Source organism: Neovison vison, chromosome 9, assembly GCF_020171115.1.
Source record: "Neovison vison isolate M4711 chromosome 9, ASM_NN_V1, whole genome shotgun sequence".
NCBI classification, from domain to species: Eukaryota; Metazoa; Chordata; class Mammalia; order Carnivora; family Mustelidae; genus Neogale; species Neogale vison.
The window spans coordinates 44,402,319-44,474,407 of record NC_058099.1 but is presented as its reverse complement, the minus strand read 5'-3'; positions in this window follow the sequence as shown (position 1 = coordinate 44,474,407).

The following is a 72,089-nucleotide window of genomic DNA, read 5'->3' as shown; positions in this document are numbered from 1 at the left end:
GATATAGACATGCAGGCATCTTGAGGGATCTACAAATAAGTTAATCCGTACTTACACTTAAGAAGCATGAAAACAATGATGTTCTCCATGAAGCTACACAGAAGTGGAATAAACTCCCTTGAGAGTAGACTTACTTTTGTAGTAATAATAGTCTTGGTTATTTGGACCAACCTTCATAATCCATAAAGCATGACAACTAAGAACACACTTAAGAAAAGATAAACACATCTTCCCGGAAGCATAATAGTTACAAAGTGCTATGGACTGAATTTTGTCCTCCCCCTACAAATTCATGTATTGAAGCCCTAGTCTTGAATGTGATGGTATATGCAGATAGGGCCTTTGGGAAGTGATTACTTTTAGATGAGATCATATGTCCAGAGCCCTCATGAGGGATTTATAAGAAGATACATGAAAAAGTGAGCTGTTTCCTATGTGAGGATACAACAAGCAGTTGTCTAGAAAGCAGGAAGAGGGTCCTTACTAGACAGTTAATCTGCCAGCACATGATGCTGGACTGTCCAAGCTCCAGAACTGTGAGAAAAAAATTTCTGTGGTTTAAGCCGCCCAGTCTCTGGTGTTTTGTTACAACAATTTGAGCTAAGAAACTAGGAGCAGGGGTAAGTATTGTGCACTTGCCTGGGAGAAGGAAGTTCAAAGGAGCAAGACGGCCATTAAAATTATTACTGGGAAAGAAGATTTTCTGATTAAAAAATAAATTAATTAATTTAATAATAATAATAAAAGAGAAATAGCTAAGAGACTGAGAAAGACTCTGTGAGTCTTAATTGTCTCAAGTTTACAAATGATGAGGCCCTCGTAGTAGGAAAAGCTGTAGAACTTAATGTCCATTGACAATAAATCAGCTTTTACATGATCTCTAACTGATTTTTGATTCACTTAGGTGGTCTAGAATAATCTCAGGACTTCACATTTACATGATTCCAGATTGCTAGTGCTCCTAGTTGTGTGTAGAATAAAATAAAACTCCACTTATATAAAATAGCATCACCCTAGACACATTCCCTTTTTTAAAAATATAGTTTCCTATAACTTGAGGTATATCTAGGCCTATGAAGAGATAAAACAATAGAAATGAGAACCAGCACTGACAACAGATAATAGAAAACAAACCCTCATGTACTACAAATGGTGGAATTACTATTATAGATAGTAAAGCAGGTATAGTTAGTATGTTTATAGATATAATAGCTGACATTAAAAATTTTAGCAAAGAGGTGGAAATTTAAAAAGGCATTATTACCTTTGATTTGAAAAAAATAATCTAGAAATTCTAAAAATTAGAAATATAATAACCTGAATTTAGAACACAATGAATAGATTTCACTGTCAATTAGACAAAAGAAACTATCCCATATGAAGTCTGGGAAAATAATATAGAAGAGAGAACATAAAAAATACATTAATACAGTCTAAGATTTATTTCATTAGAGTCTCAAAGGACAACAAGAGAGAACGGGACAGAAGTAGTATATAAAAAGACAAGAGAGAAAACATCTCCAAATTGATGAATATCATTTACAGAATCAAAAGGCCAATATTCTTCAAGAAAGATACATAAGAAAAAATTTGCACCTATAAACATTATAGTGAAAATACTATAAAGACATTGCAGGATGTAGGTAGATGGAGGGACCCTTAAAAATCAGTCAGAAAAAATAAAAAGATCACATTCAAGGATAATCAGGTTATTTTTATTAATTACTTTTCAGTTGTAACCAAGAAAACCAAATACTTGTCAACCTAAAATTACATACAAAGTGAAAATATATTTTAAGAATAAGAGTGAAATACATATTCAGTGAAACAAATAGAAACTCACATAAAAATAAATACTAAAAGCTGAGCTTCAGCCTTAAAATGAATTTAAATGGAAAACACACAGAGAAAGAAATAAGTAAGAATGAAAAGGTTATTGTATGCATAACTTTAGAAGAACATAGATTGCTTAAAATAATAATCACATCTTATGTCTTCTAATATTCATAACATATTTTATCAGTGAACAGTTAAAAAAAATTAGATTTTTGTAAGTTCTCTGCATTTTCTTTGGGGAGGAGGGCAAAATTGTAAGTTAACAACCAGAATTTGATAAATCAAGAATTTTTAATCTCTAGAACTGAGTCTTTAACAAACTAATACAGAAATCAAAATATATAAAAGATCATGGATCACAAATCAGGAAAGGAAGGAAAAAGAAACAGAATAGGTGTAACAGAGAAAGGTTCTTAAACTAGATAATTTAAACCACAAAATAACTGCAGTTAAATAAAATGCAAATGGACTAAATTTTCCCATTAAAAATGAGCAGATTCAGAAAAAAAAGCCACTTTATGGTCTTACAAGAAATACAACAACAGTAAAAGAATACAAAAGTAAATAAGTAAATAAAAAATAAAATTCTAGAAGACAACTCTAAGATAAGCCAGGTAAACCCTTACAAGGTCAAACTTACATAAATTGTATTAATATCACACAATATAGATGTTAAAGAAAAATTATAACTTTAATTCATAATGTTTCAATCAGGAAGATATCACATTTCAAATATATATTTATTAAAATAACCTTAAAAATATATAAATAAAATTGACAGAGACAAAAGAGGAAATACACAATATAATTTAGAATTATAGTGAGAAATATCTTTAACTTCAACTCTTCTCAATAATTTTAGAATCCACAGACAAAAATCAGTAGGTATATACAAGATTTAAGCAACATGTTAACAAATGCCTTAATTGACATATATGGATTATTATACACTATCAAACAGAATATACATTAAAGCATACATTGACCAGTCACAACAACAAAAATTACTATATGCTAGATCATAAAGCCAATCTCTGGACATTCCAGATATTTGAAATAGAGCATGTTCCTGGTGACAGTACAACCAGTATAGAAACCAAACATGCAAAATGCCAATATGTTTAGAAATTTAGAAACATTCCCCCAAATCCTCGATGAATTAATGATTCATTATTAATGACAATAGACATTTAAAAATAATTTAAAATCTAAAATAAAAATTCAAACTATGAACATTTGGGGTTAGCAGCTAACATGATATATATAAAGGAATTTATGACATTACACTTAAACTAATAAAAGTTTTTCTTCTTAAAATATGGATATAATTATAATTAGATTTAACTTGTTTAGATCTTGATTTCACTGCTTTTCATTATTTGTTTTACATGGAGCATTTTAAACTTTATTTTCAGTAGGTTTTTCTTTTAAATATGATTTAAAACATGTATTAACACATTTTTCAATGGAAAATCTAGTTAGACTGTTTCTAATAGAAAATAAGTCTGATAGAGCTGATGTTTTGACAACAGGATTGATTGTGCCAATTGGGATAAATGAGTATAATCTTCAGCTCTAGGATTTAGAAACCATTTTAAGCATAATATGAGTTAAGGCATTAGATTAAAAAAAAATCTTATGGGAAAAGGTATTTAAATTACTATTTTTAACCCTTTCTGAACTGTTTAGGCTTAAAATAGAGGCTCCTAATAATAAGAAAACAGACTGATTAATCCTTTTTAGAATATTTCTGCCAAATTAAGAAAGTGAGGGAACTTAATGGCTAACATATTTTGTACAAGCCAGATGGTTTCCAACCTATTACTAACAAAAATTTCAAATTGTCTCTTAACCTAGTCAGGTGAAAGGTTATTAAAAATTAGTTTTATGACAGTGTCATGCAATTCAGATTGTTTTCAAAATCAGAGCAACCCAGTAATTATTTTAAAAAGTCTATCTCCATGTGCTTTTAATATTTCTATCTAATTTTTTATTAAAATAAAATCAATGACTTTTTTATTAGCATATAATGTATTACTTGTTTCAAGAGTACAGGTCTGTGATTCACCAGTCTTACACAATTCACAGCACTCACCATAGCACATATCCTCCCCGATGTCCATCACCCAGCCACCCCATCCCTCCCACCCCATCCAATCCAGCAACCCTCAGTTTGTTTCCTGAGATTAAGAGTCTCCTATGGTTCTTCTGCCTCTCTGGTTTTGTCTTGAGGAATTTGAGAAATAAGACAGAGGATCATAGGGGAAGGGGGGGAAAATGAAACAAGACAAAATCAATGTTTTTATTAAAATGAGAAAATGGAAAAAAATAAAATGAGAAAGTGGAATAGAGTTGATTCCATTCAAACCCTATTTTGTTCTACCAATAAATAATGTTTGTAAATTGATAAATAACGAAGTTATAAAGTTCAATATATCTCATTAAGTCACTTTTCTACAAATTACCTCTTTATACTTAATAATTATCAAAATGTGTAATATATTATTTGGATTCATTGGTCATGTTTTGTAAATGAAATTTAAGCTACAAGAATTTTAATAGTATCTTCCATCATAGGAAATGGAGAAAAATATGTATCTATTATTTCAAAATATTAGGATTGGGTGATAGATACTGTGACAGAGCCTTAATTAATTTTATCTATGTAATTAGTATGTCCAGCATATACATGGGGAAAAACTCTGTGTGAAGATCTGAAGCTCTGTCTTACTTTTATAAACCTTCCTCCAAGACTAATTTATTCTTTGACAATAAGTGATTTCATCACCCAATTTACAATAAATTTAAAACCATTAGAAACCATTAAAAGAGCCTCCCTTAGCCAATGTACATATCTCAGTAAATGTATATTGGAATGGTGAGTGTGTTTAATTATGGCATTAATTAATTATGTTTAAATAATATATAATATATTATGGTATAATAGTAATTTATATAATAATGAATAATAACATAATGTATATTATTTTATATAATTATATTCTATGGTATAAATAATATAAATATTATTTTATATAATAATATTATATTAAAATAAATTATATTTATTTAATATGGCACTGCCTCTTAGAGAAGAATGCCAACAGTTTTATTTTTTTTTAAAGTTTTATTTATTTATTTATTTTAGAGAGAGAGCAAGAGTGCTATGGGGAGGGGCAGAGGGACAGAGTAAGAGAGAAAATAGAGGCTCCTAATAATAAGAAAACAGACTGATTAATCCTTTTTAGAATATTTCTGCCAAATTAAGAAAGTGAGGGAACTTAATGGCTAACATATTTTGTACAAGCAAGATGGTTTCCAACCTATTACTACCAAAAATTTCAAATTGTCTCTTAACCTAGTCAGGTGAAAGGTTATTAAAAATTAGTTTTATGACAGTGTCATGCAATTCAGATTGTTTTCAAAATCAGAGCAACCCAGCAATTATTTTAAAAATAATTCCTGCTGAGCATGGAGCCCAATGTAAGGCTCCATCCTACAACCCCAAGACTGTGAACTTAGCTACAATCCAGAGTAGAAAGCTTAACTGACTGAGCCACCCAGATGCCCCCTTTTTTAAAGATTAATTTATTATTTCAGTAGGGTGAGAGAGAGAGAGTCTTAAGCAGACTTCCTGCTAAGTGTGGAGCCCAAGGCGGGGCTTTTCACAACCTTAAAATCAGGACCTGAGCAGAAACCAAGAGTCCCACACGTAACTGATCATACCACCCAGGTGCCTCAAAGCCAACAGTTTTCTGATTAATCTTTGTTGGAATTACACTGAAAGCAGTTTCTCCTGAACCTCCTGTGGGTTTTTCTTCTCCATCTTTATACCCATAGTACCAATTAGCACATTGTGCTGGCACATAATATGTATTAAAAATCTATTTGTTAGATGTGTGGAGGAATGAATTAACAAATGACTAGCTAGTTGGATGCCTGGCAACATTTTAAAAAGGTACATTCTTAATAGCAGAATATGGAAATAACTTAGAAATGGGCTTCTAGAATAGAGACCAAGGATGAATACATTAAAAGTGTTGTTCAAGAATGATTATCTTATGGGACACCTGGGTGGCTTAGTCAGTCAAGCTTCTGGCTCTTGATTTCAACTCAGGTCATGATTTCAGAGTCCTGAGGTTGAGTCCCATGTCAGGCTCTGTGCTAGGTCTAGAACCTGCTTAAGATCTGCTCTCTCTCCCTCTCCCCTTTCCACCCTCCCCAGAAGCTCCATCCTCTCTCTCGAAAGAAGGAAGGAAGAAAGGAAGAAAGGAAGGAAGGAAGGAAGGAAGGAAGGAAGGAAGGAAGGAAAAAAGGGAAAAAGAAAGAGAATGACTGACTTATGGAAATAATAGCTTATTTTATTTAAGAAGAAGATAGTCATGATAAAAAATCTTAAGTCATTCACATACTCCCTCCAGTTAAGAATTAGATTGTCAAGAGAGTTTCAGTGAGAATATTTGTAAGGACCAAAAGTTTTTGCTATAGTTTTTTACCGTATATTTTTGCCATATTTCTTACTGTATGTTTTCATGTGCCACAGAAGTAATGCTTTGGATAATATTCTTATTCATGAAAGGTCATTATTTTGTCTCAGAAAATCTGAGTATACTAAATACCTTGGTCTCACATCTCTTAGATTTTATAAATGTGTTTCAATTTTTTAACTTATTTATTTTTCATGAATATTTGGTTTTTCAGTCTTTGCTAAAGATAAAAATGAACTAGTTATATACTGTAATTTGCCTATGAGGCAATGCCAAAGGGCAATCCTAGTTTATATAGCTAAGTGGATCATTAATATACACATAAACAGCAATCATTTTTCAGTGTCAGTGGTCCTATTTTAAGTGCAATATTCTAACAGCGTTCTTAAAGACCATATTTTCTAAATATCTATAGCTGTTTTTTTAAAGATTTTTTTTAATGTAATCTCTACATCCAATGTGGGACTTAAAGTTAGAACCCCAAGATCAGAAGTCACATGTTGTACCAACTGAGCAAGCCAGGTGCCACCAAATTTCTGTAACATTTTTGAAGTTTGTAATTTATCCCATTTTCTATATTTTGGAAGAATCAGAATAATTAAAATGTTTCTTCTAGTATTAAAATAAAAGCAGACTTAATATCTGTGAATATCAAATATATTTTTATACATTGTTTCTGGGCATATTTCCAGTACAGTATAGCTTTATTAAAAGTTATTAATTTCGAAATTTCCCATGTATTTATATGCTTGAGCCCTTTCTATCACATGAAAGGGTTATGTTTTCATTAAAATATTTTGCAAAAACAAGTTATACACACACACACACACACACACACACACACCACCATTCAATTTTATAAAGTAAGGCAAATAGTTGCAAACAATTAGCTGGCCTTTGTAAAACTTTAGCTTTTAAACAATGTTAAAAACGATCCAAATAAAAGTGATTTTTGTACTTCATAAGAGAAATGCATGCTACAGTCTCTGGTTTTAAATATACATAAGACATAAATGGAAACATACACGTGCTTTCTATCTACCAAGGTGGGTAGAGATCAGAGGTAAAAAATAGATGAAGTCACAGCAGACTTTAGAAAGGTTCATCTTTGTGTGGTTGTCAGCCCTGTGGACATTGAATGTCCTAGCTATATCTAAATACATTATTTTTTAATGGAATTTATTAGTGAATGTAGCTTTATTTATTAGCTTATCAACTAGATAAGATCAAGGATGTTTCTTTTTTTCACCTCATTCTACCTTTTTAAATCACTAAATATAAGAGAATAAAAATTTCATAGATCTGAAAATACAGTTGGAAAGAATTTTACCCTTTTCAAAAATAGATATGCACACCAATATTCAACACCTTCATAAAAAATCCATCCTATTTACAGCTCTAATAAACCCCCATTAAATCACAGTAATCATGTGCTAGAGAACAGGTGTTTTAAATCACTAAATTTGGAAGTGGAGTGAAGTTGAAGGAGCATGTTGGAAGCTTTTCATTGGCTGAGTGTGGCTGCAGTTTCCATGGCAATTCCACCCTGGTTCCCAAATCTTCTTCTCACTCTTTCAAAATGCAGTGGAAAATACTATTTAGTATGAGGACAAAAAAATTGGGTCAAATTATCATCACTTATTTAGCTAGAAACAGCAATAGGAATAGTGAGAACCATGTGTGGACTCTCCTTTACAATTCACTCACATTTTATGTCATCTACGTTCATTTATGCATATTTTCTATGCCCTCTTCTGTTAACATATGTTGCAAAAGAAAAATACCCATAGGGCAACAGCTTGTTTCAATAATCATCATTTATGGAGAGAAAATGCCAGTCATACACAATCACACTTGGTGTTTATACTTAAAGTGTTACATATCTGGATGCATTAAAATCATTATCAAGTAAAATTAACTCAGTACTCCAAGGTCCTATGACATTTCCAAATTGGGTTGCACCTGACCCATTTTGTAGAGTTGGTATTACCATTAGATTTGGAGCAGGAGAGGGACATAGACCAAGAGCTATTACTAAGTAGCTCAGATGAGAAAGGAAGGACAATATAAAAAACATACACACAGCATGGGAATCCTCTTAACCAGGATTCTGCTCTTACAGGGCAAAAAGACAAGTCCTTCTAGACTCTGAACTGCGGTAAGACTACACATGCATAGGGGCTACTCTATGAAAGTTGAATATGCCTGAAAAAAAATTATGACTATGATCTAATACAGTTTAAACAGTCTCATACTATTTCCCATTTATGACATAAATTACAATTTCAGCTCGTAACCCAAGAAGAGAAATAACCGTGCTATGGCTCTGAAGTTTTGTGAATCTGTAAAGACAGAAAAGAGTAAAGACACTGTAGGAGCAGAGATAACAAAGGGTAAATGAGCCAGGTTGAGTTTCCCACTTGTGATTACTTCACTGAGGAACTTAGAAAAATAGCCCTCATATAGAGCATATGACTTTAAAATGAGTGACTACAGAAGACAAGACAGGATAATAATCTCCAAGTTTAGACTGTTTGGGTCTTAAAAGTGGCACCAAATTGGGGATGAAACTACAAGGATCTGGTGAAGACAGGCAGTAATGTAAATCAGGATAAATTAGGTGAAGACAGACTCTGTACCTCAGATTACACTTTTCAAGAGCCTGTCCCTTAAAAATCTTTCTTTCTAAAATGCTTAGGTATTTTGAATATCTCAGAGAACTGTAAAATAAATTCACAATCTTTGAAGTCAGAATCCCGGTTTTGAATTTTGACTGAATCAGCTAAAGTTACTTCTTTCTTACCTCCAAGTTTTAGTTTTCTCTTTTGTAAAGTGGGAACAAGTATATAAATCTTGCATGTATGCTGTGGCGACTAAAGACAATACCTGTGTTGCCTCAGGTACAGAGCAAATACAAAGTAAATATGTTTTTCTCTATTTTCTTCCCTTCCTCTGACCCGTTATCTGATGGTATAGGAAATGAATACAGTATAAGCAGGAAGAAAAAGCCATGAAACATAATGGCGACTTTCGTTGTGATGATGCTTCCCCACCCCAGTAGTAAACACCGAGATAGTAAAGAAGGGGGAATTATCAAGGCAGAACACTGGCTCATGGAGGTCTTCTATCTGGGACTGTTCCCTTTCATAAGTGTGGCTAATACCACTTGTTTCTTTCTGGCAATAAAACACCTACGTCCCTCAGAGAGGCTGAGTGTTTTCTGTTTCAGAAAGTGGGGTCTGTGAGCATAAAGAATAAAGTTCTGATAATTATCTCCTGTCACCTGAGAAGTTTCTGGTGATGGCTCAAAGTAGGGGTAAATGTAAGCCATAACTTCCTTTACTTCAGCCAGATAGTTTCCCAATCAAGTCCAATATCCACACTGTGATCTTTGAAGCTAAATGACCTGTATTTGCATTTCAAACTCCTAATAGAGTTACAATCCTTTATCTCTGTTAGCTCCTTCAGTCTTCATTATTCTAAACCTAGAACCATTTAATCTTTTTACATCCTTTCTCACTCTGTTTTCCCTAGACCATGTTCCTCTTTTTGGTATTTTCTAGGAACTTCAGCTTTTAGAGAACTAAGTGTTGCCAAATCCCAAGTCTTACCACCTCATGACAATTATTCCAGAAAGGGAAATATATTTTTAAAAAGTGCAAAGGTGTTGGGTCCCCCCAAAAATGGGTACCCCAATAATGGGTCCGTGATTAAAGGAGCGAGACTGATACAAAGCGAAAGTCAAAGCTTTATTTCACGCCAAGCATCAAGAATCAAACGGACCATCAAACAGACCGGTCGGGCCGCCCCTTACAGAGAGGACGACCCCTCCCTGCTTTCCAGACTAACTTTTATAGAGCAAAGGCCATGTGGTTGGGCCTGGCCACTCACAGGTGGCCAATGAGATTGTAACACACAGAGAAAGCTGCACAGTGATGCTAGGTGACCAATTGAATTACAATTTACCCTAGTAGACATTTGAACCAGCCTATCACCTTGTTCAGAATTAGCTCCAAAAAAGGTGCCCAAAGGGTGGGGCCCACACTCCTTGGTAGCTAGGAGACAGTATGCGCCCCCCACTGATCTAATACCTCCACCTGACCTGACCCACCCTTGTACTTGGACTTTGTTACTGTGACTGCTTTCTGGGACTTGTTTTTAAGTAAGTTCTCCCCCCACTGGGGGTGGGGGGCAAAGTCAATTTTACAGCTGGGGTGGGGGTGCTCTGGCCAAGTAGGCACTTACAAAGGAAAAAGTTTTTCTTAAAGTTCCTGCTCCCCTGACGCTGAAATGTTTTATAGTGTAACCCTAAAGAAGAGGATGTGTTGTTCCTTATTTTAAGGAGGTCCCGCTGTGTTTCCTCTAAAAAGAGAGTTGAGAAATTTGGGGAGGATGTTTATAAGGAAGAGAGTGGATCTTCCCCTCTTAGCATACTTCTCTTTCTGTGATTAAAGGAAGACTACCCAGAGAGAGGACTTAATTCTTCCTTCTTCTGGTTTCTTACCTAATTTCATGTTTAAGAGAATATGACTGATGCACGTGGCCTTCCCAGTGCACCGAACCTGAGGGATCATGGGGAAGTATAAGGAGCACAGTGGACATAGGAAAGACTGGGTGGGATTCTTACATTTCCCCCTCTCCACAAATGCATACAGTATCACACTTTACTGATAGCTTATTCTTGTAAGAATATCAAGGCTTCCTGATCCTATCCAGATCCCTGAAGGACCATTTACCATTCTGCATACATCATCGCATGGGAAATTCCAACTGAAGCAATATTGCAAATGTGATTTATTATAATCTTGTACATGTCTGTGTTTTATAGCACTTTAATGCACACTTCTACTATATGGTCCATGTTTCTGTACTGAAGTTATTTTATTGCATATATTTCTTTCACCTTGTTTACTATAAAGTGCAGGAAAGTAAGACATTTGCTTATGTTTTTGTTTGTTTTAAAATTTCAGCCTGTGCCCTTATCCATTCAACATTCATTTAACAAGTTCTACAGGACAAATACTGAGCTAAAAAATAAATAAAACATGATCCCTTCCCTCTAGAATCTCATATTGGTGAGCTGTTTTGAGCACTTACTATGTGCCAGAGGCATTATTGCTTTTCATTTAAACATTAACCTTAAGGAGGAAATATTTTATCCCATTTTATGTAGATAGACACCAAGAATCAAAAAGAATTCCAACAAGGGGCTTTCTGGAAGCAATCCCAGAGAGTTGAGAATGAACTGCTTATAAAGAGAAATCTAAAAATATATAGAAAAAGAGAAAGTAAATTCAGAAAAGTTGGAAAAAAAATATGAAACACACACACACACAAACACACACCCTAGAAAAAATGAGCCTAAATGGGTTATCTGAAGTTTTTGCTTTATTTAGCATGCTGTCAAGGTGGTAAATTAGCAGATAGATAGCTATTTCAGAGAAACACCTGTCTAGAAATTAAACAAGAACCGTGGTGTATAGGTCTATTTAACCCAGAACTATACTATAATTTCCAGTTGCAAAGTTGTGAGATTAAGGAGCAGATATTTCTCATATCTTTTTGCTGGTCTTTAGATAGTGTTTTCACACCATATAAATAAGTAACCAAAGAGCTTCTATATATGTAATTGACATGCATTTGAGCAAATTAAGTCTATTTACTTTATAACTTAGTACAAGAAATTAGAAGTGTCAAATCACTTATTCCATTTCTACAGTTATTCAGCTGATGGTGCCATAACAAAAATGTATTTTTTTTCTAATTTCTAGATCTTCAAATCTTGAACTCTTAGCACTTTGTAGAGATATCAGATTAAAGACCATTTAAAATGTCCCTTTATTTGGAAAGTCAATACTAATGACACTGATTCATCCCAAACAATGAGGTACTGTATGACTATGATGTCCTTATGGATATATCTTAAGAATAAGGATAACGCTTTTATATATTTATTTTAGTTTTATAGAACTGTGAAATCGTTGGATTCTTTACAACCAGCTGTTTCTGTCAGTGGTCTTTTTTCTGTTGTTTCTCCCATAATTGCTCCCATTTATTGATAAGTACTATATTGAAAGCAGAAAACTAAGTATACAAGTTTTACCTCCTCATATCATACATGAGAACAATTAGCAGTGTCTTTGCACATTATCAGGAAGACACTAAGATAAAGTTCAAAGAAAAAAAAAAGAAAGCCCAGTGTTTGGATTTAACTCATCTGAGTCCAAATCCATTTTGGCATTTTTTATCTTTAAGGCTTTGTAAAAGTTATTTAAACTTATGAGCCTCCTATTTTTTAATAATGTTACTATTCTGTTTTGTGAGAGATGTTATAAGATACATGCAGAGTTCCTGGCCTACTATCAGACACATGTAGTTGCTAAGTGAATGGTAATTCCCACCTTTTCCTCACACCTCAGTTCTGAGCCATTGTATCTGCTCTTTAAAGAGCCATTATATAGGAGCACGCCCTCTTGCATTTGGAGAAAGAAGAGGGCATTTGGACTACTCAGGGATTTAGGACTTCTGTATTCAGCTTTTGCCTACTCTGTGCTCTTTTAAGTTCAAAGTGGACCCTGACCTTGGATATAAGACAGTATATTTAAAAGCACCAGAGAACCTGGCCCTGAATATTTATCAGCTGAATCTTAAATAAGAACCACTGGATTCCACAGAAAGAGGATTCTGCTAGCTTCCTGAACTTAGGAAAGATGCATGGTTGATCTGGTGGCTTCCTAAGTCAATAAAATGAAGTATTAGGCAATATCAAGCAGAGCATGTTAGGAATGCAAGGCACTGCTCCTTCTTCCAGAGCACCTAACAAATATCTGATCCATTATGAAGCTCCTTTCTTCTGGGATGGGGACTCAAAATTCTGTCCAACATGGCATTTGTGCTGGAGATGTAAGTTGATTGTTATTTGTCACTGCTTGGGTTATATATTTCTTTAACTCCCTTCCAATTTTTAATTGCACATTCTATGATTATTATTATAATGAGACCCATTCGTTATACTGCGTTAGAGTTACATCCTCAAGGGTCAATCGAGTGCATATGGCTTTTTGTCCCAGCCTACTCTGCTTTTTTAGTCTTCTGTTTGCTCTATAAATATAAAGATTATTAGCTATAAAGCAGTCAAAATTTGGGGAATGGCTGCCAAAAATCATGATTAGTTTTATAATCAATGATCTATAGTCCTTCTTCTGGCAGTAATTAGACAAAATAATTCATGCTTGTGGAAATAATAAAACCATGTCTTATAAAGAGGAAAAAATTCCTATCTTTTTTCTCCATAGAAGAATAACATTCAAGTAACTGAAACAGTGGTATGAAATCACTGTGATATAAAATTTAACAAGGACAAGGACTTCTCAGAATTCATCCTTATCTTTTACCCACTACAGTTTATAACTTTATCATTTAAGCTATCATTCTGTAGAATCTTCTTAAGTTGTAGGTTTTGGATCAGAATCACCAGGAGAGGTGAATATTGGGTTCCCAGAGATCAGTCTGCCTTGTGTACAGATTCTAACTGTACAGATTCTAACTGGATTCTAACAACTCTCTCGTGTGTCTGTCATGACAGTACCATTGAAAATACTTGCATTACCCTAAAAGTTTTCCATGTTTCAAATATTTATTCCCCCAGTCCCTGGGAATCACTGATATTTTTATTGTTTCTATAGTTCTGCCTTTTCCAGAATGCTAAATATTTGGAATCAGATAGTATATAGCCTTTTTTCAGACTATCTTCTTTATTCAATATTTATTCAATATGCATTGAAAGTTCTAGATCATTTTGTGACTTGATATATCATTTTATTATCGGACTTGATATATCAGATGTATCATGTTCAACTATATGAATGTACCACAGTTTCCTTATGCATTCACCAACTGAAGGATAGCTTGGTTGCTTCAATTTAAGCAATTGTGATTAAATCTGCTATAAAAATTTAATCAGGTTTTTGTGTGTATATAACTTTTGAAATAATTTGGACAAATACCTAAGATCATACCTGCTGGATCATATGATAGTCTAGTTTTTTTTTTTTTTAAAGAGTTTATTTATTTATTTGACAGACTAAGATCACAAGTAGGCAGAGAGGCAGGCAGAGAGAGGAGGAAGCAGGCTCCCCACTGAGCAGAGAGCCCTGGGATCATGACCTGAGCCAAAGGCAGAGGCTTAACCCACTGAGCCACATGAGTGGCTCAGGCCACAGGCGCCCTATGATAGTCTAGTTTTATAAGAAACTGCCAAACTGTCTTCTGAAGTGATGGCACCATTTTGCATTTTCATTAGCAATGAATGAAAGTTCCTGCTTGCTGCTTCACATCCTTGTCAGTATTTGGTATTGTCAGAATTTGGATTTTAGCCACACTAATTAGTATGTAGTAGTACTCATCTTCTTTCAATTCACAGCTCTCTAATAAAAAATAGTGCTGAGCATCTTTTCATAGACTTATTTGTGATCTATGTACCTTCTTCACTGAAATATATTCTTTTTTTTTTAAAGGCTTTATTTATGTATTTATTTGATAGAGAAAGAGAGATCATAGGTAGGCAGAGAGGCAGGCAGAGATGGTAGAGGGGAAGCAGGCTTTCCACTGAGCAGAGAGTCTGACAGGGGCCTTGATCCCAGGACCCCGAGACCATGACCTGAGCCGAAGGCAGAGGCCAAACACACTGAGCCACCCAGGCGCCTTCTCTTTTTTTTTTCTTTTAATTGGATTGTATATTTCTTTAATGTTGAGTATTAAGAGTCTTTGTGTAGATTAGATCCAAATTCTTTATCAGATATATGTTTTCAAATATTTTCTCCTATCTTGCGCATATCTTTTCATTGTCTTAATAGTGCCTTTGCAGAGCAGATCATTTTAATTTTAATGGAGTCCAACTTACTTTCTTTTTCATGGATTTTACTTTTTATGTTGTATCAGAAAACAAATCATCTAGAGCTGAAGGTTATCTAGATATTCTGTATTATTTTTTTAGAAATTGTATTGGTTTGCATTTCTAAATTTAGGAATGATGTATCTCTAGCTAACTTTTGTATAAGGTATAAAACCTACGCCTTTGATTCTTCTATTTTATTTTAATAGTATTAGTGTTGTTTGTTTTGTTTTATTTTTTCCTTGATTAGTCTGGATAGAGTATGATCATTTTATTTATCTTTTCAAAGAACATGATTTTGGTTTTATTGACTTTCTCTATAGTTTTCATATTTTCAATTACACTTTGTTCTCCCTTAATTTGTATTATTTTTGTTTGCTTTAAGCTTCATTTTTTTTCTCTTGTGTTCTAAGATAGCAGATCTTTCAGATCTTTTATCTTGTCTAGTAAATGAATTTAATGCTATAAATTTCTTTCTAATAACTGTTTTTGCTATATTCTACAACTTTTGATGCATTTTGTTTCCATTTTCATTTAATTCAACCTTTAAAATATTTATCTTGAGCTGTCTTGACTCATATGTTATTTATAAGTGTGTTGTTTAATCTCAAACTGTCTGGGGATTTTTCTCACTATCTTTCTGTCTTTGATTTCTAGGTTAACTCCAGTGTAGCTAGAGAAAATACATTGCATGATTTTTGTGTTTTTAAGTATGTTATGATGTGCTTTCTTTTAGCTGTATTTTTTTTTTAAAGATTTTATTTATTTGTCAGAGAGAGAGAGGGAGTGAGAGCGAGCACAGGCAGACAGAATGGCAGGCAGAGACAGAGGGAGAAGCAGGCTCCCTGCCGAGCAAGGAGCCCGATGTGGGACTCGATCCCAGGACGCTGGGATCATGACCTGAGCCGAAGGCAGATGCTTAACCAACTGAGCCACCCAAGCGTCCCATGATGTGCTTTCTTGACCCAGAACATGGTTTGTCTTGGAGAATACTCCATGTAAACTTGACAGAAATGGGTATCCCACTGTTGTTGGATCAGTATTCTATACATATCAATTAAATCAAGTTGATTGATAGTGATTTTGGGGTCAAGTGTGTCCTTTTTTACATTTTCTACTTGCTGGATCTGAACTACTATAAGGGGCGTGGAAGTATCTAATTATAATAGTGTCTGTTTCCCTTTAGGGTTCTATCATATTTGTCTCTTGTATTTTGACACCTTGTTGTTAGGTACATACATGTCAAGAATTCTGTGTCATCTTGGAGAATGGAGCCTGTTATCATTATGTAATTACCCTCTTAATTTCTGGTAATTTTTCTTATTTTGAAATGTGCCTTGTCTGAAACTAATATTGCTTCCCCCAATTTCTTTTGATTGGTGTTAGCATGGTATCTCTTTCTTCTTCCTTTTACTTTGACCTAATGTGTCTTTATGTATTTTTTTTCACTATAACAAAGTCTGTCTTTTAACTGATATGCTTAGATTATTCACATTTAAAATGATTATTAACATGCCTGAATTAAAATATAGTATGTTTATATCAGTTTCTCATCCTCGTGATTGTTTTTTGCTTATTTTTGTATTTTCCTCTCTTTTTCTGCCTTCTCTGATTTTAATTGGGCACTTATATATTATTCCATTTTCTTTCCTCTCTTAGTAATAAGGATTATACTTCTTTTAAAATGTTTTTAGTGGTATCCAGAGGGTTTGCGACTATATATTTTCAACTATTCTACTTTCACATAACATTATATAATCTCATGGGTAGTACAGGTACTTAGAGTATTCCCAGTCCCTCCTTCTACCCCTTATAATATTGCTATAATTTATTTCACTTATCCATGTATTAAAATCATGCAATATATTTTTGCTATTACTTGAAAAAATATTTTGAAAAATCTCTTAGATGAATTGAGAATAAGAAAAATTAAAGATTTCATTTTAACCTTTATTTATTCCTTCTCTGAACTCTTCCTTCTTTGATATATATGTTTCTGAGCACATAATTTTCCTTCTTCTTGGAAAACTTGTTGGGGCGCCTGGGTGGCTCAGTGGGTTAAAGCCTCTGCCTTCAGCTCAGGTCATGATCTCAGGGTCCTGGGATCAAGCCCGCATCAAGCTATCTGCTCAGCAGGGAGCCTGTTTCCTCCTCTCTCTCTGCCTGCCCCTCTGCCTACTTGTGATCTTAGTCTGTCAAATAAATAAATAAAATCTTTAAAAAAAAAAAAAAAGAAAGACTTCTTGTAACATTTTTTACAGATCATGTGTGCTGAATTCACTCAATTTTTGTTTGTCTCAAGATGCCTTTATTTCTCAGTCACTTTTTTTTTTTTTAAGATTTTATTTATTTATTTGTCAGAGACAGAGGGAGAGAAAGCGAGCGAGCACAAGCAGACAAAGAGGCAGGCAGAGGCAGAGGGAGAAGCAAGCTCCCTGCAGAGCAAGGAGCCCGGTGTGGGACTCGATCCCAGGACCTAGGGATCATGACCTTTGAAAGGTGATTTCACTGTAATATAGAAGTTGAACTGGTATTTGTTATGACTGTTGTTTTTCTTTCCACACATTTAAGTATATCACTCCACCTTCTTGCTTGCATGGTTTCTTATGAGTCCACTATTATCTTCCTTGTTCCTCTATAGGTAAAGTGTTTTATTCCTCTGGCTTCATTCAAGATTTTCTCTTTGTCTTTGGTTTTCTGTTATTTGAATTTGATTTGCCTGAATGCAGTTTTTTTTTTTTTATTTATTCCATTTGAATTTCATTTGTAAAAACCAAACAAGACATGATATGTTGAGTAATAGGATATAATGGGTAAAAATAGAGCTTAAGTGCTTAAGTGTAAGATTGTAAGGAAGTGGGCTCTGTTTCTTCTGAGAACTCTCAGGTCATATTTCAAATGGTTACTTTTTTCTTACCCTGTCAGAAATGCAAGTGGATTTTTCTTGACTCTTCTTATGATAACCTGCTAGAGTTCCTTGATTTAAAGCTCATAAAATGTGAGTTTTCCTCTAGGACTAGTCCTTCCCAGTTTTTCACTCTCAAGCCAATTCACACTCAACATCCAGCAATTGGTGAAAATTACCATTTAAATGAGCTATCAGTTTATGTTCCCAGAGACTTCTGCTTCAGGTGTGCTGGTCTTATCTATGTTTCTCTGTATTTTCCTGTATCTCCAGATGTCTCAGTGGCTGTTTGCCCTTTGACCACAACTTCTGAAGGATCAAGAAAATCATTGATTTTCAGTTCAGGGTTTTTTTTCTTATTTTAAGGATGGAGGTGGTGATCTTTACGCTTTTTATATGCCACAGTTGAAACCAGAAATCTGCTGGATTTGTTTTTAATAGAATGTCTAGTATTTGATGGTCGGTTCTGCACTTTATGGACTCATGTCCATCATTAGAAGTTACAATATGTTTATTATGTATATCCACCTCCTTAAATACTACATGGGTTTTAAAAAAAGAAAGAGGATAGTTCTAATTACTGGTATAGGGCAAAGAAAAGTGATCTCCAGGATAAATTGTTTTATAAAAAGTAATTTTCAGAAAATTATGTAGAAATAACAACTTATATAACATAAGGGGGAAATAAGATTGCTTATATAAACATAAATAATCTTGAGGAGATATCCAAGAAAATATTAGAAGTACTTACAGGAAACGAGGATTAAGATGATGAGAGAGACAGAAGGGACAGGGAATGAGGTGGAAATTAGACAGTTCAACATTTTAAACAATATCTTTACTTTTGGACCTTGTAATTGTATTATGCTCTCATACACACATATGCATGCACACACACAAGCACACACAAATATTTCCTTGAAGATTTCTTTTTCATTTATAAACTTTGTTAATAATAATGATGAAATTGTCCTACAAAAGAATATGAGGCTTTTGACATTCCTTATCAACTCTAATCTCTGGTATCTGGGGTCCCACCACCCGCTTGGCCTGTCTTGAATCAGAGACACAAAATAAAGTCTACTTGCCTGAATACTGTAGATTCTTTACAGATCGGAGGATACTTGTAGTTTTAGTACAGATGAATTTGAAATAGCTACTTCTATACATCAGAGTTTCTTTGTTTTATCTTGTTTACCAAATAACAGTATTTTATAGGCCAGGAACTAGGATTAGAAGCCCTTTTACCTTAATTGCACTCTCTTGGGTAGATTGTGAGAAAAGTCATCTCTTCCAGATAATCCAAACAAACAGTGTTCTAACAAGTTATCAAAATAGTCTGAATACCCATTAGTCTATTTTACTCTTCTACGACTCTTAAGGTTCTTAGTTCAATCTTGAATAAATTTACAACTCTTAAGTTTCTTAGTTCAATCTTGAATAAATTTGCTTAAAGTTGAAAAGGAGACGGAAATGTTCACTTTTTAAATGGTCCACAGTAGTCATTGTGAGAATTTTTTTTTTTTAAGCACCATTTCCTAAAACTGTTGATATAGTTTCAGATAAGAAGATGTTTGTGACACAGTGGAAGTGCTTCCATCACCAAATCCCCTGCTACTGGAGCTTGCCACATTGCCTGAAAGAGTCTATCAACCACTTAAAGTGAGAATGGCAAGTAATTTCTGTCTCATTGTCAAATTAGATCCATTGTGAGTGGCTACAACTAGCAGTGCTGAGACAGATGTTGATACAACACCTTGACTTTAAGATGCGTAAAGTCAGAGTGCTGTGATCCATTAGTGATACCTGTTGTAGGTGAGAGAAGGCATGGTGGAAGAAAAGCCAGGCATCTACCAGCTCCAGTGGATCTCACTACAGTAAAAAGCTCAGCTTTGTCTACTTTATACATATTAGTGATTGTTGCTAAAATATAAACCTTATAAAATGTGTATAAACTAACCATTATTTATTGAGTACTAGTTGTATTCCAGGCACTGTGCTAAGAAATTAAAAAGCACTTAGTTAATCTAATTATTACCAGAACCCTATGAGATATTGTCCCCATCTAGTTTATCCACAATGAAATTATTTTCTTTTTAAAATGCCAGTCTTGGGGCACCTGGATGGATCAGTGGGTTAAGCCTCTGCCTTCAGCTCAGGTCATGATCTCAGGGTCCTGGGATCAAGCCCGCATCAAGCTATCTGCTCAGCAGGGAGCCTGTTTCCTCCTCTCTCTGCCTACTTGTGATCTCTGTCTGTTAAATAAATAAATAAAATCTTTAAAATAAAATAAAATGCCAGTCTCAGGGCACCTCCGTGGTGCAGTCAGTTAAGCATCTGACTCTTAATTTCAGCTTAGACATGATCTCAGGGTCATGAGATCGAGCCACATCTGTCTTGTGCTCAGCGCACTCTCTTAAGATTCTCTCCCTTTCCCACGGCACCCCCTCCAAATCAATCAATCAATCAATCAATCTTTTTTTTTAATGCTAGTCTTAACAATTATTTTCATTTAAAACTTCTTTTTTTTTTTAAACAGGAAAGTAGTTAACTATAATAGTGTTAATCCTGTTTAAGATATAATTGTTCTTAAATATATAGAGAAACAACTACTCTATGTTTCAATAAGTTTACTAAATGTGTTATATAATGTTTGCAGAGTATCTGAATTATCCAACCTACTTTTCAGAGTTTAATAAATTTTCATGATTTTTGTACATTCTAAAACAGTATTGTACTGAAACAAATTTACAGTATTTTAAAGTAATTTTAACAAGAAATTTGAAATTAAATATTTTTACTATAATATTGGTTCGAATAATATTTATACTGATGAAAGAAATCAACACACTAACTAAATAGAAGCAAAAAAAAAAGAAATGGGAAGCAAAAAGCTAACTATGAAGGAAAGGTGTCTCAAAATCTGCAATAGAATATGCACATCTCCCCTTGGTTGTTTAAAAGAATTCCCACCATAACCTTTATTCCATTAAAAAGGGTAAGTATTATGACATAGGACAGGTGGTGTGTTAATGTTTTTGATCATACAATAAACTAAATTTCCATTGCAGAAGAAACTATTGGAAATGTAATGAAAACATAATGAAGTCAACATTCTTGCTTACCAAGTGGGACTTTGCAGCACAGTTAATTGAATGTCAGTGTAAAATGTTGACAGACAGAGAACAGAATGGAGGGAAAGGCTTTAAGGGAGAATGATTTTTATCTAAGCATTTATATTTTCAAAAGTAGCTTTCACCATCTGGATATTTGCAGTCATGTAGATAAAACATATAGTTGGATGAGCTTTTGGTTTTAATCTAGATTTTCCTGTATCCTCTACGGTACTTAGACAGAATTGGACACTCAATAGGCAGTCAATAAATACTCACTGATTAATATTTACTATCCTCTATAACGAATCACAGGTTCTCTCTTAAACTGAATCTGTGTTGAAAATCAGGATACAGTATGTCAGCCTGTTTTTCTCTTTTCATTTCTTTCACATGTTTGAAAATAGAGGGGTTTCACCAGTTTTGAGTTTTATTTAGATATAATCATATACATAAAATTCATCATTTAAAATACGCAACTAAATGTTTTCTTATTGCATTCACAACCACCCCTGCAGGCATCAGTTTTTGAGTATTTTGTTTCCCTTGAAAGAGACCCCACACCCAGTAGCAGTCAAACTTGATTCCTCCCTATCCTCCACCATTGTCCGTCCTAGGCAACTACCAATCTACTTTCTGTGTGTGTAAATTTGCCTCTTTTTGATATTTCATATGAAAGGAATCATAAAGACTGTATGGCCTTTGTGACTATCACTCACTTAGCATAGTATTTCAATGTTCCTCCATGTTATAACTTGTATCATTTACTTGTTTTGCTAAATAGTATCCCACTGTATGAATATACCACCTTTTATTTGTTCATCAGCTGATAGATGTCTTTGGCTATTATGAATGCTGCTGTAAACATTGGCATACACGTTTTTGTGTGAATGTATACTTTCACCTTCCTGGGTATATTCTCAGGAGTATAATTGCTGAGTCTTATGGCAACCATATTAAACCTCTTTAGAATCTACTAGAGAGTTTTCCAAAGGAGCTACACTATTTTAAAATCCCACCAGTAGTATGTGAGAGTTCTAATTTCTGCAGTAGTATAGACCAGTGGCGCCTGGAGACTTTTTTTCCTACAAGTAGAGGCTGAGTGGGGGAAGAGAGACCCAATTTTCTAAGCCTGTTCTGTTTGTCTGGTGTTAAAACTTCTGTAATATGGGACTGGCAGAGGAAGAGAAAGGCCAAGAGCCTGCCCTTTCTGGGGTGAAACCATGGCCCCAGACTGGGAACTGTGAGAAAGGGAACTCCTGTCTTCTTGGCTATACATCCTGGAAGCAGAGTTTCTAGAACACAGATGGGTGAAGGGAGGGAGTGACCCAAATGCCATAGACTCTCCCTATTATTACCAATATTAAATAGACTTTCTTTAATAGATGTCTCTATTATCTATGTGTCTTTAAGATAATTTCCAGGGACTTTGAATGATTTTTTTCCTTTATATATATAGTTCAACAGTTAAATTGTTCTACTGTGCAGAACAACTGTGAAAGTCTTTCCTCATCTACTCTGGATGTTCTCCCTACCTTCATTCTTTTAAGTCACTGTTTCCTCTTCTGATACTTTTCACTGGAAGCAGTTTCTCCAAACTTGTTGTCTAACACTTAATGAGCTACCATATATGATGTTTATATCTCACTGACTTCTCATCAGAAACAATAGAGCCTAGAAAAGCTTCAATAAAGCATTATATATCAAGTGGAAACACTATTCAAAAGGAAGGTGTATAAAGACATTTTTAGAAAAAAAAAGTGAAAGTTTTTTTTTTGTTTGTTTTTGCTAACATACCTGCATTTCAATAAGTAGTAAGTTTTTCAGGCTGAAAGGAAATAATAATAGATGGAGACTTAGATCCTTTGTACTGAATGAAAACCATTGGAAATAGGAAATACATAGCAAATGGTAAGAATATATCTTCATTTTTTTAAAATACATGTGACTGTTTTAAGCAAAACTTAACAGCATTATCTTGAGAGGCTAAGAATGTATATAGATGGGACACATACGACCACATTAGCATAAAGTGTAGAGCGGAGGTAAATGTACCTACAATATTGCAAGATTTTTACATTTTATGTGAGGTTCTATAATATTAACTCCAAAAGGGCTGTGAGGAGTTAACAAGGAATAGGGCAATTCCTAGCACAAACACTAAAATATTCATGCAAAGAAATGTAACTAAAAAGCCAAATGATAAATAAATTACAAATTCCAAAGCTTCCAAATAATTAAAAAAAGATAAAAGGAAAGAGAAACTATAAGCAAAGGGGACAAACAGAAAGCAAAAGTTTATAAACCCTAATCACATATTAGTATTACATTATATATTAATGGAATGAACACACAAATAAAAGGTGGAGAATATCAGAATGGATAAAATACAAGTTGCAACTCTAAACTCTAAAGTAAGATTGTACTTTCAATATAAAGACATTTGGAGATTGAAAATAACTGGATGGAAAAAAGTAATGTAGAAATTGTGTAAGCATAAGAAGATTAGAATGGCTATGTTAATATTAATTAAAATAGACTTCAAGACCAAGTAACTTGTATGATTAAAGCAAAAGAGGGATATTTCATAACAATTAAATGGTCAATTTGTCAGAAAGACAAGACAGTAAGTATCTGTTTCATAAGAAAGTTTCAAAATTGTTTGGCAGAAATAAATGAAGACATAGATAATCCAAGAATCATGCTAGAAAAATTTCTTCTTTCTGCAACTAAGAACTTCTAAGGAGAAAGACCAGTGAGATATAAAGGTTCTAAATATCTCTGTCAACCACCAGAATCAATATTCACAGAACACCATAGTCAACAATTGCACATATATACTTTTTGAGGCACACGTGGAAAATTCACGGGATAGACACTATATGCTGAGCCACAAAACAAATATAAATCAATTTTTTAAAAATTGACCTCAAAGTATGTTTTCTAACCATAATACCATTAAACCTAATTTTTATAACAAAATATTTCTAAAACCCCAAATATTTGGATATTAAAGTATATACTTTAAATAACCCACAGGTCAAATAAAAGTTCACACAAGAAATTTAAAAAGTATTTTTGACTGAATGAGAATGAAAATGCAACATTAATATTTATAGAATCCAGCTAAAAATACTTTGAAGAAAATGTTTAGCTTTAAATGCTTATATTAAAAAAAAAAAAGATTTATGTTCTAAAATTCTACTATAAAAGCTAGGTGGAAAAAAACAACAAAGAAATCTAAAATGATAAAAGGAAATAAGGACAGAAACCAACATAGAAAATAATAATAATAGCCTGTATAATTTTATTATCATAAACCAACAAAGACATTTTTTGAAAGATTTTATTTGTTTATTTGAGAGTAAGAGAGAGCTTGAGCAGGGGGAGGGTGGAGGGGCAAAGAGAATCTCCAAGCAGACTCTACACTTTGTGTGGAGCTCAATGAGGGGCTCGATATCACAACCCTGAGATCATGACATGAGCCAAAACCAAGAGTCGGATGCTTAACCAACTAAGCCACCCAGGTGTACCCCACCCCCCAACAAACACATTTTTTAGAAAAAGGAAATTGCAGAATAAAATTCCTCATGCATATCAAAGCAAAAATTCCTTAATGACATATTAGTAATAAAGGCAGTAAGACCACACAATAAAGACAGAAATGAATATCAAGAATACATGTCCTTAAGGAACAGACAGTGATTTAAAGATAACTCCAATGTCCTCTGCTCTCATTGGATCGGAGGCTGTGGAGAGTATGTTTGGTAGAAAGTGTGATTGGGTTTTACAAGCTGTTAAGACAGTAATTGTGAAAACTGAAATATTGGAAATATTATTAATGGGAAATAATAATGTTGAATGTGGGAGACTGAAAATGCCCTTCCAGTAACTGGGAGATTCTAGAGAAAAGCCTACAGGAGAATTCGAGAAATGATGATAGGATTTGTCATGATTAAATAAAAAAATTTCTAAATGTTCTTCTAGTGGGTCTGGCCCAGCTTACCTGAAGTCAGTTTTTTAAGAAACTAATTCTGGAGCTTTCTTATGGATAGGATATATGTTTTAACATGAGCACACAGACTCACATAAAATAAGCTTTCAAATAGAAGAATATTAATAGATATTGATAATTTATTTGTTAAAAATTGTCCCACATCGGGGTGCCTAGGTGGCTCAGTGGGTTAAAGCCTCTGCCTTCGGCTCAGGTCATGATCCCAGGGTCCTGGAATCGAACCCCACATTGGGCTCTCTGCTCCGCAGGGAGCCTGCTTCCTCCTCTCTCTCTGCCTGTCTCTCTGCCTACTTGTGATCTCTGTCAGCCCAATAAATAAATAAAATCTATAAAAAAAATTTTTTTTTTCCCACATCATGACTCTCAGGGACTTGAACATGTGAAAGGAGGTAACGTAGGGTGGATACTCCAAAGTCTCCTGGTGAAATTTGTCTGAAAAACAGAGAGTAAATGAATACCTGTAGGGAGTTCGGAATTTTAAATTATGTCCCCATTTCCTGAAAATTTCTGGTTTGGGGGCACCTGGGTGGCTCCATCAGTTAAGCTTTAAGCATCTGACTTTTGGTTTTGGCTCAGGTCATGATATTAGGGTCCTGGCATTGAAACCTGCTTCAGGCTCCGAGCTTTGCAGTGTTTGCTTGTCCCTCTTCCTCTCCCCCTGCTTCTCCCCTCCTTTCTTTCTCTCTCCAATAAATAAGTAAAATCTTTAAAAATAAAAGCATAAAAAATGAAATCTCTGGTTTAATTCTAAGAGACTTTGCCTTCTAATCAGTATATTCTATCAGTATATAAAAAGTAATATTTTTACTTTATTTACCAATTAAATAATTCTCTCACCAGATCTTCAAGTAAAGTGCAATTTCAGGATGCTGTCCCATTTTCATCTGATGACATACCTGGACAGCTGCGACTCTCCCACATGCTTCTAGAAGTGTTTATACACTGTGTAAGAAACACCTGAAACAATGCCCAGATATTTCAGAAAAGCAGAATAAAGGGAGGACATTATAAATTAGGGCTATGCAGTGCTTTAATGAGCTGCTCTGACTGAAGACCATTTGTTCTATTACTTTTTTCATCCTCAGTGTTAGACAGACATGAGTTCTCAATATGCACATTGAACAGTTTTTCTACTAACTCTTGTCCTTGTAGCTCATTGACATGTTGTGTCAAGTGCATTTTAAGGTTAAACTTTACCTTCAACCCAAGCTTTTAATTTAGTGAGTCTAGAAAACATCCAGCAGGTACATATTTGGAAATGGAGCCTCTATTTACATCATGTACATATGACAAGCAATACATCTACCCTTAAGGACGAGAACATTGAAGCGATGTTTTACTATACTTTTTATTTTGTATTACAGTGAAATGTATCGTTCTTAGAGTAAATTATTGTGAAAATACAGATATTTCCATAACTCCACTGTAGTTTATTCATATTTACAATTATAATAAATCTTTCCAAACCCAGCCATAATAACCTGATTGAGGCAAAAAAGAATTGCAGAAGAATGGCATCAGCAGAGTTGCCACAATTTTATTGCAACATGTATAAGCAAAGTATAATTATGCAGTAAAAATAAACTTAAAGAATTATGAGCCAGGTTTACAGATTAAGACATTAATGCCTTCGATATATGAGCAGTCTGGGGTAGTTTTAGTTATGTAAGGCAGTTCCTCAGTTCCACAATAAGAATTGTAAGTCATTGGTTATAAGGAATTCACTAAATAAAGCCCAAACATGTTGCTTTTATTACAGTTTATCCAGTTGAAAGGAATGCTGTACTAATTAGTTGAGACCCAATGACAAGGGTCTTTTTACTTTGTTCATGGGCTATTTTTGCAATGCCGGGATGCCTTGGGGGGGTGGGGTCATCCCTCCAGAAGTGCTGTGTCAACCTCCTGACTTCAGTTCGTTTTCCTCTTTGGCCTCACCAGAGCCAAGTGATTACCTTTATCACAGAGTTTATCCCACTTGGTTGCAATTTTCTTACCAGAAGCCTGGCTCTTCCACCAGCCAGAGTACAAATCTGCAGTGTTCTTTTCTGTGTCACTACCACCGTGCCAGCAAATTAGGAAATGTGTGCAAAAAGGATGGAACAAGCATTATGTCAATGTAGGAAATATATATTTGTTATAGATGCATCACCAAGGAGATTTTGGCATTTGTGGTGTTTTTAGGCAACTTTGGTCAGTTTACTTAGCCAGGGACTGTATCTTGCATTTCCTTTTCCCCCAGACCCCATTCCCTGCTCCATCAGCTGAGGGAGCAAGCCCCTGGCAGCCATAAATAACAAGGAGCCCCACAGTTGCACCAGCCCTGGCTGATTAAATGCCCATACCCTGATGGGTGCCTCAAAACGATCCGGTCATTCTCTTCTGGGAATTTGAAATTGAGATTTAGCACTAACTAGAAAGTATCTGTGTGTAACTGGAGTTTTAATGTAGAGAGTTGAAACTGCAGACCAGCAGTATGCTGGAGAATACTGAGAATATGGAGAACAAGAAAAGCCAGAGCCCAGAGTGAGGGAAGTGGCCAGAATGAAGCAGAGAGAAAGGCAGGGATTATTTGCTCAGATCTTTAAAAATTTATTTTAGCCCTTATATTAGTCAGGTTTCTCCAGAGAAATATATATATTTCTACATTACGTAATATATATCATACATATAAATATTGTATATATAGGTTATTTCTCATAATAGAGATTTGTTATGAGAAATTGGCTGCCTTGATTGTGGAGGCTGAAAAGTCCTATGATCTGCCATCTGTAAGCTAGAGACCCAGGAAAGCCGGTGGTAATAGTTCCAGTCTACATCTGGAGAGCTGATAGTGTAAATTCAAGTCCAAAGGAAAGAGAAGAGAAGATGAGATGTCCCAGTTTAAGCAGGCAGGCAGAAGGATGACAGATCCTTTCTTTTTCCACTTTTTGTTCTATTCAGTCCCTCTGTTAGATGTTGCCCACCCACACTGGGGAGGGTTGTCTAATCCACGGTATCTACCAACTGCTGATCGCTGATCTCATCCAGAAATGGCTCAAAGATATACCTTTAAATAATGTTTAATCTGGACACTCTGTGACTCAGTATATTGATATATAAAACAAACCAGTATACTCCTATCTTGAGATCACGTGTGTTTCTTCTCTTGGGTTCAGTGAAACATTCTGTCTTCTGTTGATTGGCTGTCTGGCTTCATCAGAAGGGGTTCTGTTACCGGTAATGAAATGTTTTAACTAACATACCATCACTTATTACTTTTAGTTCACTGTGTCAACAATTGAGGAGCTATAATTCTCAACCAAATGATTTTTCCTCATTATTTTGTGCTGCTACCAGGTCCTAATAGGGGGTTTTAACACAGGCACGATGATGGCACAGTTTAAATCCTCGTCATGCAAAGGAAGAGGGAGTGGGGTTGTCTGCTTAGCATATTTTTAATCATTGTGTTATTTCAATGAAGATCAAATTATTTGTTTAAAGAACTGAACTTCATTTCAATGGGTAAAACGCACTTCTCTGAGTAGGAGCTTTAAAAAATTATCTGCCTTTAGAGGCAAGTCAGTATGTTAACCGCTGAGCATGTTTCAACATTTATGGGACTCTCCCAAACCACATATTAAGTTTTCACTTTTCACTGCTGACATCTGTGAAAGGGGGAGTATCCAGAAGCAAGTGGCAATATCAAGGTTTTTGAAATGAACTGAGGCTTTCACACATAAATCCTAACCCTTACCAACTCCTACCCTTGCTGGGATAACCTTACTTGGCGTGTTTCTTTATAATTCCTATGCCGCTGTGATCACTTTGCTTATACAGAGCCTGTCTTTTTTTTTTTTTTTAAAGATTTTATTTATTTATTTGACAGACAGAGATCACAAGTAGGCAGAAAGGCAGGCAGAGAGAGAGAGGAGGAAGCAGGCTCCCCGCCGAGCAGAGAGCCTGATGCGGGGCTTGATCTCAGAACCCCGGGATCATGACCTGAGCCAAAGGCAGAGGCTTTAACCCACTGAGCCACTCAGGCGCCCCTACAGAGCCTGTCTTAATCAAAAACTTAATGAATTAACAGAACTGCCGGTAGGGAGAAGGAATATGGGATCTGTGTTTTTTCATGATTTCAAAATTTATGCAGGATTCTTAATGTTTTAGGGAAATTAGATATCATGGAACACAATCAACTCATATTATAGATGAAGAAACAGAGGCCCAGAGATCAACCCAAGATTAAAAGTTAATCAAAATCTGCCATTGAGGTCCTGATTTAATGTCTGATATGCCACTGTGGTTATTTTAGGTATATCAATTTGGCAAAAACTCTATTAATAGGGAAAACATATTTGTGGTAAACAGAAAGTATTCTTCCTAAATCAACCTTAAAATGTCCCAAGGCATTTAATTTTTTTTTGAAGATTTTATTTATTTGAGAGAGAGAGAAACAGCATGAGCAGTAGGGTGAGGGAGAAGTAGGTTCCCTGCTAAACAGGGAGCCCAGTGTGGGGGTCCATGCAGGGCTCAACCTGAGCCAAAGGCAGACACTTAACTGACTGAGACATCCATGTGTCCCAATGACCTGAAGCATTTAAAAGAGCATGTGAGGGGCGCCTGGGTGGCTCAGTGGGTTAAGCTGCTGCCTTCGGCTCAGGTCATGATCTCAGGGTCCTAGGATCGAGCCCCACATCAGGCTTTCTGCTCAACAGGGAGCCTGCTTCCTCCTCTCTCTCTGCCTGCCTCTCTGCCTGCTTATCATCTCTCTCTGTCAAATAAATAAATAAAATCTCTAAAAAAAAAAAAAAATTTAAAAAAAAGTTTTAAAAGACCATGTGAGGGATGCCTGGTTGGCTCAATCATTAAGTTTCTGCCTTTGGCTCAGGTCATGATCCTGGGGTCCTGGAATCGAGTCCCACATCGGGCTCCCTGCTCCACAGGAAGCCTGCTTCTCCCTCTCCCACTCCCCCTGCTTGTGTTCCCTCTCTTGCTGTGTCTCTCTGTGTCAAATAAATAAATAAACTCTTAAAAAAAAAAAAAAAAAGCATGTGAAACCTCATCCCTGACCCAAGGCATCCAATTGTAAACAACTTCCCTCCCTTTGGTATTACCTGACCTGACTCCATTGGGTATATTTATCCACCCTTTTAAAATAACAACAATAACAAAATTTAAATACAGTTACCAGTGCAAATAACCTGTGCTCAAGTGACATAAGATTCTTCCCGTTTTTAGCAATTTCTCTTCAAATGGATACCTATAAATAAATAAGTCAAAGCAGTTGTCTTAAAGTATGAGAATATTCCAAGGTATTTACAAGTTGAAACTGCTTACAACATTTATTGAGCATCTTGTTTGGGATTATTTTTGCCTGGAGTGTTAAGTAAAGAGACTTCTCTTTGCACATACAAGACAGGAAGAAAATGTTAATTGTCCATATGACAGGAGTGGCTCTGTGTTGTGGACTAAAAGAATTTGAGTATGGGTATGGCCAAATCTCCCTAGACTTCCCCTTGTGACCACTACTTTACCACTCCTTTACATCCATATCTATTCAGATATGGAATATCTTTTATAATATATACACATAGGCATCTTCTTGTGGAGTTAAACCCACTTGGGAGTACGATGGGTATGTGAGGATGGTCCAAGATCTGAAAGATGATCCAGATCAAGTTCTAGATCTGTTACCTTACTGAAGAGATGATCTTGGGCAATAGGACTTTATAGCATGACTAAGCTCCATATAAAATTCACACAGTTGTGAAAATCAAATGAAATTGTCATGGAAGCCCTTTATAAAAAGTAAAAATCACTCAACAAATACAAGTTACAGACCCCACAAACTTAACCGAGATCAGAATGAGTAATGTTTACTTATTCTCACAATAAAAAGAGATCATCTAAGATACTTCTTTTAAGTTTTATTTACTAAGAAAGAAATGCCCAGTTTGTGGGAGATGCATTTGGTAAGTTTGCCTAATAAGAAACCGTGATTAATCACTTTAACAAATTAGTTGGTGTTGGCTATGGTGCTGATCATCAAACCCATTTCAGTAATTCCATCAATAAAATAAAGATATGTATTTCATCTAAATTTTCTGAGCCAGTGGTTGGCTTAGATTCAAATATAGAAATTTCTGGTTGTGTTTTTTTCAGTAAATTGTGTCTTGTGACAGAGAAAGAAAAGATATTCTCAGTTAATTATTATAGGGGTTTTCTGGTGGTTCTTAGGTACAGAATTTTGTTCAAAGAAAATTTTACTAGAAGGTCCTGTATGTAAAAGTACAGTTGCTCCAGTTGATATTGGAGGGCTCCCCTTGAACACCCACCCAATGTCCCATTTACTCCCTTTGCTCTAGAAACACTGGAGGAGGAGCCACATGTGGCTCTTAGGAGCACAGTTTATAAGCTATTAGTTTATTGAAAACAAAGAACTTCGAAGTAATTTGAAATGAAGTTTAATCATATTACAATTTCACAACATAGCCAAATTTGTTGATTGATTAAGTTCAACAGGTCCACATAAATAACCAATACAAATCACATTTTCTTTTCTCAAAGTTCACATTGATTTAATATTATCTTCTAAAAATTCTGACCTCAGCGATAGCAGATACTCCCTTAGTGGTACTGACTACTTCTCACAATATACTTAGAAATTGATGAGGCATTACACTTATTATTTTGTTTAATAACAACCTGTTTGTAATCCACTTTCATTCACTTTAATAAGTTAGCTAATGAAAATGCTGCACATTTTATAAAGATACATTCTCCCTATTTTATAGACAAGTGCACAAACATTGTTGGTTCAACATATACTCCAACTGGTATTTAGAACCAAAATTTATATTCGAGCATATGTTTCAGAAATATGTTGACACTATAGCTATGTAAAATTGGGAAACACTCGAAGGACTCTGGTTTGATCCAACAAAACTAAAGTCAGGAGACTAAGGGATAAACTCCTACTTCCACAGACTTTCATATTCAAAAGGGAAAAAAAAAGTGAGAATGTTACGTGAATTAAAACCACTTCACTTGAGAATTATGAAGGTGCCCATAAAATTTTTCCTTGCCAACCAATCCCAAATAGATCCTGACCTAGTGGAGTAAAAAAGGAACACTCTTTCCTCAGATGATAGGACTTCTTTCTAATCCTGGTTTTTCAGTAAGCCTTTGTGATCCCTATTCCCAGGTCCTCAGCAGACCAAGAAAGAGGAGAGAAAATCAGCAAGTGTTATCATGCAAGTTCCCTTATTTTTCCGTATCCATCTTAGCTTATTGGAACCTCTTAATTGATGAATGAAGACTTTATCAAGCCTGGCAGGAGTCGTTATGTCTCTGATTTTCCTTGAAATGTATCTGTCATGCAGCTAAAAATTGAATAGCCAGTTTGGGGCTTAACCAGAGACATGGCACTGACTTAAGACGCTCTGAAGGGAATGAATGATTAATGCAGTTTATAGACAGGATAGCGCTTCTTCTGTCTCATGTGCTTTTTGTATGTAATCTCCAGTGGTTCAAGTTCAGATGGATCTAATGAAAAAGGACTAGATGTTTTCCACCTTCCCTTCAGAGCATGCTGTACGATTTATCCACTGACAAAATGTGCTAATGAAATGTCACCTTGGACAGCTTGCTAAAGGATTGATGGGCTGAAAGTTTTGCACTTTATTTAACTTTTGCAGGAAAAATGAATAAGTCCTCCAAACTCTGTATGATATAGAGATCCATTATGGTTTTCTAACTTAGGAAGTAGCTATGCCACTGATGGAATAGAGGATAGAGAAAGATGCTGATGGGGCAAAGTTTATAAATAAACAAATTGAGGATGTGTGGCTTTATTATGCCTCCATTCTAAATTATTGTCAAGTTACATGATTTTATGAAGGCATTTCCTTCTATATACTTTATGCAATTGTTTTCAATCCATTAGTCTATCAATGAGAAATAAAACCATCAGGCATTGTAGACAATTACCCTATTTCTTTATTTGTTCTTTGTCCCTTCATTACCAGAATCCCAACTATAAAACCCATCCTGAGAATGGTTTTAAGCCTTTTAATTCTTTCCACTCGTAAAAACTTCATAATCTGTGAGCAATGGCCACTGGAGATCATTAAAGAGAATTGAAAATGGTAGACAAAGAATCAGGATGTGGAAGGAAATAAAACTGTACATAATCAGAGTCTGATGATAAGAGGTGAAGGGGCAAAACACACAGGACTAAGGGAAATCAAAGAAGCAAGTAAGAAACACAAGAATATTTGGAGGCAGATAATAGCTATCTATGTTATGATTTGTGTACATCTATACTGACCAAAATAAATAAAAATAGTAATGTAAGCGTGTACACACACACAAACACACACACAGAAGCATAAAGTGATAGGCATATAGAGAGTGTCTGTTAAGCTAATGCTTCATTTTATCCAGAATGGCAAATGGAAGAGAAAAAAGAAGGGCATTTTTTTTACTTTATAGTCCAAGGAGAAAATCTGGTAGAATCTACCAGGACAAGAAAATTATCTATGATCCAGTTTTCAATTCCCATAGCTGTTAAAATGAGAATGATTATATTGTTAGTAACCCTAGCTGCTTTGGCAATTAAGTACCACAACCTCAGAGGCTCATTAGAATAGAAATTGATCGCTCACACAATAGCAAGTTCAAGATGGTAGGGTGCTATCCTCTGCTAAGATTGAGGGATCTTGATTCTTCCCATCTTGGGGCTTTGCTATCTTTGATATGTAGCTTCCAGGACAATTATATCAAGTAGCCCTAAGGAAAAGGAACATGAAGGACAGCATTAGAGGTTCTTACCAGCCAGACCTAATACAGATCCACATTCTTTCTGCCTATCAGTGGGATACATGACTAATCCTTACTACAAAAGAGTCTCGAAAATGTGGATTAGGTGAATGTCTAATAATAAGAAGAAATAAAATAGAAAATCTGAGAGTAGTTCCTTTCATTTTTGTTGGAAAAATCAAATAATATAATGCATATAGTAAGGCCAGTGTCTCATAAGCATTTCTTCCTTCAACCATCCCTCAAATATGAATGCCTCATAACTATGAAACTTTGTTGTCATTATTATTTGGTTCTAATTAAGATAGCTATCTTGGAACCATTGGGAAGAAAAAGGTACACCAAAAGAATACTTTACTTAGTAAATTAGAAAACAATTGATTATGATCTTTAGATTGTAAAATCACTGAAAAGAGAGGAGCTACCATTCCAAAATCCCTGAACTTCACAGTCACTTTGGAACTGAAAATGTGTTTTCTTTGACTTATTAATATTCTGCCATATTTCATTCTCTTTTAACACATATTCTGTGTTTTGCATCTCAGCGTGATTTCTTAATGTTTTATTATGTACATACTTGGATGGCAACCATGACATAAAAGCCGCTCAAAGGTATATTAAATATTTACACTTGTTTCATTTTTAAATCCAAAAGGATAATCTGTCTTAAATGCATTTATGTCACATTGTGGTTGCCAAGAATTTTGAAGCATATGAATCTAAAAATCTGAAAGTTACCAAATTGGTGATTAGAAATTCAAAGACCAGGGTAATTTTTGTCTAATGTATTTTGTTTATGAGTTAGATATTTTCAACTTTTGAAACCCATATGTCTTGTGATATAAAAATAAGGCTGTCCCTGTGGCCTATACACCATTAGCACCTATCACCTTTCCCTGTGGGGGAAACGTACTTGAGTATAGATACTAGTCCACTTACTGGTGTTCATGTAAGTTTTTGTGACTTTGTACATTTTTAAAAATTATGATTGATGTTACCCTTTATTAAATGTGGGTGTAAGTGAAGATGATGGAAAAGAAAGCAAGGTTTGGAGTTAGCAGAACTTAAGCTTGACTCTTGTACCACCGCTTTCAACTTTGTACATTTGAGTATTTTTAAACTCTGAGTCTTAACTGACTCATCTGAAAACTGGGAACAATAATTCAATGTCTAAATCATACAATTTTATAGGACATAAATTTTAATGGGCTTAGAATGTTTCCTGGTACATAATTGATTCTCAATGAATATTTTTGAGATATATTGAAGTTAAATTCTATAATATCAGTAATCTGTTAGTATAGTTTGTATAATGATTCTGATGCGTTACACTAATTTATATAATACTATTGAGTAGTTGAATACTGTAGGATATCACTTATACATGGAATCTGAAAAAGCCATTCTCATAGAAACAGAGTAGAATGGTGGTTACCAGGGTTGGTGGTTGGGAAACTGGAGAGATGTTCATCAAAAGGTAAAAACTTGCAGTTAGAAGATGAATAAATTCTGGAGATCTAATGCACAGAATTGTAATTACAGTTCACAATACTGTATTACATTTTTCAAAGTTGCTAAGAGGGTAGATCTTAAATGTTCTCATCAGAAAAAGAAATGAAAGGACACATTCTTTATGACTCCTTCTTGTACACTTTATATCTGCCTGTGTTGTTATTTTTTAAATTAAAAATGACATTCCTCCCCACTAAAATAAATAAATAAACCTACTTTTAAAAATGGGTTGCAGATACAACATTCTGAGCCTGAGTATTTCTTTACTGTTTTCCCAGAATTATTGCTTTAAGACTTGGGTTGTTAAATTATGATGAAATTACATGACCAACGTGCAGTTCCTACTACTAATAAAATATCCCATATGTTTCAGAACTGTGCCTGGTTCTTTACCTAATTATCAAATTTAAATTTATAATTATCTTATGAAGAAGGTTTCCTCCACTTAAGATAAATAGTTCATATATAATAGAAAATTCTAAAAAATAAGAGGTCCAGAGTGGGACATATTCCAATCTAGAGTTTTCATTCACACTACATAGTTAGGAAAAGAAGCAGAAATGCTGGAAAGATGTTAAGTGTAGAGTAAAAACAGGGTCTGCTGTGAACCTTCCTGGACCACAACCATGGAAACCACATCCTGTGAGATCTTTTACACATAGTGGAGATGAACCACAGATTTTGCACTGAGCATTCGAATGACAAACATAGAAAAGAATCACAACACAAACTCTAACAAGATTTATGAGGTTTATAAGACCATGGAGTGAACCATTCATAAAATTTTTTTTAAAAATTAATTAATTAATTATTAGAGACAGAAGTATAAGTTAAAAAATAATGCATTTGAAACATTGTTGTAGTAAATATAAAAATAAACTCCAAGGGTTGCTCCTAAAGTAATTTAAAGTCTATACATGGAAAGCACTAAGATGTTTTCATAATTATTTAAAGAAATATTTGAGTATCAAGTGTTCAGAACTCCAGATTTTATAAAATTTTTCTGACAAAAGAAGGTCAGCCTTCTTTTAACCAGACTGAGCCTGATTTTGTGTATTTTAGTGCAGATATTAAAAAATACTTTTAGAGTTTGGAGACAACAAAAACGTTCTGTATAATTGGTTCAATTCCTTCAGCTCTTCTCTATCCTTACTCTACCTCCAGCTTATAGACTCTATCAAAACATTTTTCATGGGGCACCTGGGTGGCTCAGTGGGTTAAGCCTCTGCCTTTGGCTCAGGTCGTGAATGGGTCCTGGGATTGAGGCCCACGTTGGGCTCTCTGCTCAGCAGGGAGCCTGCTTCCCCGCCCCCCCCACCCCTGCCTGTCTGCCTACTTGTGATCTCTCTATCTGTCAAATAAACAAATAAAATCTTTAAAAAAAAATTTAAAAATAAGCATTTTTCATTATATTTGTGCTTTATTTACCTGGGTTTTGAGTCCTTAGATATAGAAGAGTGTGCAGCAATGAGATGATTGCATGGAGAATCCAATTCAGTCTTTAAAATATTTGAAACAATTTAAAGAGTAAACAGGAAGAGTCTAACATCAGTTAGACTCAGTTAATGTCAGTAACATCCCAGCACAGCATTGTTCAGAATGAAGGAAAAACTGGGAGTTCTGCCGAGTCACCAGTTAGAGCAGAGAATGAAGCACTGAGTGTAAGAGTTAGTACTAGCTTTAGGATTCTATTTAATATTCACTAGAGTATTCCAAAAATGTCAGGTCCTGCCCTTTAAACTTTTATTGTGCATCTGTGCATTTTCTGCCCTTTAAAAGCCCCGATTCACTAACTTTTTAAGCCAATGATGAAAATATTTCTAGTTTCCACTGAGACATGCTGAGGAGAAAAGGTATTTAATCTAATAGTAATTAACTGAAAAATGTTTCACAGAGTGAAAAGGAAATTCAGGAAACTTCTGAAGGGGCAGTCACACAATGCACCGTAAGAGCTAACAACCTGCATAAATAAACCATATGGGAAAAATACTCTAAATGTTGTAAACTTATCATTCACAATCTCTTGGTAGGAAAAGCTTGCTACCTGACTCTTAAATACATACAAAAATACTTGATGTGTTGATTAAACAGCAACTAAAAAACATTGTGATGTTTTTCTCTTTTATGTTAGTTTGTGTGAAACTTAAGTTTTCAGTTGTCTTATGAAAGTTAGATTCCTTCACTCAGTAGTCATTTATCAAGCCTAACAATACAGTTAGATACAAAGATTAGAAGGCATGATGCTTGACTCACAGAAATGGTGCTTTTGTGAAGAAATCAGACACATATATAAGTAATCACAACTGATGGTCTGAAGGAAGCATAGAGAGTGCCTGGTGAGAACTGACAAAGAAAAACCCAATCCGGTAATTTAACAGAAAATGTAACTCGACTCTCCTATAAAATGCCTAACTGAAAGAAATATTGGCAAAGATTATAAAGATGTTCAAGACGATAAGCACTTTATCTTGGTATCAACTTGACCTTTTACCTTTTATCCTTGAATAAAATTTGAGCACAATGAGGCCACCTCCTTGAACCTTAAAACTTGTCTTGATTCAATTGTAATTTAATATTTCCTTTTTTAAATAGGAGGTATTTGTTTCATTTTTGGAGGACATAATTTCAAAAAAGTGTCACCTATATCTTCCCTGTGATTGGTTCACAACTATTGAAGAAAACTATGTCAGATTTACCTGCATAATTCTTTTTTCAAACTATATTCATAGTCTTTCTGATACTCAGATATTGCACCTTGACCTTTTGCCCAAGAGCCAGGAATCTCTGCCCTGGTATCAACAGCTACAGTAATAATATTGTCATAGCTTTCCAGTATATTGAGTGTACAAATATTGGTTTTTGGGGGTTTTTTGTTTGTTTGTTTTGTTTTGTTTTGTTTTACAACTTAATACCTGGGATTTTGAAAGAACTAAATGTAATAAAAAAAATCTATTTAAATAATTTTCATTTTTCCTTGCCTACCAAGAAGATTTATGTTATGTTAACCCTCATAGTTAACATATTTGCTGCTTCTTTTTCTATTCTTATTTGTCCTGGTATATTGTAGATATCATTAGAGTCATTGTATGGTGTATTTAGTTCTTATTCCTACTGAAACAAATTATCACAAACTTAGTAGTTTAAAATACCACAAATTTATTATTTTACAATTTTGGAGTTCTGCAGGCGAAAGTCAGTCTCATTGAACTTAAACCAAGGTTTGGCAGGACTGTGTTCCTTTGGAAAATCCATGTTCTTGCCTTTTTGAGGTTCTAGGTGTTGTTCAAATTCCTCAGCTCCTAACCCTCTCCCATCTTCAAAGTCAGTAATAGCCAAAAGCCTTTCTCACAATTCCATCTCTCTAGTTATGACTCATTTACCATTCTGCCCCCATTTAGCAATGCTTGCAATTACATTAGGCCCACCAAAAAATTCAGAATAATATTTTTTTTAATTAAATTTAATTTTTTTCAGTGTTCCAAAATTAATTGTTTATGAACCACACCCAGTGCTCCATGCAATATGTGCCGTCCTTAATATTCATCACCAGGCTCACCCAACCCCTCATTTCCCTCCACTCCAAAACCCTCCATTTGTTTCTTAGAGTCCACAGTCTCTCATGGTTTGTCTCCCCCTCCAATTTTCCCCAACTCTTTTCTCCTCTCCATCTTCCAATGTCCTCCATGTTATTCCTTATGCTCCACAAGTAAGTGAAACCATATGATAATTGACTGTCTCTGCTTGGCTTATCTCACTCAGCATAATCTCTTCCAGTCCTGTCCATGTTGATACAAAAGTTGGGTATTCATCCTTTCTGATGAAGGCATAATACATAATATATAGACCATATCTTCTTTAACCATTCTTCTGTTGAAGGACATCTTGGCTCTTTCCACAGTTTGGCGATTGTGGCCATTGCTGCTATGAACATTGAGGTACAGATGGCCCTTCTTTTCACCACATCTGTATCTTTGGGATAAATACTCAGTAGTGCAATTACAGGGTCATAGGTTAGCTCTATTTTAAATTTCTTAAGGAACCTACACACTGTTTTCCAAAGTGGCTGCACCAACTTGCATTCCCACCAACAGTGTAAGAGGGTTCCCCTTTCTCCACATCCTCTCCAATATTTGTTGTTTACTGTCTTGTTTTTGTTTTTTGTTTTGTTTTGTTTTTGTTTACTGTCTTGTTAATTTTGGCCATTCTAACTGGTATAAGGCGGTATCTCAATGTGGTTTTGATTTGAATCTCCCTGAGGACTAATGATGATGAACATTTTTTCATCTGTCTGTTAGCCATTTGTATGTCTTCTTTGAAGAAGTGTCTGTTCATGTCTTCTGCCCATTTTTTGATGTGATTATCTGTTTAGTGTGTGTTAAGTTTGAGGAATTCTTTATAGGTCTTGGATATCAGCCCTTCGTCTGTAGTATCATTTATGAATATCTTCTCCCATTCCGTGGGTTGTCTCCTTGTTTTGTTGACCGTTCCCTTTGGTGTGCAGAAACTTTTGATCTTGATGAAGTCCCAAAGTTCATTTTTGCTTTTGTTTCCCTTGCTTTTGGGGACATGTCTTGAAAGAAGTTGCTGTGGCCAGTCTTGAAGAGGTTACTACCTGTGTTCTCCTCTAGGATTTTGATAGATACTTACCTCACATTGAGATCTTTTATCCATTTTGAGTTTATCTTTTTACTTTTGATCAATTGATTAGCAACTTTAATTTCATTTGCCACTTAGTTCCCCCATGCTATGTAATATAATACTCACAGATTCTCAGAATTAAGATACAGGCATCTCTGAAGGGGCAGACAATATTCTGCCTACCATATATAGCTTTTAAAAGTAAACCATGACAAGAGGTACATGATCATCTAGATCTTCAGAGAGCTCATGATGACATGTGAGCTATGCTAACACTTTCAGCATAGATTTATTCATTAAACATATATCTGCTAAACATTTGCTCAATGACTGGCACTGTTTTGACCATTTTAGATATGAATTTCCTTGGAGTAATATATGGGAAGAAGGAAGATTCCTTGGGGAAAAGGAGGAACTAGACATTCCTAGAAACCTTGTTACCTAGCCACTGAATAAATATTTATTGAACTTCTAGTTTGTACTAGATAAAATGCTTGATATTAGATGCAAATGGATAAAAACAACAGTCTGACCCCTACTCTTATTAAGATTACAGTCTAGTCCAGCAGATATCAGATAAACAAGTGACTCAGTAAATGTAAAATTACAAATGAATAAGACTAAGGTTTTAAAAATAGCAAAGGATCCTACATAAACAAGGTCAGAAAAGTCAGTCAGAAAAGATTTCTGAAGAATATAGCATCTAAGTCAAGTTACATAGAATGACAATGTAATGCCACCTAAAACATCTGTCCATATCCTCCAGGAATACTTGTAGAAATACTAGGTGTTCTTGCTGAAAATTAAGATACTTTTGCCTCTTTGTAAACTTTTAAAAATCAGATTCTCTAGAATGAGGTTCAGGGAATCTATATTCATAAGACTATGAAGTGATTCAGTCTTTAACACTATCAAATAGTTTTTAACAACACTATCAAATGATCCTTTTGAACATTAAATAAATTAATACTTAATGTTAGAAAGATCAACCTGTTTTTGTTTTGACTGCAATGCAAACAATAGTATTTTTGTGTTGTAGAACAGTCATATTTTAGAATCAATATTTTTCACACAGCTAGAACCTGTTGTCTCTGAGATGATGGCTCTTAGTGAATAGGAAGAAACGCCTCTGAAGAAAAAGGAAATGTATTAGTCAGGGGTCTCCAAAGAAAGTGAATGAATAGGATATATATAAATATATATAAGAGGATATTTAGCATAGGGGTTTGCTCAAGTACTTACACAGGCTAAGTCCCAGGATCTGCCATCTACAAGCAAGGAAATCAAGAATGCCAGTGATATATTTCAGTCCAAGTCCAAAGACCTGAGAACCAGGAGTTCTGATGTCCAGGACCCAGGAGAAGATAGAAGGACATTTCAGTTCAAGAAGAGAGAAAGGAAATTCACCCTCCCACTTCCTGCTTTCCTGCCTTTCTTTCTTTCTTTCTTTCTTTTTTTTCTTTTTCTTTTGTCTTCCTTCCTTCCTTCCTTCCTTCTTTCCTTCTTTCCTTCCTTTTCTCTTGAGGCCTTCAGTAGATTAGATGATGCCCATTCATTAGTGAGGGCAAATCTTCCTTACTCAGTCCACTGAATCAAATGCCACTTTCTTCTGGAAACACACTCAGACACAACCAAAAATAAGTTCTATCAGCTATCTGAGCATCGCTTAGCCCAGTTTAGCTGACATATAAAATTAGTCATCAAAGGCTGTATGTGAAGATAATTAATTGGTGTCTTCATTTTTCTGTGATCCATGGTAAAACTTGTGAGTTGTACAGTTTAGGCCAAGTTCTAGGTTGTTTTTCAGATTAACATCTCTTTTCGACTAAAATAAAAATCACTACTGAGTTTTGCAGACCTAAGTAAACCTCTTCAACAATGGTTATGCCATAGCAAGATGAGAAGTAATACAATTAAACATTTTAAAACAGTTTTCACAGTGATTTCTTTGGTCTCCGAGGCCTTTTGATCTATGCTCCACTTATTTCTACTTCTTTGAATGCCTCCTTCCACTGATAATATAGTTACACTTATTCACTTAAAAAAAAAAAGCCATGGAAGTTTATAAAGTATAAGCATGAGTATATATGTAATTATTAAAGAACTATTTTTTTAATCCAACTATTAATTGCTGTTTGTATCAAATGGATATTTAAGAGAATAATTTTCAGGAAAAGATCACATATAGATAACATCCATTTAGTAAATAGAATAAATATATTCTTCCTGTAAGAAATCCTCTAGTAATACGATTTAAAACAAAACAAAACTAAACTAAACATAAAACAAACCCCAAATTTAATAAGATGAAAAGTATAAGCAGAAGAAGAGGAGTGTCAAAACTGACAGAATGTTTTAATTTGGGAGTAGGTAAAACTAGAGCCCACAGGTCAAATCTGGCCCCCTACTTATTTTTTGTATAACTATTGACTAAGAATGTTTTTTACATTTTTAAATACTTGAAAAACTATTCAGATCATAAATATTGACTGATATGAATATTAGATGAAATTTTAAATTTCTGTGTCCATAAATAGTTTTATCGGAATATAGCCTCAACTCATTCCTATACAAACAGCCTGTGGTTTCTTGGCTGGCACAACAACAGAGTTGAGAAGCTGTGACAGAGATTTTATGTCCCACAAAGAACATTTAGTATCTGGACTTTTACAGAGTGGGTTTGTCTACCCCTGTTTCAATCCATAAATAAACATAGATAATCCATAGATTAAAAATGGATTTTCTAATTACTACTTGTTTGAAGAATAACAATGGAGGGTACGTGGGTGGTTCAGTCGGTCAAGCATCTGCCTTCGCCTCAGGTCATGATCCCAGGGTCCTGGGATCCAGCCCTGCAGTGGGCTCCCTGCTCAGTGGGAGTCTGCTTCTCCCTCACCCTCTGCTCCTCCCTCCAATAAATAAAATATTTTTTAAAGAGAAGAATAGTAACAGGTATGTGTTTATGTCACATTAGTAAAGTCATGTCATAGTACATAATACCTATCACATACTGTATATGTGATATATAAGTATGAACATGGGTGCATATTGAGTCCTCATTAATTGTCATGTCCTATGCCCGTGTTATATTCGTCATCTTGTTTAGTTCTTCTGTGCCATTTTTGCAATGTCAGAATTATTCCACCTAACCCTGGATATAATCATGAAAGCAATGCTAGAATTAAGCTTTTTAATGTGCAAATCCTGAACTTTACATAGAATGTCTGATTTCCAGAGTCATACATCTGGAACTCCAGTCCAGTTTAGTCCAACTCCAAATCTCATACTCTTGCCCATTTTTACTGTTTTGTACGTTTAGTTACATACTTAGATAAATAGAAAATTTTACACCCTCAAACACTGCCTAAGGTATCAAAGTCTAAAGCAATTAGGCAGGGTGCCTGGGTGGCTCAGTGGATTAAGCCTCTGCCTTCAGCTCAGGTCATGGTCTCATGGTCCTGGAATCAAGCTCTACATCAAGCTCTGCATCAGGCTCTCTGCTCAGCACGGGCCTGCCTCCCCCTTCCCTCTCTGCCTGCCTCTCTCTTACTTATGATCTCTTTCTCTCCATCAAATAAATAAATAAAATCTTTAAAGCAATTAGGCAGTACATTTATTTTAACTTTTTAAAAAATATATTCTTTGCTGTTTCAAGGAAATTTATTCTTAAATGACAAGCAAGACACTTAATGTTGCCAGATAAAACCTGTGTATGCAGGCAAAGGGCTAATATAGTTTCCTATTTTTCTCCTCACATATTTTCTATATAAACAGAGTGAGTAGCCACACTGAATAGCACAGGTTCTAAAAACCTCCAGGGAATATTCCTAAAAACACCGTAAGACAGTGGATGTAAATTGAATAAGGAAGGGAACTGAGGGATATTAAGTAGAGGAAAGCTGGCTGTCTACTTACTAGTCTGAAATTCAGTTTCCTTCTGTAAATTTATACAGATTAATTTGCAATGATTAAATTGTGTCATACCTTCCTAAATCTTTGAATCAAGAATTCATTATTGGTAGGAACAGTCATCAAGATTGTCCTGACACTTAGACCCACAAAACGCTCTTCTCCAAGCCACTCTTTTAAATATGTTCTTGTGAAAAAAATACCCTATTCTGGTTCTTAAGTTGTAACTGACTCAGAATAGAATTAGAATATCTAAGGATATTCTAGTGAAATTTTTAACCTATGGGAACTATACACTGAAACTCAAAAACAATTGCGATGAATTTACTACTGCACATTATGGAAGAGAAAATGAAGACACAAGTTAAAGAAAAAAATGATGTTATATGTATACATTTAAGATGTAAAGTCTGTTTTGTCCTTGATGAATGACATTTAATTCAGTAAAAAAGTTAAAAAAAAAAAAAGTAACATTTAAGGAATTTCTCCAGATGCCAATGTCTGTATTTGATGTTTCACATAAACTATGTTATATAATTTCCACGATAGTCCTATGAAGCATACATTTTTCTTCCATTTAAAAACTGAATTTTAAAAGACAAAACATAAGTAGCTGTTGCAGTTTAAGTCATTCTCATGTTCACTATTGATTTTTTTTTTTTTTCCTTTATCCATAGTGGATAGAGTGCACTGCCTTTGTCCTTGACTTTAAGTTTGGCCATGGGACTTGCTTTAGAAAATGGACTATCATAGATTGACATAATGTGGACTGAGGACAGCAGAAGCTTAAAATATTCTTCCATTTTGGCTTTCTCTTTGTGCTTCTATCATTGCTGTGAGAAAGGTTTCTATGGCATCTTGATACCCTTTAGCTGAACCCACAGCTGATCTAAGCTTATTCAAGGAACATGGACAAGAGAAATGTTTAATGTTATATGCCACTAAGAATTATGTTGCATTTTTTCACAGCAAAATCTAATGAAAAATTGCTGATGGGGTGATACTATAAAACAAAATAAAACAAGCAAGTGGAAAAGCTAAAATATATGCTATTTTATTTGGGATTAGTTGGTGGGCTCATGAGATGCTGAAAGAAGGATCTATGTTATACCATGATGAAGCATTCAATAAATTTTTAGTTATAGTTAAAAGAGAGAAAAAAATTTGAGGCAGGATATTGACTGTAGGAGTTGATTTCTTATTAAGGTGCTACAAGAAAGTGATGAGTTCATTAAAGAACACAACAAAACAAGTTGGCCAGTTTGCAAGGAAACTTTAGAGACAATACAGAAAGCTTAGAGGTTGCATGGATGGAAAAAGCATATGTTTATCTTCAAATCAACGATGTATCTTAACCAAGATGACTTTAATATTAATATTCCCCTCAGTTTGACTAAACTTTAGACAGGGTTTTTGTTTGTTTGTTTGTTTCCTGATTGTAGGTCCCTGGTCTCATATTTCTTAGGATATTTACTTTTGAAAACTTTCTATTGTAAATTCTTTCTCTGCCCCTCTGAAATGTAAGTGTTTTCCCAGCTTCTTGCCAGTTTTACAACCCGGAAATGTCTTTCTAAGACCAGGAGCCATCCATTTAAAATATAATTATCATGGAAGATAGTATTCCGTCTTTCAGTCTCCATGGAAAGGGAGGAATTTAACTTCTTCAGTGGACATCAGTTAATAGACCCAGGAGGCCTAATCACAGAGAAAAACATTTGCAAACTCAGGAACAATTCAATATAATGACGCTTCCCTTTGACCAATCTCCTTTCCTAATGCCCTCCAGTACTTTTCCACTGGTTTACATACCCCAACACTTAAAAATATTCCCGCCTTTAAAAAATATCCCCACTTTTTTTTTCTTTTTCAACAGAGTTGCGTTCAATCTCTTCTCTTGGAATAATCATAAATAAGGCCTTCCTGGTCTGTTTAACTTCATCCAGTGCAATTTCTCTCTGACAGTCCATTGAAAAACCACCTCAGATAAAGGACAATTACTCTGAATATTAGAGTAAGTCATGACTTCAGAGTGAAGACCAAATCAAGCCTGTGGCTGTGAAATTCTTTGCCAAAGCTTCTGAAAGGTTTAAGATGCATCTAGAAGATCTATTAAGCCAAACATAGATCCTAGGAAATATAGGGGTGTAAACGCATAGCACTCTGATATACCCAAACTACTAGTAATTAAAAAGAGAGAGATACTTTTTGAAAGAATTTGAGGGGTGACTTTTGGCACATGGGATTGACTGGAATCAAATATATGGAAACTTACAATGTTTCAAGGGAATTTCCTGGCAAAGGTGCCACCTGCCTACACTAAAAGAATTTGAGAGTTTTGAGAATAAAAAACATTTAGCAGGAAGCCAACCAAGAAATCTGCTCAATGTTCTTTTCAAAAATGGCCAAGGAGAGTGATGTAAAGGAGAAATTTCCGGAGACTGGAGTCAAGATCTATAAAGGACAGTGCACTGAACTGAATTGAGGCCTAGTCAAGGACATTTCCTATCTCTTGTATATAGGATTCTGGCAATACTTGTTCAGTAGGATCTTAGAATTGCGATAGACTAAAAACCGCTATTTGCCTCCTCCTCTTTCCATTTTGAGTAGAAGTGTTTATTATGGTTATCCTGTCCCTGTTCTACTATTGTACTTTGGATGCATGGGAACCATGAGATATAGACAACTTATCCAGCTCTCTAGATCCATAGATAAAATATCTGGACCTGATCAAGCCTGATGCCATGAAAACATGGGATCTTGGTTATGTTTTCGAAAGGAATTGAGTATTTTTCACATGGGAGAATAGAGTGAATATTTGTGAGGAAAGGAGGCCTGAATGTGGCAGCTATCAAGATATCCCACTTCAATCTCCTGATTGTGAGGAGGATGAATAGGATGCTGGCCCTATACAGAGGCCTGTGAAATACTGAGAGGTCTGTATGAAGGGCTAGCACCCTGGGGTGACAACTGTCCCTATTAAAGTGACTCAGGGATATGCTGGTAGTTCCAGTTTTACATCTGTAGCTCTTAAAAGCTTCTAAACTTTAAAAATTTTAACTTTTACCCACTAAGTAACAGCATCCCCAAGAGAGAGGAAAGTAAATATTTAAATATTAATTATTAATAAATAATTAAAATGTTATTCTACTTGTATGACAACACATTTTAATTAGGTCAAAATTGCATACTTATTTGTAGATCTAAATCAAATAGAGTCTCCTTGGAAACATACATTTAATTTTACAGAGTGTTTTAGGTTGATTTATCTATTATGTTTGCATGTTTGAAGAAACTTGTGCTTGTGCTAAAATATTTTAGTATTATGGATATGATAACCACAACTGATTAATACCTGTAAAGAAAAAGAGTACAGAATTCAGAATGAGATGTTCTACTTAACATTTCTGTGGCCTGTAACATGCATTTAACTTCCCTGAACATCAGTATCATTTTCTATAAAATGGGGCTGATATTAAGTGTCTTGCAGAGTTAGTGTGAAATTAATTGCTATAGTATATGTAAAGCTTCTATTGAACAGTAAGCTCTCCGAAATTTAATTTCACACCTGTCCCCCTATGAACACCCACACACAATTTTTCCTCAATGCATAATGAATTGTTTATCTGACATCAAATGTAAAGTTGGAATTTTTTAAGTGAATCTGTGTGGTTAGGACATAAAATATTCGACTCCATTCACTATTAATTTCTAGCCTGTCTGTCACATAGTGCTGATCAGTTATACCAGAGCTAGTTGTTCTATTTTACGGCTGCTTCTCTTGTTCACTGTAGTAGCTTGGCAGATCAAAGTATTAGAAATTATATTGGGTTAAATCAACAAGTTATTTTAAAATAAATAGACTTTAAATTCAGGGGAATTTAAGTTATAGTGGATAGAAGTAGGAGTTAATATACGCTTATTAAAACCTAACCTAATCTACTGGGGGGCACTTGGATGACATGGTGCATTAAGGGACTGACCTTTGGTTTCAGCTCACATTGTGATCTCAGAGTCATGGGATCAAGCCCTACTTTGGGCTCCACAACTAAGTATGGAGTCTGCTTGTTTCTCTCTCCTCCCTCTGCCCACCCCACTCCCACTACAGTATATCTCTCTCTCAAATAAATAAATAAGTCTTAAAAAAAAAAAACAACCTTATCTACTGGATAGGTCTTTAGATATCCTTTTAAATTTTGTATGGTCTGTTACCACATAGTTGGAGATGAGGCAAAGAGGACAGATGTGATGCTGAGCTCACACAGTGATACCTGGAAAGTGACAGTGGTGTGTCTGAAATAGGTTGATAATCTGGAGACAACATCTCTCTTGTTGGAAGGGCTCCAAGAATGTTACTAGTTCTGCTTTTACTTTTATATACCCTTTCTTGCACAAGGCCCTTTATGGTGATCTGTCCTCTCCATCTGTTGCTCACCAAACCTTACCTATCTCTCTGGGTTGGGGGGTGTTAAATAGATTTGGATTCAAATCCCAGGTCTACTATTCAATAGTCATAGAATATTGTGTAAATTTTTTTAAATCCTAGAACTTAATTTCCTTACCTATTAAAGAAATAAAAGTATCCAGCTCTTGAAATCCATACCCCTTCCCAGATGAAATGAAACAACCTATGTTTGTGATGTAGCATGACTAAACTTTAGTAGTCACTCAAGAGAAAATAGCTAATATTAGCTTTTATAGTCTTACCTATTATAAATATATATATATATACATATATGTATATATATATATATCACCTAAACCTGAGGCAAACGTGTCGAAGCTCCCAATTTTTAAAAATATCCTTTGGAAGTAGGAAACAGAAAAGAATCAGGAATTGACAAATTTCCATTTGGTTATTATTATTATAGATTAATTTCTTAGTGAAGAGAACTAAGGGGATCACTTCTAGTAAGAGTGTAGTCCTAAAAAAATGTGGGTCCTCAGTACTAGTTATTTAGATGACAAAGTGAGCTTTCTTTCATAATTCTGCTTTAAAATCCTATTATATTTTGTTTGAAGGTGTTTTAAAAGCAACTGCTTTTGGTGTCCTTCTAACTAACAAGATCCCTTTATAAAAAAGTATTCTGTATTAGAAAGCAAATGTGTCAGAACTAATACTTTGAGTTAGGACTGGAAGAAGGTACATAGATAGTTACCTTAACCATTGAAATTACACTGGTCCAGAAATGTCTGGCAAGTAGAAGCTTATAGTGAGTAAGTATGAGGGAAAAAATGTAAAGACTTGAATTTTTTTTTTCCCAGAGAACATTTTGAGAGTATTCGTGGGCGTGTGGGGAGGCAAAAAAAAAAAAAAAAAAAAAAAAAAAAAAAAAAAAAGGAGAGCCTTTCCTAAGCTTACAAAGAAGTTGTCATACATCTTTATTGAGTGGCAACACAAACTGTATCTGTTTAGAAATCTGTGAAGAAGGAATTTGATGGTAAGAGGAATCAAACCTGACTTATGAAAGTTTGGGTGATATCAGTACAGGATCCAACAGATAAAAGGACAAAGAACTAGGAAGATTCCCTAACACATGACAGACAGATTTATATGTGACTGTAATGGTGGAGCTTCATTTCAATTGTAAAAGTGTCAGCTTGGATTGGACTAGCAGACAAGAAAAAAAAAAAAGTAACTTATTAGACCTTTGGGTGCCAATCTGTTCCAAGGAAGTGAACTATCCTTAGTATGTTATAATAAGAAAAATTTAGAACTACAATTTTTTTTAAAACTCCCTGATTATTTCAAAGATAACCTTTGATTCCAGGCTATTAACTATGCAAATTTATATTAGAGAATGAAGTGTACCATCTGATTTGGAAAGCTGAAACGGGAGGGCAATATATCATTAGTTTTCTAGCATCCAGTGTCCTGTGTTTAATATAGATTGCTAAAGAAAATAAGCAGGAGCTTTGTGGGTTATTCAAAGACCCAAACTTTGGAAGGAAAGTTTTTGGAAAGTTGTATACTTGTAAGTAATAAAAAGAAAATGGACATACTTAAATCCCCAAGGTCAGCAAGAGATCAATGGTAGCCATCTTCCAGTCTAACCAAGGGGTATAATTCGTAGGAATACTCTCACACTATGTCAACAATATAAATGAGAGAAAAACACGGTTAGAAGAAAGTGATGAACAGACTTTATGACTCTAACTGCTGGAGTTCTTGCCCTTGTGTTATCCTCTCCCAATTGTGAAGGAGACCTGTGACTTGCTTCTAACAATAGAATATGGCAAAGATGATAAGATGTCACTCCTTGATTAAGTCATGCTATATAAAACTTCATCTTGCTAGCCAACTTGCTCTCCTTCCTGACTTTGAAGAAACAAGCTTATATGAGTTGTATGGTCACAAGGACATTAATTCTGCCAACAGTCAGAGTGATTTTGGAAGTGCTTCTTCTCTTCATCGATCCGCCAAATGAGAACCCAGTCTTGGCTGACATCTTGATTTCAGCCCTGCAGAGGACCCAACTAAGCTGTGTCCAGATTCCTGACCCAAAAAATCTGTGAAATAATAAATGTATCTATTGTTTTAAGTTGCCAAGTCTGTGATGTTTTGTTATTCAGCATAAGAACTAATAAAACTAAAAATATCAGTCTTCACAGATTAAGAATATCTTGGTGAAGGTGGAGGTTTCTTTGGAATATTGTTAGGCTTAAGAATCATTACCTTATGAACCCTGGGGTAAACGTTATGCTGATGGGAGCTTATTTAATGTGAAGTAACTATATAAAGTTAGGCTTAAGCTCCAAATTCAAAATAATGAAGGATAAAGGGGAAAATCTTATCAGCTTGGTTACCCAAAGAACTTAATGGTTTCAGCAATTTATTTTCTGTTTTCTTTTTAATTTATTTTTGTTTTTAATTGTGGAAAAATAAAAATTCATCATAACAAGTTTGTAAGTATACAGCACAGTAGTGTTAAGTACATTCATATTGTTGTGCAACTGATCTACAAAACTTAAACTCTATAATCATTAAACAACATTTCCCCATTCTTCCCTCCCCTCAGCCTTGGGTAACCACCATTCTACTTTCTGTCTCTGAATGTGATTCCTCTAGTTACCTCATGAAAGTGAAATCATACTGTATTTGTCTTTTTCTTATCAGCTTATTTCACTTAGCATAATGTCCTCAAGGTTCATCCAGGTGGTAGCATATGACAGGATTTCTTTACCTTTTAAGGCTAATAATATTCCATTATACTTTTTGAATTTATTTATCCATTCATCTGTTGATGGACATGTGGGCTGCTTCTACCTTTCCACTATTGTGAATAACTCTGTAATGAAATATACAAATATTTCATTTTTTTAAGATTTTATTTATTTACTTGAGAGAAAGATAGTGAGCATGAGCATGGGGGGTGCGAGAGGTAGAGGGAGAGGGAAAAGTGGACTTCCCACTGAGCAGAAAGCCCAACATGAGCCTTGATCCCAGGACCCTGAGATCATGACCTGAACTGAAGGCAGACACTTAACTAACTGAGCCACCCAGGCACCCCTAAATATAAAAATATTTCCTAATGACCTTCTTTCAGTACTTTTGAGTGTTTACCGTAGAGTAGAATTGCTGAATCATGTGGTAATCTAACTTTAATTTTTTGAGAAACTGCCCTACTGTTATCCATAACAGCTATACAATTTTATATTTGTATCAGAAGTACACAGAGAATTTAATTTCTCTACAGCCTTACCAACACTTGTTATTTTCTGGATTTTGATGGTAGCCATCATGATGGGTATAAGGTAGTATCTCACTGGTGAGGACTTTATACAAAGTAACTGTTTGGCAAACCATTAACTAGAAAGTTCATCTTAGAATTAGTATTATATTTAGCCTACAGACCATAACTACCCTCTGAACAAGTTGCCCTATCAGGAATATGGAGGCAGCTAATGTTCCTCAAAAGCATTTTTAATTAAAACCGGCATACCAGAGTCTAAAATTTAAAAAAACCTTGCTTTGTGACCTCAAGTAATTCCTTCTCTGGGTCTTTGTTCCCTTACCTGTGCAACTGATGTTACATAAAATGAGTTAATTTTAATCTGTCCTTGAATTTTATTCAAAATCAATAAAGTATTTTGGGAAAGCAGGTGCGTGGGTGTGGACATGCTTATATGACATCATACACCTCAAAATGAGTTTTGTCTTCTTTAGAATCCAAAGCAGACTGTAAGCAAAGAGGTTAATTATAGCATCTGAGACAGTTAATGTGGTGTTCTTAAGTGTGGATGTGAGGGCATTGCAGAAGACAATCTCCTCTTAGTAAATTCACCAAGATCACGTTTTACACCTGGCAAATTTCTTTTTTTGTTGTTGTTAAGATTTTATTTACTTATTTGACAGAGAGAAAGATCACAAGTAGACAGAGAGGCAGGCAGAGAGAGAGGGGGAAGGAGGCTCGCCACTGAACAGAGAGCCTGACATGGGGCTTGATCCCAGGACCCTGAGATCTTGATCTGAGCTGAAGGCAAAGGCTTTAACCCACTGAGCCACCCAGGCACCCCCGCCTGGCAAATTTCTTATAGGTATCTAAGGTCTTGACCTAAGAAACTTGCATAGCATAACTATCTGTTAATATTACAAGAACTCCTTACGTTTGTACAGTTTATTTTGGTTATAATAAAATCCGCAGCTCACTCATTACATGGATTAAATGTATAGGCTCTACTTCTTTCTGAGTCTTTAACAAGTATCTTTACTACTGCCACAGAATATTTGAATGAAAATGTATGATTCGTGAGTGCTCAGTTTAGAGATGGAGTAAGAGAGAATGGTTTAGTGGACTGTGTTGTTACTATAGATGCATTTCCTGGTTTACTAGATAATCATTTCTCAACAATAATTACATTAAACTCCTAGAGGAGCCGTAACTTTTGAGAACCAGGAATACAGAACTACAGAAAAATGAGTCCACTGATCTCATTCTTATAATCATACTGGCCCATACAGACTCCTACACAGTGTAGGTACCAAGCACTATAAAGGATGGTAGTGAAATATTTCCTTTCCCTCTCCCTGTTCTGTTCCTCTCACTTTTCGTTTTGATTGTGAGGTGTGCCCCGCTATTCAACAAATAATTATAGATGACAAACTATTGTGCTCGTTATGTCATGAGTAGCTGAAGAGTAGGCTGGCAGAGGCATGAATAACACTCAGAATGTTTCACTCAATCTGCATGTGCAGTATTACATTAATTTATTTTAGAATTACACAGACATTAGTAAGGTACATAATTATGGTGGTAATTTTCTGCAATATTATAATGTTATATAAATGTTAGGATTGCTTTTCTAGAAGAGGAAAGATAAAAGTTTCTATTATTCTGAACTTAATCATCTGTGAATGATTTACCCTAGTTGCCCTCCTAAAAGGCTACCTATGGAATTTACCTAGAAAAGTGTCCTGTAGCAACAAATGTTGCTACATGAAGTTATTTGGTTTTAAAATACCCTTCTTGAAAACAAGAGGAATTATGCAAGAGATTTGTTGCATATTCTGGATGAAGACAGGAGAGAACATAAATCTGGATATATTGTGCTTTGTTCTATAGTATAAACATGCAAATGGAAGGTCAAGGATTTATTATTTTAAATGAATTCAAGTAGGGAGGGATATTATGGCATTATTTTTTTTTTTAAGTTCAGAGTGTCATACATTAAGTTTTATTAAAGTAGAAAACATCTGTATGGGATCTAAATGGAAAATTGAAATGAGTTTATGTTTAATGCATTGATGAATTAATGAATTATTCATTCATTCATTCATTCATATGTATCTCACATATTTACCAAACATATACCTAGCCTCTGCTTTGTTAAAAAAAAAAAAAAAGTAGGTATTACTGCAGGAACCAATAACCCCTATTTTATTGACATCAAACAAACAAACAAAAGATTTGTTTCCTATGTGAGTTTCCTGTTGGTGACAGCATGACTAGGATCTCTCTTCATCATCATGTCACACTTCTCCCAGGCTGGTGAAGCAACTACAGCATGCCAGATACTGGTAGAACAGAAAAAGAATGTGTTGAGGTATGTCTGTCTCTCAAAACTGTCTCTCAAAACTTCCACCCACAAGTGACACATGTCGTGACAGACATTTCATTGGCCAGTGCAAGACATAAGATGTGAGTGTGAGTTTGAGTTTATTGATGAAAAACACAATAAACTCAATTTCCTATCCACGTGTTTAGGCATATTTTCCTGTCCCTGAGTTAAATAATGCATAAAACAAACACAGATCATTTTGTTACTTAGTCCAGAAAATACTTGTCCCTAAAAGGTATGAGTACAAATCAAATAAAAGAATTTACTGATCAAAATTACCACCTCACTACCAACATTGACTCTATGCCCTTCACCTTATTATGTCTACCAACCCAAAGCTATTATGTCATACACTCTTCCTGAGCTCAACTAATTCCCATTTTGCAAGACCAACTTGAAAGGCCCTAAAATCCTATAAATATTCTCCACACAATATTAAGACTCTCAAAGCAGTATTCTCTTTAAACACCTAGTCAAATAAACTTGGCTTTGCTTGATCATTAAGTTTTTCTAGTCTTTTTGAAGAATAAGCATTTGACATATGCCTATTGTACACCTGGAAGAAGACAGGAAACCAAATATTGCTGAATAGTGCTAAAGGCAATCATAGTATTGAAATGTCAGGTGGTGTGATAGGCATTCAAGACACAGAGTTGACTAAGGCATTAGTCATTCTTGATTACTTCTGCCCAGGTTTTGTCACAGTGTAGTTGCTCCATAATGTTTGTTAAATGAATGAATGGAATGTAGAAAGGAAGATAAGCATGTCTTAATCTTTTAATACAATATGAATAAAATGACAATAGAGTTAGCAAAATAGATGATAAAGATATATAGAAACTCACTGCCATGTTGTACCTGGGCTTAATTTTTTTCTGATTCTCTTGTTTCCCAGATATGGGAATAAGAGTACCCCACAAAGAGGTTGATGGTTTCCCCTCGTCATAGTCCCAAACACATCACTTTGTAAGAATGAAGAACTTCAGTAAAAAAACCTAGTCTAGAAGAGAATAATGTATTTGATGGTTTCTCAAATTTTAGTCTCTGCCATACCTATTAAACCCATGAAGACATAATGCTATGTTCAAATCACCTTTCAACAACTGATACAGTATAGATGTACAATAAATATTTTTTTTAGAGATTTTATTTATTTGTTAGAGAGATACAGAGCCCAAGCACAGGCAGACAGAGTGGCAGGCTAGAGGCAGAGGGAGAAGCAGACTCCCTGCTGAGCAAGGAGCCTGATGCGGGACTTGATCCCAGGACGCTGGGATCATGACCTGAGCCGAAGGCAGCCGCTCAACCAACTGAGCCACCCAGGCGTCCCCAATAAATATTTTTTTAAGGAATGAATGAATGTCAGCCCCGTTCATTCTGGTGCCACACATTGTGCTCACACTATATGCAAAACTGTGTGCCAGTGTTAGAGATCCAAAGATGAATAACATACAGTCTTTGGAAGCATCTTTATACAAGTAGTCATGTCTAGTGGCACCTAGGTGGCTCATTCGGTTAAGCCTTGGCCTCTTGGCTTCAGCTCAGATCATGACCTCACAGTGGTGCATCCAGCTGGGCATTGGGCTTCCCAACCAGCATGGAGTTGCTTCTCCCTTTCCCTTCCCTCTGCTTCTCATCCCCTCAGCAAAGGCTCTCTCTAAAATAAAATAAAATAAAATAAAATAAAATAAAATAAAATAAAATAAAATAAAATAAAATAAAATAAAATAAAATATTAAAATAAAATAGTCTGAATCAGAGGAGAAACCACTATGGCTTCTAGGAGGTGTGGAATAGCTGAGATTTCCCATAACCCCAAGAGGCTAACTAAGCACATTCTCTTAATAATTCCATGATACACAACACAATATGATAGACAGAGTTCTGAACTTAGAATATGTTTCCAATGCCAGTTCTCACCCTGATCCTCTGTGTGAATATTGGCAAGTCTCTGTGCACCCCAATCTTGGTTTCCTAGGCTACACAAAATGAAAGATGATGTATTTACATTTTAAATGTGAAACAAGCATGCAAATGTGTAATACTTAGAAAATAGCTTAGCATCATTTGCACTTAAAACTAATAAAGAGGCGCCTGGTGGCACAGTCAGTTAAGCTTCTATTTTCAATGATTTCAAGGTCAGGTTCCTGCTCAGTGGGGAATCTCCTTCTCCCTCTGCCTCTGCTCTCCCCGACTTGTGCTCTCTCTTTCTCTCTTAATTTAATAAAACCTTAAAAAAGAAAAAAAAAAAAAAACCTAGTAAACTGTTTTTGTGTCCCCCTTTCCTATCTCTTCATCTCTTCTTTGTGGTCCTTTAGTGTCCTCTGGAATTTTCTATTCTGCAGTGAATTGTAATCCTCTGTTGATTTGTTGTATACTTCCTTTTGCAACTTCTCTGTAGATAAGGCTATTTTATTCATCTTTATATCTCACATATTCAGTACAGAGCCTGATATATAGTAGATGGTCAATAAATGTTTGAAAATGAAAGAGTATCTATAAGTATATAAATACTAAGTGAATGAAAAATAAGTATATAAATACTAAGTGAATGAATAAATGAATGAACTGTGAAATTAATAATTGTCAACAAAATTTTAAATTGTTAAAATCAAAGGGTCACTGACTCCTTTCCTCTGTGAAACTTTTTTGAAGCTAAAGATACAACTGATGTAGAGCAAAGAATGAAAATCAGCACTGTTGTCTCAAATTTCTTTCATGATAAGAATTACTTGGGTTACTTCTTGAACATAGAGCTTCCCAGACCTTGCCTTGAAGATTACAATTTTTCACTTTGGAATATCCTCAAGGAATTTGTATTTCTACCAAGCTCTCCTAGGCAATACATAACATGAAGAAGATTTGGTAAATACTGATCTGGATGAAAGGTAGTAAGAGTTACAGCAAACTTTATGTTGTACTTAATAGTTTTCGATTATTTTACCCTTTTAATTTCCTTCATTAATTCATACATGTGGATTCATTTAATCTTCACAACAACACTAACAAGAAATTATTATTATTACCTCTAGTTCACAGATGAATGAAACTGGGGTACTGACCAGTTTAGTAACTTACCCCTGTGACAGAGCTACACGGGAAGAACTGGGATTTGGAATTTGGCCATCTGAATTCTGAATCGGTACTCATTAAACATTCTTGATTACTTCTGCCCTAGCAAAGCAAACCTCATATCCGTACAGTGCTACATAATTTAAAATATGTTATTTTAACCGCTGTTGAGAGCAAGTGATGCTCACAGAGACACATTAAGAGAATTTCCAGAGCACCAGTTTAGGGTGTAGATTTTGTAGCACATATTGGAGAGCATCATGTAGTTACCAGGCTTTTTGGAAAAACTATTTTATTAGTGTTCTATTGCTGCTGTATCAAATTACCACAAACGTAGTGGCTGAAAAGCCCTGGAAAATGTATTGTCTTACATTACATTGTCTTACTTTGTCTTATAATTCCAAAACGAGTCTTATAACCCTATAATCAAAGTGTCAGCACAGCCAATTCCTTTTGGAACCTGTAGGGGAGAATTTCTTTTTTGCCTCCTCCAAATTCTAGAGGCTGCTAGTATAACTTATCTTGTGGCTGGTGCATTTAAATCTCTAGATCTATTGTCATATTGCTTTCTCCTCGTTTGTTCCTCTTTCTTCCCTCCGTAAGAACCCTTATGATTATATCAGATTAACTAGACAATCCAGAACAGTCATCCCCATTTCAAAATTCTTAAATCACATTTACAAAGTGTTTTTGCCACATAAGGTGATATATTCATGGGTTCTGGGATTTGAGTATCTTTGGTGGCCATTTTTCAGCCTAGCACACCAAGAACACAAGAGGCTACCATGAAATAATAATAAAAATAATAATTAATACATTTTTTAAAGTTTCTTAATCTAGATGTCACTGAGCCTCCTCCTACACTGTATATGTCAATCAAGGAATGATAATTGGGTGAAACACTTTCAAAGTGTCTTGTCTAGAATAATTGGGGTAATAAAAGCATAGTTTTCAATGGATCAAAGCATCCCCTGTAAATACCCATGAAGAATAGTAACACCCAGCTAATACCAGTCAGCAACAGTTTTTTTTTCTTCCTTACACTGTAACCATCCTGTTATCCCAAGGTTAAATTATCTGGGAACTGGGTACTCAATGCTGAATCAAACTAGTTTTGGAAGCCTAAATATAACTAATGAAACTAAATTTCAGACCTAAATCAAACTAATTTTTACATTCCAGAGAAGTCCACTGGGACTTTACATAAAAACTCAGAAGAAATCACCCAAAATATAAAGTCATAAAAAATTTACTAAGCAAGCTTTTACAGGTGCAGGTCAGGTCAAATTGAAAGATTCTACCTCCTGAGACAGGAGTGTTCATATAATACACAGAAAGTCCTATAGAGAGCTTTCTTGTATTTTAATGATGAGTGTTCTTCTCCTATTGAAAATTCTGCAGCAATAAGTTTTAGGAAAAGACTAAACAATAAAGAGGGTCCTAGAGGTCACAAAGGACTAAAATCTGTAATAATTTGCAAATCTCTATCACATAATAGGAAAAAAGATGTTGACTGAAACCATTTCGTTTCAAATGATCTCAGTGATATTGATCAAATTGAGAGCATGCCAAATAGAAACATGGTTTCTTATTAATTCCTAAATTGCTTCTCTCATTTTTGCAAATTTAAGTTAATGCATTAACAAGAAGAAAATGTTACTTAAACTAGAAACAAATATGAATTGGCTAACCAGATGCAGGTTGCTAAATACCGTCATCTCCAGACTAAATTTTCTAGGCTTTGTTTCTATTTTATGGAGCCAAGAAGAAAATGTTGAATTTTCCTATTACAAAGATCAGAATAAGCACCACTTCAGGTTTTGGATTTTGCAGTGCATGATGGGACAGCACTGAACATCCCTAGATGACTTGTGAGCAGTGAAATTAAGTTGTTTGCAAAGCTGTCTTTTGGATCAAGGCAAATGAAGTGATCTGAAACTAATGGAAGCTTGGCTTAGGTCCTGGAACATTACTCTGAATGGCTTAGAGGTATCACTTGAAGCAAATCACTTAATATTTTGTACTTGAATGTCTCCATTTGTGCAAGACAGATATTATATACCTGCTTTGTCTTTACCTTCCAAGAATACTTGAGAGACTTGTAAGATATCTTTTTATTTTTAAGGCATTCCAAAAGAAAATTGAACCTATAGGAAAGAAACATAATCTCTTCATATTATATTCAATATAAGTTAAAAATACTCTTACTTTTATGTTCACTAATATAATTCTGAGAAATTGATATTAAAGAATTAACAAAAAGATAGAACATGCCATAGTCAAAGAACAAAGATGTTCTTTTATTTATCATATATAATAAATACATGAAAGCAATCAAATTGTCCAACTATCTGTTGACATTTGAGTCAACAGATAATAGAAATGTGTTTGATGAACACTTTGATTATAGGTAATGATAATGAGATCTGTGTCACCATTGAAAATTATGTAATATCACATGAAGTAAAAATGAACCCTTTTTACTAATATCTAAATTGTGTTTTTCATATGGATGCATACTGGATAAGCTAGGCAGAACTCAAAATGAATGATGTGTTTGGATAGAGATCTGAGTGATATTTATCCATTAATTTATCCCATTTCTTAAATATCCTATAATGTTATATAGCCCTTAAACTTTTTAAATATTTAAATTAAGACTTTAAAAAAAAAGAAATAAGAACTCATGTAGGAACATGCTAGAATGTTTCCCAAATTTTGGCTTTTGCTGTCCTGTTTTTTCTTATCCATTCCCTGGACTCAGCCAGTATCACTGTCTTCACTGGAAGCTTCTCTGTAACTCTCGGGACTGTTTAAAGGTTTATCATTCACAGTGTTCTGATAGTGAAAGAACTCTATAGAGGCCTGCAGGCTCTATCTAGCTGTCTCCTTTCCTGGCTGCCCTCGGGTCATCCATACCACGGGCTGTAAAATGCCGACAAGAAAATTAATGGAGCATCCGTCTATACCCTGATTCTTTCCTGCCTCTGGGGAACCACTAGAAGGGCAAGGAAAATGTGCAGAAATCTCATGGGAATGGAAAGACATGACGACAGCTGGTGGATCTGGCAAACCCATGTCCCTGCAAAAGCCTGTCATTCAGAAATAATGTGACCCTGTTCTCTATGAATATGTATTTTAGTAGACCAAAAGTGGAGGAAGCCTCTCCCTCTGAACACAGCTATTTTAAAAAAAGAGTGAACTGGGCGTTGTGCTCAGAATTCTATCTGCATGCATGATCTCATTGAATTCTCATAACAACCCAAGAGACAGAAAACATAATCCATATTTAACAATGAGCAAAATGGGGACCTAAAAGAGCTAATGACTTTCCTAATGGCACAGTCTTAACTTGGGAGTGCCTCAAGCTTCTACAATTTCAGTCAGTGTCAGAAGACAGTATAACCAGGATTATGCAAAGAATATAGCAAAACAAAACACATTTCCCCTCCGTATGAAGAGATCCACGTTGTGTCACTGGAGCTATAATGGAAATGATTCAGGGGTCTGGAACCTTCACATTAGCTGCTTCTGTCTGTCAATTAGACACCCTTAAAGAAATCAAGTTTTCCTAACTGGTGAATGTTGATATCTCATTTTGCTTCTTCAGATACCTCAAATAACATTCCTGAGGTGAGAGAAAGCATATCATGTGTAAGACCTCATCTGTGGATATTTTATTGCATGATGTTGTATCGTAGAGTATGTGTGAGCAATAAATGTTCACAATGGTAAGTTTCTTCTATAACCTAGCATCTCATATGTATTCTTGATTTTCATGTGCCTTCTCAAAGGCACATACAGTTCATTTTTTATTTTAGTTTCTGGATATTCATTCTCTTTTAACATCTTTTACCATCTTGGCCAGACCACTCTGGTGAGAGAGGAGAATTTAGGTTGTGGCTAAATATGCCAAATGTCGTTCTAGACACACATTTTTGCAGTCTTTATGAATAGGTAATGGTATTTTCATTAGTACTTTGGAAAGACTAAGGTTTAGCAATTCACCTAATAAGATCACACTACTAGTAATTCGGTAGAACCAAGACTCTGAGATAGAGATCTAAAGTCTTTTACAAATGCACCCATATCCTCAACTACCTCATGAACAGTAATATTGCCCAGATCTCACGTCCCTTGCTGGTCTTGATATGGTGCATGGATTCTTAGCTATAAGCAATGGAAACTGACTCTGATGAATTAAATTTATTTTAAAGGACATTAGATAACTCAAAGAATTACTAGTAGGGCAGGAGACTGAGACATGGAAAAACAACTGGAACAAGAACCACCCCTAAGACCATAGCCATAATCAGGCCACAGAACTAGGCCTGTAAAGATAGTATTGCTGCCACCACGGTCCACTTGATGCCACAGCTTGAAACTTGCCTATCACCACTGGCTCCAGCTAAGCACCAGATACCGCCTTTGTCCATGGTCATTACTTCCCTGGAAACTCGGGATTGCTTCTTCTACTGCAGCCTTCCACCAACATGGGTTCTTTAGTGCCTCTCTTTCTTTGCCTGGCATTTCCTAATTCAAAATTAAAGTGGGGTTGAGGGGTATCGAATTTGTTGAGCTTATGTCCCATATCTGTACTCTCATCCCAGGTGGGACTGCCATATTGAGCGTCGGATTTTCTCAGTTTCTGTCCTTATAGGTACACCGTCACTGCTTTTTACCAAACTCAAAAATGCTGTCACTACCAGCTCTCCCACTGTCCCTGATAAATGTCAACTTCACATCTCAGTTTGTTTCTCATTCTTTTGGCTCCAGAATTTAAAAGTTTCCCGTTAAAATATAAAGAGAATCACCTATAGAAGATAACACATTGCTATGAATAGGACAGGTCCTTAGATCCTTGTAGTGTATATGATTATTTCAAGTTTATAACAAAGTTCTAAAGAGATGGGGTATTGAAAAAAAAAACGCTAATTTAAGTTTAAGGGTATGAAAAGAGTACAGGAGGAGAAGAATTACTAGAGGAAGGTAAACCATTTTTGTTGTTGTACGGTTGTTTGTTTTGCTCATGTGGAAAGTAAAGATGGGAGAGTGACTGAAAGGGGAAAATGCAACGAGTCTAGAAAGTCACTTGAATGACAAACAGGCATTCATGCATTCATTCATTCATTCTCTGAGCCACCAAATATTTTGGAGTTGCTGTGCTGCCAGGCACAGCACTAAGTTCTGGGAATAGGAAAATGTGTAAACCCTACTCACTTTTTCTGTTTCTTCATGTATCAGGTGCTCACAGATGTTTTCCCGTCAGGGACTAATTCTCAGCAAACTAAACTTGCCCACTTTCTTCTAAAATATCTACCTGGCATGAAATGAAACTAAATTGCACCGGTTCAGTCTGTGTTTAATATTCTGAAATTATAATTTGAGCCATAAATTCTGCTCCTTTCAAGCGATCGCTGTCTGGGGATTCTCCTTGCAGCCTTGAGTTTGGAAGGACTCGTAGCCTTTCCTGGCCATCATGAGCTTGTTTAAGTGACCCTGAGCAAATGAGTTAAGCATCTGTGGGACTTAGTTGCTTCATCTCTGAAAGACGGATAAAAATACCAGCCACCTGTTGTGAAGATCAGGGAGCTAATATGTCTCAGAAGCTTTCAAATCTCTGGCTCTAAGCCTTTTGCTATCTGCGTATTAAGAACAAAGACAAGTCCTCAATGCTTTCACCCAAATGCTGCATTCAAAAGAACAAAAAAATACAAGATTTGAGTTCTATAAGACTTGAAGGTTATTTTGTGTTAGTTTGAATTTCAAACTGTTTTTCTCTGTTGTACCCTTGGCACTGCCATTTTTTAAGTACAGCACTTCATTTGCATAGTAATTACAAAGTTTAACAAATAGCATTAATGTCTGAAAGAAAGAGGTACCCTCCATTTAAATTACTGACAGTATTACATTACACATTTTAACCGCAATTTCAAAAAAAAATAATAATAAAAAGGAAAGCTATTCCATCGTAATGTGCTGTAAAGATTCCCAGAGCTCAGCAATATTTGTGCTTTAAGGAGGTAAAATCTCTTCCTGTGCTCTTTAGTGACTTCTAAAACCCTATTCATAAATACTGATTAGGCAGTATTTCACTATAGGACACAGTGCTGTTGGCACAACTCCCTATTCAGGGCCAAATTGGAAGTGTTAGTATTGTAAATTAGGGCAAATGTCTTAGTTGTACTGTACATGAAAGATCATCTTTAATAAATAGATGCTAATGTAGCACTTGGATCACTTATAGCTGTAAATGTCAGCCCTTGGTCTTAGTTCCAGGAAGTTTAAAAAAAAAAAAAAAAGGAATGTGTGCAATTTAAATTCAAAAAGAATAATAAAGAGCATACATGTAATATCATTTGTTTCCTGAAATAATGGTGAATTTGAACAGAAGCACACTGCTTAATAGTGGTTTAAGGGAAACGGAGAGGAAAAATAGAAAGACAAGGTCTTTAATTCTTCCTACTTACGTCTCTCTAATATTTGTTTTGCTTTGTTTTTGTCTAGCCCTGCTCCTTTGGGCATTCTAGGCTATGTATTTGTAACCAGTTTCCTTTTCTCCTTGATTATTTGTCCATACTTCCTTTAAACAAACTTAGTTCCTCCAGAAGCAAAGTATCCGTGGTAAATGAGTCCTGACTTACCATCCTACCTCTCCGCTTGTATGCTTTCATATCAAGCCAATGTGTGTGCACACACACATACCCACGGGACCCCACAAACTCATGGGTGAACTGGACATAAAGAAATTTAGTTTGGAAAACTTGGGGGGGGGGCAAGTGATTGTGGTGTTATTTTTGTGTTTGGCCAAGCATAAGACAATTTATTAATTTTTTTAAAGAATGTATTTATTTATTTGTCAGAGGGAGAGAACCCAAGCAGGAGGGGGTGACAGGCAGAGCAGGCAGAGGAAGAAGCAAGCTCCCTGCTGAGCAAGGAGCCAGATGTGGAACTCGATCCCAGGACTCTGGTATCATGAACTGAGCTGAAGGCAGCTGCTTAACCGACTCTGCCACCCAGCCATCCCAAAACAACTTACTTTTAATTGTAAAACTTACCTTTGAAGAATATATAAGAATTGCAATGAAAAAGAGACTGTGTAGAGATTATGTGAAATAAATATTAAGCAATTCAACCAGGTTTGGTACCTATTCAAATATCTTAATCTACCTACTTATTATGATAGAGGTTAGGCTGGTTCAGTTTTCTGACTTGAGACAGTAGAATATAATAACAGAGAAATTACTTATTCCTCATTTCCAGCCAACAGCTAGCAACTAGTCAGACCTCTACAAGGCGTTTAAATTTCTCAAGTCTCACGTTCTTCCTCAGTCAACCAGTGATAAGTGCACCTCTCTCATAGATTCATTGATCTCCTAGATTGAAAAGACTCAGTGCAGTTTCTGACATCTAAAGGGAGCCCAATAAATGGAGGACATTGGCAATCACTATTTATAATGGAGTCATTTTGAATCTTAGTCCTTAAGGATTTGATATCTTATTCATAGCTTTAAGCTGAAACACTGAGCTCTTTTTTGATGATTGATCCCTGTCTTCATGAAAAGTTATGTCTTGTTTTTGGTATATCCTTAGTGTTATTATTCTACCCATATAATAGATGTTTTTGTTTTTGTGTTCTGTCACTGACTTATACTCTGGAAGCTTCAGGAAAGCATTACATTTTTTGCAGTCTTTATTTTCCAGAACTTACTACTGTAGTCGTAGTTGTCGTTGTAAAAATCATGATATTTTCATTTAAAATAAAGTACTTTGTGTTATAATTTTATCTTTATAGTCAAAATTGTATTGTTTATCATGGGAAGACATCTATAATAGACATTTAAAGCATTATGCTAAAGAAGTTCTTCTGCTCTGTGCATCCAATAATAACCCTATCTTGGGTAAACTCCAAGAGGAGCCTGGTGTACTCTTCATTATGGTAACTGTTTTAGTGAGAGTTTTGTGATTTTTTGATCCCTTACTCTGTGCCAGGCATGATTCTATGTCTTCCAAAAGACTTCTAATCTTTACCACAGCCATTCAACAAAACAACTATATTCCCATTTTAATATTAGTAAGGGAGAACTCCGTAAGTTTACAGAACTCTCAAGGTCACATGGATAATATGCGTCCTCACCTGGATTCAAATCTAGGCCTTTGTCTCTAATCCTATTTCACTGTACCAATCTATGTTCTAAAGTTAAAATTGTAGGGGTGATTTGCTTGGTGATATTTATTATTCAGGTAGAACATATCCTTCAGTGTGAAAGAAATATAATTCCTTTTTGATAGCTAATTCAGAGGTTATTTCTAAATGCATAAAATTTTTTTGTTTTTTGTTTTGGGGCGCCTGGGTGGTGTAGTCAGTTAAGCGTCCAGTTCGTGGTTTTAGCTCAGGCTCATGGGATGGAGCCCTGTGTTTGTTAGGCTCCATGCTCAGTAGGGAGTCTGCTTAATTTTCTTTCTTCATCTCTCTGCCCCTGTACCCATGTTTGTGCTTTTTCCTCTCTCTTTCTCTCTCTCTCTCTTTCAACTAAATAAATAAATCTTAAAAAAAAAAAAAAAAAAAAAGTTTTGTTGTTGTTGAAGTGTCCTTTGTAAGCAACGCAAATCTGAAAAGAGTGGATTGGCTGTTTCATGATTCAGCTCCAAGAAATAATAATGCCAGATAGATTCTCTAGGTGAATTGAGTTAAGGGATCCTAAAGAAGTTCGTAGGACATGAAGTTAAGAGGAATCTGGTGTTATCTTGTGCTATAGTTTCCGGACAGGTAAGGCAGCAACAGCCATGTAACCATGTGGGCCAGAAGAATGTGTGACATATTATGGGCCCTGGCTGGAAGCCATAGAAGGGTATATGCCTGACTTTATATAATATTTCAAAAACAAGCAAGTTAGCCTGGGCAGGGTGAGTGCTAAGGACAAAGTCTATTCTTCGTGAGAGGAGCAAGGACTTGATGTTGCTAAACCAGTACTGATGCCAGCATCAGTATTAGGCTTTATGGTGGCTCAAACGGGAGGAATTGTTGGATACCGAGGTACTGTTTTGAATTCATGAAAGTCTTTGGGGAGCACAGTGTTTTCAATTACATAGCATTATTTAGTGTTCCACAATAGGACAAGATAAAATTAATAAATATTACAGATTAAACATTAATTTGGTAGAAGGTTATGGTGGGTTCTAAGCAAAAATGATTACTAATAGATATCACAATATTAAACTAACCTATGTGAGTTTCAAAAGAATATTGTAATAAATAGAAGTATCATTTATGAGGGACTCGGAGATTTTGAAAGGTGCTGTTATATAATATCAATATTATTTGTTTGATAAATTTCTGCAAAGGCCTTAAATTGAATATTTACACATTTCTAAGAGCAAGCAGTATTCAATGAGTGTTCATCCACAAAAAGAAATGAATACTCCTATGAGCTTAATAAGCACTGTTGATTGCTTAATTAATGTCAATTGTTCACACATTCATCATTCTTTTCTTATAAGAACATAAATTTTCTCGGGTTTTTCTTTCATCTACATCTCCCTGGAATATGCTGATCAAATGGATTATGACATTCCGTTTGGTCCAGGGACAAGCTTGTGAAGGAATGGATTTGTTTTCCATGCTAGAGGAGGAGGGTAGTATTTTTATTACCCTTTCAATATTCTTTTCTCCCTCCATGGGTGAATCTCTCTCTTTCCTAAAGACAGGGACAATAAATCACATTAATCTGAATATTACTGGCAGCTGGGCTGCAACTACACGATGAGTCATCCTCAATATAAAGTTATTCCCAAGGAAAGTTAAGTATACAGATGGAAAACACTTGTGTCTTGATGACATCATTTAACGTAGAACATTGTACATCTGACTCCACCTCACCTTTTATTGCTTAAGCCAGTTTGCGTCTGTGGTTTCTGTCACTTACAGCCAAAAGATCCTAATACACATGTTTTCTGCTGTGTATTGAAGATTTTATGAAAAAAAAAAAAATGGAGTTTCAGCTCCCAAGGAGCTTATAACTATAAGGAAGCAAAAAGGTATATACATTATTATATTCAGATAAAATAATCACTGTAGAATATAAATATATACACACACATATATAATATACATGTTTAATTTTCATATATAGAAATCATATAAAATATATACATAATTATAAAACAATGTGATACATATTAATGAAGATGTTTACTGGGCTTAGACAGCAAAAACTCTCAGCTATCACCTTGCAGGTAGAGTATGAAAGACACTATCAGACTACATGATCACATCATGGCTTGCCCAATTTCAGACATAAAACACATTTAGTGGCTTCAGTAAGCATCAGCAGCAGTGAATATGGAAACATGACCCCCATGAACATTATCTCCCTCACATTCAAGAGTCTGAATAGGTTATCATTGAATAGAAAGGTAAATTATTCCTCATAAAGCTCTGCTATGAAATATGTAAGTACTTCTATAAATTTTAATTTAAATGGTTTTCATATTTCATTTTTATTTAAAAATACCCTTGTTCTGGGGCACCTGGGTGGATCAGTTGGTTAAGTGTCTGCCTTCGGCTCAGGTCATGATCCCAGGGTCCTGGGATCAAGCCCCTCATCAGGCTCTCTGCTCAGCAGGGAGCCTGCTTCTCCCTTTCCCTCTACCTGCAGCTCTGCCTACTTACACTCTCTCTCTGCCAAATAAGTAAATAAAACATTTTTAAAAAATAATAAAATACCTTTGTTCCTGCAAGAAAAGCATATATACCACAATTTACAGGAGTGTTGTGTTACAAATCTGTGTTGAGGGAGAAGATAGTCTTGGAAGTCTCTGTAGAGTTATTAGTTTGGGGTCCAAGGCAATATCGCACCATAATTTAGGAAGCATAGTCAATATTAACAGATATTTATTGAGCACTTACCATATGACAGATACTGTTCTTGGCTCTGGAGAAGTAACTCTGAATAAAAGAGAAAAAACTTGTTTCATATGTGGCTCCTAGTTAGTAGGGTTGAGAGAGTCAGATAATAAAAGAAATGGGTCTTATGATACATTACAGTGATCAGTGCTGTAGAGAAAACATAAAGTGAAGTGAGGTAAGGAGTGTTTGAGCTAGTGTGGGGAAGGGAGATTGTAATTTTAGAAAGGGTGGTCAAGGAAAAGCTCGCTGAAAAGGTTTTAAGAAAGGAAAGACACCTAAGAAAGAGCATTCCAGGTCAACGAGCTGGCAACAGAGAGTCCTTGAAGCTAGACCTTATCTTGTGGGTACAAAGGACAGCAACAGCAAAGAGCATCTGGAGAGAGTAAGCAAGAGAACCAGAGGAAACGCAGTGGCTCCCTAAATCAAGTAAGGTCTCAGGGGCCTTTGCAAGTTCTTTGACTTTTACTCTGAAACGGAGGCCATCAGAGGTTTTGAGCTAGAATAAAGACACCGAAGCTAGGTTTTAGTAGGATCATTTGGCAACAGATTTGAGACTAAATGGTAGAACATTATGTATTTAGAAAGTACATAATCCAGAGTGGCTAAAGGGTATTCTGTGGGTGTGCTGCAGTGGGTGCCAGGGATGTAGGAGCTGGATTATGATGGACCTTGTCTCTTTGATGATAGATTTTAGAAACAGGAATAACATGTTAACATTTATATCTCAGAAAGCATGATTTTATGGCAGTATTTCCCTCTTAGAGATAAATAAGAGCGAGGCAGAGGAAATATATAAGAGGCTCTGATTGTCGTGATTTGGTTTAGTTACAAATTAAGAAGATGTAACATAACAATAACAAAAGGAAGTATAAACATTGTCTGTGAAAGGTTATCAAAATTGTTCCTCATGTGACAAAATCTAGACATTTTCTATTATTGTTTTATCATCATCAACACTGGGTATTTGTGTTTTGGTCCAAGACAGTTGTTCCATTTCCATCTATCACATGTGTATTCTAGCAGCAGAAAGAAAGAAAAGGAGAAAAGCATGTCACCCTGCTGCCTTGAAAGATACGTCATGAAATTTGCTCATACCAATTGTGTCCTGTTGGCCAGAATTTAGCCTCAAGATGGCCGCAGCTAGCTGTAAAAAAGACTAAGAAATGCAGTTAGCATTCTGGGAAGTCATATATCATGCTAAAATTCAGGATTTCTATTGCTCCTGAGACAGAAAGGAAGAAGGATAACAGGGCAACGACCTGACTGCGGCGGAGACAACTGCCGTAGTCCAGGTTAGAAGCATTCAATGCCTGATCTCAGCTGCTGGCTCGATAGACAGGGGAGAGCAACAGATTTAAGAGATGGAGAAATCAGAGACGCCTGGGTGGCTCAGTCATTAAGCATCTGCCTTCCGCGCAGGTCGTGAGCCCAGAGTCCTGGGATCCAGCCCCGTACCGGGCTTCCTGCTCAGTGGGAAGCCTGCTTCTCCATCTCCCATTCCCCCTATTTGTGTTCCTTCTCTCTCTGTGTCTCTCTCTGATAAATAAATAAAATCTTAAAAAAATAATAAATAAAAGAGAAATCAACCAGACTTGGTGAACAAATGCTACTGCACTCTTGATTCAATGGATGATGAAGAGATATGCCTAATCTAAGATTTCTGGCTTAGAAACTGATTTTATGACAGGCTCATTAAGTGAAGTAGGAATTCCTGAAAAGGAACGGATGTGTGCAAAATATGAGTTTGGTTTCATACAGGTTGTATTTTTAATTCTTTATGAAAGTCAATGTCTGGCAGAAATCCTTATTTTTACATTGTATTTCCTTTCTTTTCTTTTTTTTTTTAAGAAGAATGTAAACCACAGGACACATATTCTTTAAAGTATAATAGTACTATTTGAATGCCTGAACTCCTTTGTCCTTCGGCCCGGGAAATTGCTCTAGGAAATACATTTATATTTATTTAAGAGCTACCTGTTATTTTATTTTGACCCTTCTGCCACTTGCTAGCATATAAGCATAGGTTACTAACTTATTCTAACCACTTTTATTTTATTTTGGAGAGGAATAATGTTAATAAAATGTCTTAAAGCCTTTAGCCTCACTTCTTTTACATCTCCTGTGGTAATTATCCATTCAGGAAGACTCACCTCTAGAAAGAAGGCTGTTTCTGAAATCAATACAAGAGGAAAAGCAAACATTTGTATAATAGCATTTCTGCCATTGCTCTCTGTCAACAGAGATGCTTAAACCATAAATGCCAATTAGTTTTAGAGGGTTTAGGATTTCACCCTTGTAAGTAGGAGCCAGCAGCATGTAACTGGCTTCTGAACCCGCTCTCCATTTGGCCCTTGGCCTTCTCAGATCCAGTCTTTCCAGAGACCTTATCACAAACATAGAACATCCTAAAAAAAAAATTCTGAAAAATACAAAAACTTGATCTGAATCAAAGTGGTTAAAAACTGGAGGGATATTAGAAAGTCTTAGATAAATGATGAAGACCAATTGTTGGTCTCATTAGATCTCCTCACTGGAGAACACAATGCAGCTACAATTACTACTACTCTGAGTTGTTTCTTTGTGATGTGAACAGTCATTGCATTGAAGTGAATATACAGACAGCAAATAAACAGATGAAAAGAAGTTACACATCAGGGTGCCGGGGTGGCTCAGTGGGTTAAGCCGCTGCCTTCGGCTCAGGTCGTGATCTCAGGGTCCTGGGATCGAGTCCCGCATCGGGCTCTTTGCTCAGCGGGGAGCTTGCTTCCCTCTACCTCCTCTCTCTCTGCCTGCCTCTCTGTCTACTTGTGATCTCTCTCTGTCAAATAAATAAATAAAATCTTTAAAAAAAAAAAAAAGAAGTTACACATCATTTGCCATAAGGAAACTGAAAATCAAACCCAGGAGATATCATTACTATCTATCATCATGGCTAAATTTAAAAATTCTAAAAGAACAGATGCTGGTGAAGATGTAGAGAAACTATCACTCATATGTTCCTGGTACAGATGGAAATGGTGCAGCCACCCTAGAACGTTAGTTTGGCAATTTCTTTAAAAAACAACAACAACAAAACAAAGGGGCACCTGGGTGGCTCAGTGGGTTAAGCCTCTGCCTTTGGCTCAGGTCATGATCCCAGGGTCCTGGGATCGAGCTCTGCATCAGGCTCTCTGCTCAACATGGAGCCTGCTTCCCTTCCTCTCTCTCTGCCTGCCTCCCTGCCCACTTGTGATCTCTCTCTCTAGTCAAATAAATAAATAAAATCTTTAAAAACAAAACAAAAGTGAACTAAACTAAACATGCAGCTACTCTGTGAATCAGCTATTGCACTCTTGGGCATCTATCCCAGGGAAATGAAAACTTGTTTTCACATAAAAACCTGTACATAAACGTTTATAGCACTTTTATTCATCATAGCCCCAAACTAGAAATAACCCAGATATCCTTCCACAGGTGAATGATTAAATAATCTATGGGATATCCATACCAATAAAAAGGAAAAAAACCATTGAAGTAGACAACAAGGTGGGTAGATCTTTAGGGAATTATGCTGGGAATTATGTGAAAAATCCAATCCTGAAAAGCCACATCCAGTATGATTTCATTTTAAATAACATTCTTGAAATGACAAAATTATAAATTGGAAAACAAATGAGGTATTCAGCATGAAGGAAGGAATGAACGAAGTAGGTACTAAGTGTATCTAGAAAAGGGGGATATGAAGCATCTTTGTAGGGAAAGAAGTTATTGTTGTTTTGACGTTGACTGACTGTTTCAATGTCAATATCCTCACATGATAATATACAAGGGCTTTGCAAGATTTTCACCATTGGAGGAAACTGGATAAAGGGTAAATAGGATCTCTCTGTATTATTTCTTAGAACCACGTTCACATCTACAATCATTTCAAAATAAATTTTAAAGAAGTTTTTAAAGATTTTATTT